Here is a 63,759-nt window from a genome sequence, read left to right as displayed (position 1 = left end):
AATTTCTTATTACAGGTTTTTAAATGTAGTAGAGTTTGAAGATATATGCTTAAATCTGTTTGTTTAAATGCTATATAAGATGGTAACTTCTTCAAAATTTTCATTTTATGAATATAGAATTTGGCTAAAATAATGAGCAAGTTAATGCCATATTGTCCATTACTGGAGAAATTAGGATTGTTGAATATCAATAACAAATCATGTTTTTTGAGTGACATGTCCTTATCAAAATATGTTTTAAGATCCAACTGGAAATCAGCCCAAAAAATTGTCACATGTACACATTGAATGAAAACATGTTCTAGAGTTTCCACCATATCATTACAAGAAGAGCATTTGTCTTCTATATTAGGAATAAATTTACAAATAATGGAATCAACAGGGTAATATCTATGTATGACTTTAAACAAAAATTCTTTGATTTTGTTACGTAACACGTATTTGTAGGGGAGTAAATACGGTGTTCAGCCACAATTCAAAGTTCAATCAGGTACAGTCAGTTAGTCATCAACGGTCTCCTACTTAGTCTGAGTCAAACCCCCGAGACAACAACACAAGAATAACCACAACATGAACACCACATCATTAAAACACAATTTTATATCTGACATTAACTGTCCCATTAGCCATTGCGCTCCCCAACCGCAGAACCGTCGACAGTCAGAGCGACCGCCTCCCCCGGGTCGCTACAGTATGGCGTCATTGTTTTGTTTGTAAGGCGCATGTGTAGCAGATTTGGAAGTGAGTGTTTACTCACTTTATTAGTAAAAATGTACTACAAGAATTCTTCTGGACTGATTCGATGGTTGTCCTCGGATACATCAATAATGAAGCCAGAAGATTTCATGTGTTCGTAGCAAACCGCGTGGAACGAATCAAGCAAAGCACAGTCTGCACATGGAGGTATGTGGCTTCTGAAGAGAATCCAGCAGATCATGCCTCAAGAGGTCTCACAGCAGAGCAACTTGTAGCTTCTAACTGGTTGTTCACAGGCCCAGCCTTTCTTTGGCAGAAAGAGCTCCCAAGCAGAGTAGTCAAGGTGGGAGAAATCGCAAGCAGTGACCCAGAGCTCAAGAAGGCCCAGGTTCATGACACCCAAGCAAAGGAAGTAAGGTCAGTGTGAGATCACCTGCACAAGTTCTCTGACTGGTCAAGAATGGTGAAAGCTATCGCAAGACTCAAGCGCTGGGCAAAGGGAATCAAAAGCCTCAAGCCAAGGTCCTGTGAAGCCACCAGTTTGGAGGAAAGGAAGGAAGCAGAGCTGACCATAATCAAGATGGTCCAACAAACAACCCTCTCTCGAGAAAGGCAGTGCCTCCAACATCAGAAGACAACACAAATCAAAGACAAGGCCAACAAATTGCATAAGTTAAGCCCATTCCTGGATGACCAAGGTATCCTCAGAGTCGGAGGTCGCTTAATTCATGCTGCCCTACATCCACATGTGACGCATCAGGCTGTCTTCCCAAGAGAGTCACGTGTCGGCACTACTCATCAAGCACTATCATGAGAGAGTGCACCATCAAGGTCGCGGAATGACCATGAATGAGCTTCGATCCAATGGATCCTAGGATGCAGCAAGGCAGTGTCATCACATATCTACAAGTGTACAAAATGCAGGAAATTTACCCAGGGTAAATTATTAACAAGGAGAAGTGGCTTTTAGTCATTATGCAGCATAGTGCTGAAACCAACTGCCTGATGGTCTTAGGAATCCCTCAACCTTTGCAATCTTTAAATCCAGACTGAAATCCTATAGTTCTCAAGTGCTTTTAACTAATTTTTTTTAAAACTCAGTCTTATTATTATTATTATTATTATTATTATAATACAAATTTATTTTAAGTTCATGCCATAATACATAACAACCGGGTGGGTCCATTCCTTGGGCCTAGGGTTAGAATGAGGTAGAAGTCTATTTGATGGATAGTGCCTTTCTTAGGATATGAGATGTTCCAAGTAGTGCGATCTTCTGTACTTCTTGTATTCTGATGTTACCTGGGATCTGTTGGGTGTATTTCTCCATCCCTTTTTTTACAAGTCCCAGGGCTCCTGTCCCTACTGGTATTGTTGTGGTTTTCATTCCCCACATTCGTTCAATCTCGATTTCAAGGCCTTTATATTTGGACAGTTTTTCAGTTACTTTTACTGAGGTGCTCCTTTCAGTCGGGAGGGACATGTCGATGAGTCGGCAGCTTTTTTCTTTTTTGTTCTTGATGATGATGTCTGGTCTGTTGGCCTTCATCTCACAATCTGTCTGTACTGGCATGTCCCATATGATTGTGATGTCATCTTTTTCTGTTACTGTTTGGGGCTCGTGCTCGTACCATTTTTCTTTTGTGTTGATGTTGAATACTTTGCCGATGTTCAAGTGCAGGTATGTGGCGGCCTTGTTGTGTCTTTGTAGGTATTCAGGTTTGGCCAGCTCAGGGCACCCTGCCACGATTTGGTCGATGGTTTCCTGGAACCGACCACATATCCTGCACGCTGGGTCTGTGCCATCTTGGAGGATTTTGCTGCGGTAGTAATTGGTCTTGATGGCCTGGTCGTGGGCAGCGATGATAAAGCCCTCTGTTTGGGATTTCAGCCCAGCTGTTTTGAGCCATTGGTTGGTCATATGTTGGTCTACATCTTTCTCACCTACTCTTTTTGGGTATTGCCTGTGCATTTGTTTCCCTTCCCATTTTTGTTTCATTTGTTCTTGGAAGTGGTGCTTTGCTTTTTGTTTGACTTTTCGGGTGTGGATGGTTGGAGCTTCATTTTCAAGTTGTGGTTTTTCAGGGATGTTGAGCTCTTTTATTATTATTATTATTATTATTATATAAAATTTCCTTTAACTTATTATCATTATTGTTGTTTTTGTTATTATTTTTTCTAATCTTCTATCCATTATCTAAACCGCTTATCCCAATCGGGGTCATGGGATGCTGGAGCCTATCCCAGCTGTCACTGGGCAGCAGGATGGGAGACACCCTGAACAGGCCACCAGTCCCATCACAAGGCTGACATATTCACCCCTAGGTACAATTTGGTACGGCCAGTTCACCTGATCTACATGTCTTTGGACTGTGGGAGGAAACCGGAGCCCCCGGAGGAAACCCACGCAGACACGGGGAGAACATGCAAACTCCACACAGAGGACGACCCGGGACGACCCCCCAAGGTTGGACTACCCCGGGGCTCGAACCCAGCACTTTCTTGCTGTGAGGCGACCGTGCTAACCACTGCACCACCGTGCCACCCTCTTTCTAATCTTATTTACTTTTATTCTTTTACTCTTTTAATTACATTTTTAATTACTTCTGTATAGATTTTGTGGTAACACTTTAGTATGAGGAACATATTCTAAGTAACAAAACCTTAATTACTAGTGAATTAGTAATGATCAAGATGTCACTTTAGTATGGGGAACATATTCTAAGTAAACAAAACCTTAATTACTAGTGAATTAGTAATGATCAAGATGTCACTTTAGTATGGGGAACATATTCTAAGTAACAAAAACTTAATTACTAGTGAATTAGTAATGATCAAGATGTCACTTTAGTATGGGGAACATATTCTAAGTAAACAAAACCTTAATTACTAGTGAATTAGTAATGATCAAGATGTCACTTTAGTATGGGGAACATATTCTAAGTAACAAAACCTTAATTACTAGTGAATTAGTAATGATCAAGATGTCACTTTAGTATGGGGAACATATTCTAAGTAAAAAAAACCTTAATTACTAGTGAATTAGTAATGATCAAGATGTCACTTTAGTATGGGGAACATATTCTAAGTAACAAAAACTTAATTACTAGTGAATTGGTAATGATCAAGATGTCACTTTAGTATGGGGAACATATTCTAAGTAACAAAAACTTAATTTAGAGTAATTTAACACTATGAACACTTGTAGTTTTGTGTGTTATGTAAGAACAGACCATATTCATTAAGTGTTAGTAAGGGAGAATAACTCTTCTTGTGGTACTACCACCTTATAAAGGCCATACTAAGCAAAGCATATTGAGATGGCACTACTAATAAGCAATACTTCTGAGGTTATAGAGGGAAAACTCATAGTTAATGGCTTACTGGTTGTATAATAAGGCCATGCAGAATACGGCATTAATAAGTGCTTAATACAGACCAATGAAGAGCCAATATGTTGCTAATTTGCATGCTAATAAGCACCTAATTAATGGTGTATATGTTCCCCATACTAAAGTGTTACCGATTTTGTCTCTAATTTTGCCCTTTTTCAGTTGGGTTGTTTAACTGTGAATAGAACTGTTTAACTTTGTGTTGTGTTCCTTTGTATCCATCCACCTCTGTGTAGGAAGCTGTCGTGGTTGCAAAGAGAACGTATGCACGTGAGACAAACTGAGCTAAATATGGAAGTGTTTCATGAACTTCCTGTGACGTCGGGGCAGGAAGTGAGCACCCAAGGGTACGACGCGGGGACAGACTGGGCGAGAACAATGTTCTCATAAAACAGCAGACAAACCTCCAAAACAGGAACGTGGATTCAGGCCGCAAGGGAGACCCGAGACGAGAGGTGACGCATCCGGCTACCAAAGGTCAACGTGTATGTGTGTGTGTGTGTGTGTGTGTGTCTGACGAGCCGACAAAGCGCCATGGCAACCAGGGGGGACCCCCCTGATGTTATATAGTCACACACTGTCACATCATGGAGGAGGTCAACCGACGGGCTCGGGAGCATCAGGTAGAATAGGCGCAAATCCACCGGTGGTCTCCTGAGCAGTGCGGTTATATACTCCCTATCTCGGCACGCGCACACACGCGCACACACGCGCGTGGAAGGGAGGGAAACGTGACATGATAACGCTGCTGTATCGTTGCACGGACCGTGGGTTTCTTTCAACATTCACAACGTGAACTTGAACCGAACGGAAGTACAATGTGACGCGTGACGCCGTCATCTCTCTTCACCTGTTCCGCGCCCAAATGAGCATAAACCTACTGCCGATACTCAGGAGTAGGCTCGCGAAGAAAATACCACCAATCAGAACGTCCCCAGCAGCGGCGTCCACGCAACGCGTGTGGGGAGCGTTTCTATTGGCGGAGGCGGGGCCACGGGGCGGGGCGAACCAGCCCTCCGGGTTCCTTTAAACGTGTTCTTCCTGAACTGCTGGAAGTTTCGCTTTCCCTTCGGCCGGTCGGCCTTCTCTCTGGAACAGCTGAGAAGTCAGGCCCGTTCCCTCCCGGAGGACACCGTTCCTGGCGCGTCCGGTCCGGTCCGGCTCGGCTCGGTTCGGCTCGGCTCCGTGTAGCGCTGCTCAGTTCAGGTTTGCGCGCTCGGAGCAGCACGTGCGGGAGTACGCGTCTCGGATCGTTCACGAGCCGCGAGTGTTCGCGCGACGGGCGTGGACGAACTCTGTGCGCCGGTTGTTTTCCTCGTTGTGGTTCGGCTGCATGACGCGCCGTTGCAGGTTCGGACCATGACGACCGAAGCCGGATCCGCGGGCAGCGCCAGTGTGCAGGAAGGTGAGTGCCGGACTTCAGAATCCCCCAATCACGTGACTGCCAACTTTCCCGAGTCCAGTAAGGCAGTAAACCCTTGTTTATCTGAACCCTTATTATAAAGCACCTTGCAAACACAGGGCCGACCGACCGCTGGCGCGAACACTCTAGACCCGGGGTCAAAGTTTAAAAGGAAACCACCGACCTGAGTGCCGGTTCACTGTCATAATGAATATTTACTTATTTGTTTATTTGTTTACTGCTGCTGCGTTTCTCCCCGTCTAGGTTCCGCATACCAAAAGATCCGCGCGCTATACGAGCGCGCACGCACACACACACGCGCACGTTATTATCATTGTTATTGTTCATCCATCCATCCATCATCCCAACCGCTTGTCCTGCTCAGGGGTCGCGGGGATGCCAGACTAACACACACACACACACGCACACACACACTCTCACCTAGGGACAATTTAGTACGACCGATTCACCTGACCTACATGTCCTTATAATTATATTGTTTATTATTATTGTTATTATTTCATTCGTGTTTCCTGTTTTACATCCTGTAGAGCCGGGTCCAAATTATGGACCTGAGGCACTATAGGGCAGATGTCACTTGATTGACAGTACTCGTCGTAATATGTGGGCTGTTCCGAGTAGGGTGATTTTCTGGACCGGACAGATGCTGATGTTGCCTGGGATACGGTTGGTGAACGTTTCCATTCCCTTCTTCATGAGTCCTAGAGCTCCGATGACCACTGGTGTTGTCCCGGTCTTCATTCCCCACATCCTGTTGGTTTCAGTCTCCAGGTCTTTGTACTTGGTCAGCTTCTCTGTGACTTTCACTGAGCTGCTTGTTTTGGATGGTGTTGCCATGTCGATGAGCAGGCACCTCTTTTGCTTCCTGTCCTTGATAATGATGTCAGGCTTGTTGGCTTTTATCTCTCTGTCAGTGTGGATGGGCGTGTCCCAGAGGATGGTGACGTCATTGTTCTCAGTGACCGTTTTTGGCTGATGTTGGTACCACTTCTCAGTCGTCTTGATCTTGCAGCTCCTGCAGATCTTCCAGTGCAGGTGTGCTGCTGCCTTGTTGTGCCTCTACATGTACTCGGTCTTTGCCAGTTGCAGGCAGCCTGAGACAATGTGGTCGATGGCTTCTTCGTGCATTCCACAGATTCTGCATTTTGGGTCTGTTCCATCTTTATTATTATTATTATTATTATTTGTGCAAACGTATAAAATTACAAGGGTATAAAAGAAAATTCAATCTTACCGATTTGGGGCGACCCTTGGGTGGCACGGTGTCCCAGTGGTTAGCACTTTTGCCTCTCCGCAAGAAGGTCCTGAGTTCGAACCCCAGGCCATCCCAGGTCCTTTCTTTGTGGAGTTTGCATGTTCTCCCCGTGTCTACGTGGGTTTCTTCCAGGTGTCATTCAGTGATGAGTCTACACCCAAAAGGCAGCCAACGTGATCCAATTAAGGAGCTCAGTGACAGTCTAAAGGGAGCAGGGCTGTCAGGTCAGCAAGCAGCACATTCATCAGCAACTTCAGCTGAGACATCCCCCTCCTACAAAGACTTCCCTCCGCAAACACCAGAGAGTAGAGAGTCCCGTCCGCCTCAAGGCTCAAGGGCATTGAAACAGTTGCAGTCACATCAACCAGAAGTCAGAGACTACCCTCCACCTGGAGCTGTTCACCGTCATTCTGTCGATAGCTACTGCCCCTTTCATGGTGCTACGTTAAGTCAGCCAGACGGCAGGTATCGTTCTTGGCCTGATGATGCCTATCGTTGCCATGACAGTCACCATCCGCGTGATGACAGATACCACTCTTGGCATGGGCTGCATGCAGCCAGCCTGACAATGGCTACCCGCCTCCATTTGGCACTTCCTACCATCAGCCTGATGACTCGGTCCGCCCTCTGCCTGATGATGCCTATCCTCTCCATGGCGACAGACACATTCAGCCTAGTTTGAAAGCCCATCCTGATGACCGCTACTATTGGGAAGATGGCAGACATCATCCTCTTGTTGGTAGAAGCCACCTCGAGGCTCGTTATCATCATGCTTATGGCTATGGCTACTATTATGGTCATGATGATCTGTACAGGCATTTGGATGACCGTTACCCACATGATCACCTGCATCCAGCTGGACAGCCTCAGGCTCCAGCCCCATTCAGTAGACACCCACATGTTTTGAGCATGTTAAGCTCAGGTTGTTAATGGCCGCACCAGAGGGCCAGCTGAACCACCCGTCTATATGCAGACTTGTCACCATCCCAGATAAGGCCAGTGATGGTTGTGTCATCTACAAACTTCAGGAATTTAACAGACGGGTACCTGAGGTGTAGTCATTTGTGTAGAGGGAGAAGAGTAGAGGGGAGAGCACACATCTCTGGGGGGTGCCAGTGCTGATTGTCTGGGTGCTGGATGTGATTTTCCCCAGCCTCGCCTGCAGCCTCCTCTCTGTCAAGAAGTTTTTAATCCACTGGCAGATGGGGGCTGGTAGTACAGTGAGCCAAGTGGGTTAGGAGTGGAGGATATCTGGGATGATGGTGTTGAACGCTGAACTGAACTCCACAAAAAGGACCCTTGTGTATGACCCCAGGGAGTCGAGGTGTTGGAAGATGTAGTGCAATCCCATATTGACTGCATCATCTACTGACCTGTTTGCTTGGTAGGCAGATTACAGAGGGTCGAGTAGGAGGCCTGTGATTTCCTTCAGGTGGGCCAACACCAATCTCCCGAAGGATTTCATGACCACAGATTTAAGGGCAATGGGCCTGTAGTCATTTATTGCTGTAATATGGGGTTTCTTGGGGACCGGGATGATAGTGGAGCTCTAGAAGCTGGAGGGGACGTCACACAGCTCCAGTGATCTGTTGCAGATCAGTGTGAAAATGCGGGCCAGCTCGTCAGCACAGACTTTGAGACAGGAGAGTGACACGCTATGCTACGTGGTGCCTTCCTGGGCTTCGGACTCTGGAAGAGCTGGCGCACATCCTCAACACAGATCCTGAGTGCAGGTGGGGGGGGGGGGGTTCGGTGGGGAGGGAAGAGTGGCTGGCAGGGAGTGCAGTTGGTTGTGTATTGTGGCGGGTGGGAAAGTTTGCTTTTCAGACCTGCAGTAAAACCCATTTAGGTTGTCAGCCAGTTGATGGTTCCCTGCAGTATGGGGGGGGGGGTCTCCTGTAGTTGGTAATGTCTTTCAGACCACTCCAGTCTGATTATGAGTTGTTGGCAGAAAATCTTATTTTTTTTCAGCTTTTCAGAGTAGCACCTTTTTGCCACTCTGATTTCCTTTGTTGAGTGTATTTCTGGCTTTGTTGTACTGGATCCTATCCCCACTCCTGTAGGCTTCCTCTTTGGCCTGACGAAGCTGCCTGAGTTTAGCTGAGAACCAGGATTTATCGTTGTTGAAGGTACAGAAGGTTTTGGTGGGCACACACGTCCTCACAAAAGCTGATGTAAGATGTCACAGTGTCAGTAAGTTCGTCCAAGTCTGTAGATGCAGCCTCAAAAACACTCCCGTCAGTGCAGTCGAGGCAGGCCTGGAGCTCCAGTTTTAACTCATTTGTCCATTTCCTCACAGTTTTCACCACAGGCTTTGCAAATTTTAGTTTCTGTCTGTAGGTTGGGATGAGATGAATCAGAGTGATCAGAGAGGTCCAGGGCTGCACGGGGGACAGAGTGATAGGCGTCCTTTAATATTGTGTAGCAGTGATCCAGAGTGTATTTGTCCCTGGTGGGACATTTAACACACTGTCTGTATTTTGGCAGTTCGTGGCTTGGCTGAGGTTTGCTCTTAAAATCCCCAAGGATAATGAGTAGGGAGTCTGGGTGTCTGCACTCCATGTTTGTAATTTGATCAGCCAAGTGTTTTAATGCCTCTTCATACAGGCCTGGGGTGGGATATAGGCACCGACCAGAATATCCATCCATCCATTATCCAAACTGCTTATCCTGCTCTCAGGGTCGCGGGGATGCTGGAGCCTATCCCAGGGATCATTGGGCGGCAGGTGAGGAGACACCCTGGACAGGCCGCCAGGCCATCAGACAGGGCCGACACACACACCCACACACACACACACACACACACACATACACATTCATACCGAGGGTCAATGTAGTACGGCCGATTCACCTGATCTACATGTCTTTGGACTGTGGGAGGAAACTGGAGCACCCAGAGGAAACCCACACAGACACAGGGAGAACATGCAAACTCCACACAGAGGACGACCGGGATGACCCCCAAGGTTGGACTACCCCGGGGCTCGAACACAGAACCTTCTTGCTGTGAGGTGACTGCTAACCACTGCGTCACCGTGCCGCTAGAATAAGTGATGACAATTCGCACAGTAGATAGAATGGTTTACTGTCAAAGATAAAGGTCTCTAAGTGAGGGCTGCATGATTTCTTCAACACTGTGACATTTTCGTTTATGTAGTAGCATATGCCGCCACCCCGTTTCTTTCCTGATACTAGCTCCGTATCGTGGTCCGCCCAGAGGAGTTGGAACTGCGGCAGATGAAGTGTACTGTCCGTGATAGGCTCGCTAAGCCAGGTTTCAGTGAGACACAGGGCGGCAGATCTGGAAAAGTCCGAGTTTTTTCCGTTTAGGAGCAGCAGTTCGTCGCATATCACTTGTCAAGATGAAGTGGAGGTTGCAGGCTACTTTAGTGCTAAACTCTGCAACAAGTCAATTTGTCTACCATTCGAAGTATAGGTCCTATCGCTGCTGCACTGAAGAGCAGCACTTTAGCCCATACATAATCTAGTCCTCAAAGAAAGCCTGTATGTTAACAGACAGCAAGCCTTTGAAAGAGGAGAGTTCTTAGCCCCTGTGTCACTACTTTTCTGTGTACAGTCAGCAGGTTTCAAGTCTCCATTTGGCACCTGGCTGGTGCACCGATACTGCCTTCTGATTTCGCCAGTCGCAATGCTCCTGACTGTGACAATACCACCTGCCAGATCTGCTTTTGTCCGGACCTCTATGGAGTCTGTTGTATGCCAGGTTAAAGCTGTGGGAATTCTGGAGGGGTCCCAAAAACTCCCCTTTAACAACACATCAGCATGGCTGGCTGTACAGGCTGAGTGCTCTGACCTCCGGAGGACATGTGTTCAACTCCACCAAGGCACCCACCCCTTAAAGAACCTGACTAACATACCCCCCCTTGCTTCCTTAGCTGACTCTTATCATAATTTCTAGGCTGGTTTTGGATGGCCTGCTTATATCCCTCCATTTAAACTTGATCACCCTACAGCTGGCCAACTGACATTGGTTTGTGCGACGCTATTTCTATGCTCTGGACATGGATGCTGCCATCCAACGTGTCACTGAGGTTTGTCACCAGTGTGCTGCACTTAAGGAAGTCAGGAAGGCAATTCAGGAGCTCCAGGGTGATGAAATACTTTTAAGCCAAATTGCAGTTTCATTTATTTCATTTAGTTTCATTTAGCGGACACTTCTATCCAAAGTGACATACATCTGAGAGTTAATACAACACAAGCAAGGATGTAGTCAGGATGCGACAATGCAAGTAAGTGCCAAAAAAACTAGGTTCAAGTCTGATAGGACATAGGTGTCAACAGGCAGTGCACAGAGGCAGTGCATAGAAGCGATTTTTTTTTTAATATTAATACCATCATGTGTGGGTGTTCCAGAAAGTTGTTGCCCCCTGCTTCTGTCAGTTGCCACTGCCTACTTGAACAGCCACATCAGATCCTGTGGTTTGTCTGCCCGTGAGATGCTATTACAGAGGGACCAGTTCTCCCACAGCCAGTTGCCTGTCAACGACCGGGACCTCATTATGCAGCAGCACGCACAATGGCTGATCAATCATTCCATAAAGCATTAAAGCCACAGCTGCCTCTGGTCAAGTTGCGTCGTCTTCCATGATCTGTCCTAGTGACCTTGTATATCTCTATAGTGATCGAAATAAGTCCAGAGCCCGAGACAGATACCTTGTCATCAGTGCTGAGGGGTCATGGTGCAACATGCAGAAGTACCAAACTCTGTCACAGGGTTAGATTGAGTGATTGTTATCAAGTGGCGAGTGACGCTTCTGACGTGATCTTCTGTGATGACACCAACGAGGACACGTCTGACATGGATCCTGATGTCTCCCCTCCCCAGGGCACCAACATTCCCCCTGCCATAGCCAAGCCTTCTCCAGTGCCCTGTCTGCCCGCTGGGGTTCTTAGTTCTAGCCCTCCGGACAAATCCTCTGCTTGTCCAGGTAGTGATCAGCATAATGAAGATACCCATGCGGCTATTCCACATACAGGCGGGGAACTTCGGCGTTCCCGCCACTCCTGCAGGCCTCCCCCGTGGTTGAAAGAATTTGTTCCTTAAGAGCTTTCTTGTTTATTCCTCCACGCCACTGTTGGACATTCCCATAATTCCTTTCAGGACCTGTGTGTTTTGCCTTTGGAGCATGTTACATGTTCTGTTACTGCTCTAAACTATAGTACCTTATGCTTTGTGCCCTTTGTAATATTTGTGCCCTTATTTGCCTGTTATGGGTGGATTAGAGATAGAGTGAGGAGCTCGGACATCCAGAGGGAGCTCGGAGTAGAGCCGCTGCTCCTTCGTGTCGAAAGGAGCAAGTTGAGGTGGTTCAAGCATGTGATTAGGATGCCTCCTGGGCGCCTTCCTTTGGAGGTTTTCGGGGCACGGCCAATTGGGAGGAGACCCCTGGGTAGACCCAGAACTCGCTGGAGGGACTACATGTCCAATCTGGCCTGGGAACGCCTTGGTATCCCCCAGGAGGAGCTGGAGGGTGTTGCTGGGGAGAGGGACGTCTGGAGGGCCCTACTTAGCTTGCTGCCACCATGACCCGGCCCTGGAGAAGTGGCTGAAGATGAATAAATGGGTGGATTTGGTTGTATTGGAAAAAAGGGTGGTGTCAGGAGTGTATTGTGTACTTCTGGGGCAACCTGGGTTTTTCTCTCTCTGTTACCTTGAAGTCATTCAGTAAATCATCTGTGCTCTTACCAGATTGTGTCTGTGGCTTTGTGAGTGCTCTAACTTAAACACTGATGTTAGCCTTTGTATGTGTGGGAATGAGAGAGAGGGGGGCAGTTTGAAAGAATGACAGACAGAAAGAGGAGTAGACAAACTAAATTCAGCACCACCACAGCAAAAGCGAGACAGACAACCTTCTTTCCTGTGACTGTATTGATAAGGGATAGCTTAAATAACTTCCATCATTGCCTATCAGAACAACTCGATATCTTAATAATTTAAGTGACAACTTAAAAAAAATCAATAACTTAGTAAAGTGGTAACTTAATCAGAGTTTTGATAACCTGAAGGTTTGCTCTCTCCTCTCTCCTCTGGCGCAGCGGAGGAGCTGGCCCGGGCCCTGAGTGAGGCCATCAGTTGTGGGGACGGAGAGGAGGCGGCCAGGGTCTCCATGAGGCTATCGGATCTCCCTGTTGCAGTGTCTGTTAGAATCGACCCCCAGGCCTACCCACTCGACGCCATACGGTACGTTTATGGAGGCCTCTCTGAGTGGACTTTGCATGTTCACCTCGTGTTCGTGTGGCGTTCACACCACCTCCAAAGAAATTAAGGGTTCTAGTTTCCAGGTCATAGCGGAGTCAAAGGCGCTGGCGCTAGTTCATGGCACAAGTCGATCTAAGGTTTGGCCAATACTTTTTTTTGCTAATTTAGGGACATGCTGCACTGGCAGTAATTGGGCACAACGGTGGCGCAGTTGTAAAAGGGTTGGAGTAGAAGGAATAAATTATCAGTAGGAGTTGTGGGGGCTGTCTTCAATTTCGGCCAATCAAATCAGCGCCTCACCTTCCCTTTAAAGGCAGCATGCTCTGGGGTGTCTTGTAGCGTAGCGGTCTATTCTGTTGCCTACCAACATGGGGATCGGCGGTTCGATCCCCGTGTTACCTCCGGCTTGGTTGAGCGTCCCAACAGACACAATTGGCTGCGTTTCCGGGTGAGAAGCCGGATGTGGGTATGTGTCGTGGTTGCTGCACTAGCGCCTCCTCTGGTCTGGTCGGGGCACCTGTTCGGGGGGGGGGGGGGGGATAGCGTGATCCTCCCATGCGCTACGTCCCCCTGGTGAAACTCCTCACTGTCAGGTGAAAAGAAGCAGCTGGCGACTCCACATGTATGGGAGGAGGCATGTGGTAGTCTGCAGCCCTCCCCGGATCACCAGAGGGGGTGGAGCAGCGACTGGGATGGCCTGGAACAGTGGGGTAATTGACCAAGTACAGTTGGGGAGAAAAAAAGGGTGGGGGGGATCAAAAAATAAAAAGGTTTCGGACAGTAGTCATTAGTTAAATTATTCATGAAATAGACCAACATAACAGACACAGAAGTGGCGTGTGTGATTTTGAATAAGTCCGTGCTCAGTGCGTCTTTGCCTAAAGCCCGGGAACAACCACACAACGCCAGTATCTGCGCCGAATCGTGGTCTGACCAGGTGCAGACGCAGGCGTAATATCTGGTTTTATTTGACCTCAAACCAGCACTGTGCCACCTAGTTTTGACTGACACCCTCTGCTGCGCCCCCACACCCGTTTCGGCACAAGCAACGTCATGGTGAGCCCAGAAATGAGCAAACGCACCCAGGCGAGCGAAACACCGCCTTGTGCCCGACGAAATTGTCACTGCGCCTGCGTTGGCACTACTGCCGGGCCTTGTGCCGTCCGGAAACTAGAGCCCTAAGTCTGTAATTGACCTTTCGCAAAGTACCGCCCCAGAATGGTGCTTGTCCAATCCTACCTTAGCAACGGTCCGTCAAGCTTTGAAACGCACAGCAAAATGCTGAAACGGTGTGCCTATGGGGTCTGCAGATCGGATACTAGATATGTGAAAAGTTTGGAGGGGTGTAATTTTCTTTCCCTTCCCGAAACCCAGAACGCAAGAAGCGCAATGTGGGCAATAGATTTGGCAGTATAGCAGACCCCATGGCCAGCTTAATCCATCCAGAATCAACACAAATACCTGTCTGCGCCAAGCTAAGCTAGCTACTAGCTATTATTGATAGCTAATACAGCTAACGTATTATTACTGTTACTTTTACCCACACAAAGCGCTGATTTCTTCCTTCAGGTTTTGGTGTTTTCCGGCTACTTCCTGGACAGTTCTGAAATGCTTGACGGGCATAGCAACAGTAACTAAGGGGGGCGGGACTTTGCGAAAGGTCAGTTGGACGTAGGGCTAATATAATTTTCAAGTGGCGTAACTAACGTTACACATTAATTGCGTCATATCCTGGTTAGATGCTTAACAGTGATACCGAGGAGTTTTGCAGCAGTTCAACAGAGCCAAAGTTACCTCACCTGAATCACGTTTTTTAGCTAAGCAGCAACCCAGAAACAGGAAAACGTCACCTAAAGATTGATTTGACTGACCATGCTAAAAGTGGTAGAATACATCTTACATCTGTCGATGGTGTTTCTGTGAAATCCTGCCTCGACTGAACCCGCATGGGCAATACCAGGTGATTGTTTTGATGCGGACACCAATTGGACCGTCTGTCAAGGAGCACTAAGAGGACCCAAGATACCCACTTAGACCTCTTTTCCACTGCCCTGGTGCCAGTGCCTAATCTAGAACCGGTTCCATGCCTTTTCACCCAATATTACTGGTGCTGGTGCCAAAAAACTGGCAGCGGCACAGCACCACAAAATGCAAATGTGTTCTGTCATAATTTTTTCCTGTGGAAATTACCCCAACTCCCGCTACGTCACGTTCAGTTCAGTTCTCAAACCTGTTGAAATGCAGGCCAGTTCTCAAAAGGCACCAAGGGAGAACTGGCTCCGCACCGCCACCGGCACCGTTCTGGTGGAAAAGAGGCCTTAGAGGACTACTTTTAAAAGAATACTTTGTGTGTTTGTTTGTTTCTGTTTGTGTGTATGTGAGAAGAATTGAAAAGAGGTGGGTAATGGGTTTGCTGTGGATGTTTATGTTGTTATGATATAAAGCTATTCTATTCTATTGTACTCTTGCCTTTAGGTTGAAGGTGGGAGTGGAAGACGCCCAGTCCGATACCTACATCCCTGTGACCATAGAAGTTTCTCCTGACATGACGATAGCACAGCTCAAAGACAAGGTACTTTATCTGTCAGATTCAGCGTCATGTCCACTTGCTTCATAAGGGGGTCAGAGTTCCTGCTAGTGGAGTATTATTGAAGGAGGTTTTGGGGCTCCAGTACCTTGTTCAAGGGCACATTAACAGTTGTCAGTGAGCCTGTGGATAGATGTCACCTTCTAGTTGTAAACCCACAAACTGAATTGAAACCAGCAGTCCTTTGGCTACTGAATCAGAATCGTGTTTGTTGGCCATGTAGGTTGGCACCTCATGGAATTTGACTCCAGTTTCATGGCTCTCTCAGTGTACTTAACATAAAATAACAACACTACAACACAACAGCCTTCAGATATATACACAAGGATTGACTCTAAACAGGTGAAATAAGAGGCGATAAAGCACAATGGTGCAGAGAATATATCAGAGATGCTGAAATAGACGTTAGCAGGTTACTTACATACATGCCAGAGGTAGATGGACATGACAGAGGGTACCAGTATACGTACAGTGTACAGTACAGTATATACAACATGGTTGGATTTATTGACAGCGTTAAGCGTTCATTTGAATGACAGCCCACGGAAAGAAACTGCTTTTATATCTGGTTGTTTTGGGGTACAGTGCTCTGTTCATATACATGGGGTACAGTGCTCCCACTTAACTAAGTGACATCTTCAGTCTAAACTGACTGCAGGTGTCCCCACCCTTATAAACAATACAGTTACATAATGACCAAAACCAACGATCAGTTTCATATGCAAATATGGGTGTGCCCATTAACTAGAGTTACAATAGCCATGTTCACAGAGGTTTTGGTAATGTTTGCAATCACAGCATTGTAAGATGGTGACAGATGTACTCCTAGCCCCCCACCCCTCCCCCTGGTTCAGGTATGGTCGTTCCCTCTTTGACTCCCCGTTCAAGCCAGCGTTCCTCCCTATCAAGGATGTGCACATCCTCATCCTTGAAAGAGTGGTCACTGGCCTGTAGATGGTGTAGACTGTGTAGATGGTGTAGACTGTGGAGTCCTGGCCTGACGCATTAGTTCTCCTGTGTTGCGCCATCCTCTTGGCCAACATCTGTTTAGTTTCCTCGATGTATAAGTCACGGCAATCCTCCTGGCACTTAACAGCATACACTATATTGCTCTGTTTGTGCCGGGGGACCCGATCCTTGGGCTGGACCAACTTCTGGCACAGTGTGTTTTGGGGTTTGAAAGCAACTGAGACGCGGTATTCGGAAAATATGGGTCTCAACTGTTCCGACACTCCCACCACATACAGAATCACCATTGGTTTACTGGTTTAGGCAGCTGTTGTCCTTCTATCTTCGATCAGCTGGTGCACTGTCTGGGCATCTTCCTGGCTTTGACAAACGCCCAGTTAGGATAACCACACTTAACCAGGGCCTGTTTAATGTGGGGGTTCTCCCCTTCCCCGGCCGCTGTGTCAGTGGGGACGTTGTCTGCTCGGTGGTACAGCGTCCTGATGACTCCTAGTTTGTGCTCCAGTGGATGAGAGTCAAACCTTAAGTGCTGATCAGTATGTGTTGGTTTACGGTAAACATCAACAATCAAATGTCCTCCATCACCAACTGTAATGTCACAGTGTAAGAAGGCTAACCTGTCACATCCTCCCTGGTGAGCTTGATGTGGTGTCCACAGAGTTCATGTGGTTGGTGAAATGTGCTACATCCTGAGATTTAATTTTAACCCAGGTGTCATCCACAAATCTGAACCAATGGCTAGGTGGTGTCCCGGGATATGACATCAGAGCCTCTTTTCCACTTCCTCCATATACAAGTTGGCCTCAACAGGTGAGACTGGGGAACCCGTAGCACCCCCATGCCTCTGCCTATAGTACTGCCCCTATAGTACACTCTCTCACACACACACACACACACACACACACACACACACACACACACACACACACACACACACACACACACACAAGGATAAACCTGGTTTTTCTGTTAACAGATCAGTCACGACTATGGTTTCCATCCATCGCTGCAGCGCTGGGTTATTGGCAAGCGCCTGGCGAAGGACCGTGAATCACTGTTCAGCCATGGAGTCCATCAGAATGGAGACCAGGCCTTTTTGTTCATCATATCCGCCAACACTGCTCACCTCACACGACACCAACAACAGCTGGATCAGGAACAGCAGCGCCTAGAGGGTTAGTGTCACACATACAATATAAACATCAACGAAACAAGATAATGCACATACGATTATGTCTTCTTTTCATTGCCTCTTGATGATCTAAGGCTACATCAAATTTACTTGACATGAAATGCACTCTTGGCTATTATAGGATTACTATGTAACAAATGAACTACTGCTACTTCATATAGCACTACTATGATAGGATTTCTATGTATTGCTCTTTGATGCCAATTGGTAACACTTAAATTTAGCTGCCAATTGCTGACTCGCTTGTAAGTTGCGTTGGAGGAAAGCATTCGCTAAATGAGGAAATGTAAATGCCATACACCCACATGTACACTATCAATTTTATACGCACACACACATACACACATAAGAAAGAAGACGACTCTCCTGCTTGCCCCAGATCTTTAGATTATTTGGAGTTGGCAAGAGGTCAGCCACAGCACACAGGAGGAAGGTCAACTTGCCTTGGTCGGTACCCCAGAGTTTCTTCCAGCACAATGATTGTTCAAGTGCCTGGTGTCACTACATTCACTGTCCCTGGCAGGTGAGCCCTACTGTTTTTACATGGCGATCTTCTTCCACTGCCTCTCGGACCCTCTGCACCACGAGTCCTCTCTTGCCTTTGGCATTGGCCTTACTCCATCTCTTGGCGTTGTAGTTTCCAAGTCCTAGCCATCCTTGACAGACTACCCCAACGATCTCCTGATGTTTCAAGTACTCTTCTGCTTCCCTCACTGCTTCCTGAGGCTTCCACTTCCTGCCACACTTAATGGTCTTGTTAGCATGTCTGATTTTATCATCGTCAGACAGCAGCAGTGTATTGACTGCTCTTGCCTTGGTGGCTTTGAATTCTTCTACCACCGATGAGACTGGTAAGCGGAGCTTGGCGGTCTTGTTGTACAGGTTGACCGAGCTGAAAGTTGAAGGGACACACAGCCATCTTTGCAAGAATTTGCTACACAGTCTCTCCATTGCTTCCACTTGAGTCACGGGGAAGTCATATAGCAGGAATGGCCATTGCATTTTGGGTATGATGTCATACTGCAAGCACCACACCTTAAACCTTCCAAGCAGCTGGTTGTTGTCAATTACCTTGAGCCACATGTTTAGTTGAGCCATGGCGTCTTCTTTGAGGTTGCTGCTGTCCTTCAGGGTGTTGTCATAATTCTTTCCAAGGCATTGGATTCCTTGTTCTTGAATCATTGGAATCTCAGCCCCTTGAATAATGAAGATGCTTTTTGTCAGCTTTCCTTTCAGGATACTTGGGCTCCTAGATTTTCCTCGGTTAAATTGCATCTGTGACCATGTAGCCATCTTCTACAGCCACCGTATTCCTTGGATCGATGGAGTCATCACAGTTATAATCCATGAATGCTCTGCAGGCTGGATGTCTTATTCCGTCATCCACTTTTGGCCCTCTACATTGAATTTCTCCTGCCTTTAGTAGTAGGTTCATGGCAGCCACAAACTGGACCACCGATATTGTGCATCCTGCCATGATATCCTTCTCAGACCTCTGCCATTTGGTGGTGAAATTTCCCACGGTGAACCTCATTTTCAGCAAATCCATGTGTGACATCACAAGTTTGACAACTTCTGATGGTACTTGGTAGTGGTCCAATGCGTTTTGGATCAGCTGGTGACGTATGCTTGGGTAGGCTTTGGTGATATCTAGCCATATGACTGAGAGTGTGTTGTTGCTCTTTGCTTCCTTGATGACCTGGCTGATCACTGATGTATGCTCCAGACATCCTGAGTACCTCGAGACTCCTCCTTTCTGGACACTTGTGTCAGTGGACTCATGGCAAGTAGATACGATGTTAGTCTTTTAGCAATGATGGACCAGAATAATTTCCCTTCAACGTCTAGCAGGGAGATCTCTTGAAACTGGTCAAGTCCTAATGAGTTAAGTTCTTTGGGGATAAAGCAGCCTTCAGCAAATGTCCAGAGCCAGGGTTCTTGTTTTTTCTTCCGGAGTGTATGTAAAAACTTCGACAGCCTCTTCAGTAGCTGTGGGCAGTTTTTGTAGATCTTGTAGGTGGTGCCTGATGGTCCTGGAGCAGATCCTGCTTAAGCTTTTTCCACCTGTGTCTCCTAATCAAGTTCCTCAGCAAAGACTAATGGTTTGATTAGTGGAATCAGGTGTGTAACTGCTTGGTTGGAACAAAAACCTTCACCCACACTGGTCATTTCTGGATAAGATTGCCCACCCCTGCTCTAGACCCCATGGTAGTCAAGCGGGCCAATGCTGTAGTGACTTGGAGAGCGGAAGAGGATCTGAGAGTGCGGGAGGGCGTGTGGATATGAAGCCGTTCAGAAAGATATGAAGGAGCTAAGTTATTAAGGGCCTTAAAGGTGAGGAGCAGGATCTTGAAGTCAATACGGTATTTAACAGGGAGCCAATGGAGTTGCTGAAGAACAGGAGTGATATGATCTATGGAAGGAGTTCTGGTAATGATATTGAAGTTATGTTGAACGTTTGTCTATTTTTTAGGCATAATGGAGTCAATGCACCTGCTGCCAAGAGGGTGTGTGGGAGGCCCTGTGGAAAAGAGAGCTTCTCCTCCTCCTCCTCCACCCAAACCTCAGGTCAGAACACAAAACTCTTTTCTATAGAGTCATCATGGGTTATTTTTTATTGTTATTGTAGTCTGTAACCTTGTCTTCTCTCAATTCTGTGAGAGAAGGAGCCTTTAAGCACTGGTTTGTGTCTTTTTTATGTGTGTATGTGTGTGTGCAGTTAGGCTGGTCCTGTGGTCAGTGTACCTACTTGAACAAGCCGACCCGTCCAGGCTGTGAGATGTGTGGTGGGGCACGACCAGAGGAGTACCAGGTGCCTAACATCTACCAGCCGGACCTGGAGGAGACTGTGCGGCTACAGAAGGAGGAGCTGGCCACATTACAGTACCAGCAGGTAGAGATGCTGATAACCAATCAATCAATCAACCAACCATCCTGTCAAACTATTTACTGGCAGCCGGTCCAGGGTGTCTCCCCGCCCGCTGCCCAATGACTGCTGGGATAGGCTCCAACTCCCCGCGACCCTGAGAGCAGGATAAGCAGTTTGGATAATGGATGGATTTATATCAAAGTATGGAGTACAATGTGCTCTGTAAAGCCAGTTCAAAGTTTACAAACAAGCATTTACATAGGATTAGATTTTGTGTGTGTGTGTGCACGCGTGCATGTGCATGTGTGTATGTAGACTGTGAATACAAAGCCAATTTATGGTAAGGACCAGGTGACTGCATGTATGCAAGTACATGCACTGTCAATGTTTGGAAACAGAATCGATACAGGGCACTGTGAATGAGGAAAGACGTGGGATGGGTTAGGGTTAATTCATTCACCTTCAGCCGCTTCTCCGGGGTCGGGTCGCAGTGGCAGCAAGCTAAGTAGGGCACTCCAGATGTCCCTCTCCCCAGCAAAGCCCTCCAGCTCCCCCTGAGGGATCCCAAGGCGTTCCCAGGACAGATTGGACATGTGGTCCCTCCAGCGAGTTCTGGGTCTATCCCGGGGTCTCCTTCCTCCCAGTTGGCCATGCCCGGAAAACCCCCAAAGGAAGGCGCCCAGGAGGCATCCTAATCAGATGTCTGATCCACCTCAACTGGCTCCTTTTGATCCGAAGGATCAGTGGCTCTACTCCGAACTCCCTCTGGATGTCCGAGTTCCTCTCCCTATCTCTAAGGCTGAGCCCAGACACCCTATGGAGGAAACTCATTTTTGATGCATGCGCACAATCAATATCGCAAAAGAACTCCGATTAAGGTGTCTTCAAAACACGGTAAATTGAATAATTGATGAAAAACGTAGCTGTTAATCGTGTTATGCTTGCATCAAATTAGACCTTAATTTGATTAATACGATTCAGTTAAGGTGTTTACATGGTAGTTACAATGATCAAATTATTACCTTAATCTGACTAAAATCGAATTTTTAACTTGCAGGTAAACACACTGAATAACTGTGGCGACCCATGTGTCCTAAATCAACTCTGTGCATAACTGTAGTCCACTGACTTCCTGTTTCTACTGCAGCAGTCATACCAGTTTCCTGTTTGTTGGCGTGTGCTATTGACAATGGCATATTTTTCGTGATGCCCGCAAGATTTACCATGGATAAATGTCAACGATATGCACAGAACTGTCCACAAACTTTCACCTGCACCTACCAGCAAATGGGTGAAAAATTTCAAGTTGTACATATCAAATTATGTCCACAATTCCGTCCGTCCGTCTGCTTATCCTCATAATTGTGGATGTAACATGGTAAATCTCGCAGACATTGCGAAAAATATGCCACCGTCAATAGCACACGGCAACAAACAGGAAACTGGTATGCCCACTGCAGTAGAAACCAGAAGTCAGTGGACTACAGTTACCCAGACAGCATCCGGATGTGTGCCACTTCAGGCAGTGATGCGGCACTGATGGCCTTCTTCTGGCCCTGACAAAACGGATGTGAGCCTGAAGTGGCCCACATGTATAATAGCAAATATGGCCCAAATATGCCAAACCGAATGTGGGCCTTTTTTGGCAAAGATGTGGTGCTCTGGGCAACATGTAGTCTCGATGTGACCCTGAAGTGGCCCGTGTGGTAAATGGTGAATATGGCCCAAATATCACAAAACAAATATGGGCCACCTTTGGCAAATATGTGGCACATGCGGCGGCACAGGGAAACCGTTTTTCATCTTATGAGCTGGATTACTAAAAGATGAATATGTTTGAACATCAGCTGTTGGACTGGAACGTAAACTGAATAAATGTACTTTTGTAAATCAATTCTCTCTCTCGCTCCCCTGAAGGCCCTGGCAGATGAGCGGCAGAGAAACTTCAGGTCTCTGCTGGAGACGGATGATCAAAGCCTCGTGCCGAACCCCTCCGAGGTGGACTGTCCCATCTGCTTCTGCACCCTGCAGCCAGGAGAGGGCGCCATGCTCCGAGATTGTCTACACAGCTTCTGCAGGTCAGGCATAAGAATACACTACAGTAAAATGTTTAACCAGCTCAAGGGAGTGTGAAAACTTTCACGTGAATTTCAGGGATGTAATATGAAGTTTGCCGTTTTTATTTGAAACGACAAAATTCAGGTAAAAACATTTGAAATGAAAGGAAACACGGTCCTTACATCCAAGTCACCGGTGTGATGTTGGGTCATCTTTCGAACAATCCACTGGTCACACCGATACCAACAGAGCCAAAACGCTGTGGAAAGTTCATTTTGAAGTCAATATTAAATGGCAGTGTTGTTTGTGGTGCTTTCTGATTTGATTTGATCGATAAAGTGGGTGTCATCAAACCGAGGACGACCACATACTGAACTGAAAACGTTTCAACCCATTCATGTCACTCAGCACGGAGGGAAATTATGTTTCATCTGAAATCCAAATCTGGCGGCACAGTGGCGCAGTGGTTAGCACGGTCGCCTCACAGCAAGAAGGTCTTGGGTTTGAGCCCCGGGGTAGTCCAACCTCAGGGGGACATCCCTCTGTGTGGAGTTTTCATGTCTCCCCGTGTCTGCGTGGGTTTCCTCCGGGTGCTCTGGTTTCCTCCCACAGTCCAAAGACATGTAGGTGAGGTGACTCGGCCGTACTAAATTGTCCTGAGGTGTGAACGTGTGTGTGTGTCGGCCCTGTCTGATGGCCTGACGGCCTGTCCAGGGTGTCTCCCCGCCTGCCGCCCAGTGACTGCTGGGATAGGCTCCAGCACCGCGTGACCCTGAGAGCAGGATAAGTGATTCGGATAATGGATGAAGGTGGTTATCACCCGTCTCTGTTAACACTGGGGTTTCCAGCTATGAGTGGAAGAGACACACACACACACAGTGTCTCTCTTGCTCTCGGTGCATGCTGGGAGTTGTTTGGTGAGAGCGACCTGCTGTTAGTAAATGTCATGTAATTATCCAGTTTCAGTAGGTTATTTTTGTCTTCGGGGCTGATGTTTTCAGACACTTTGTTTCTTGGTCTTGGGCTATATTTGCTGTAGTCTGTGTGCTTGTTTGTTGGACTTTTTCTTTTTTCTTGGTGTGAGCAAGATGGCGTCCTAAGAGGCGCTCCTCCTCTCACTATCCAACACAGAGCGCTGGTTCAGCCTGATCCATCTGTTCCAATACAGGTGGTTCTGCTTGCTGTGGGAGACCGTGGTGGGCACACCTGTCGTATGCCTCCAGGATGAACGAAGTTGTGGTTGTTTTCCTTAAAGAAGAGCGTTTTGTGGCTGAGCTAATAGTGAGCAGTGTCTCTGAACGGCGTCTATCTGCAGGTTTCGCCGCTCGTCGCGCCTTCACCCGGGTCACCGTCTCCGCTGTTCCCCCGTTCATTCCCAGTGAAGTGTTGGCGCAGGAGCTGCAGCGTTTCGGGAAGCTGGCGAGCAGTTTTAGGACTCTGGGGTTGGGTTGTACGGACGATAAGGTTAAAACATGTCCAATCTCGGGGCGTCCGGGTAGTGTAATGGTCTATTCCGTTGCCTACCAACATGGGGATCGCTGGTTTGAATCCCTGTGTTACCCCCGGCATGGTCCGGCGTCCCTACAGACACAATTGGCTGGGTCTGGGATGTGGGTGTGTGTCCTGGTCGCTGCACTAACACCTCCTCTGGTCGGTCGGGGTGCCTGTTTGGCGGGGAGGGGGAACTGGGGGGGGAATAGCGTGATCCTCCCATGCGCCTCCACCTGGTGAAACTCCTCACTGTCAGGTGAAAAGAAGCGGCTGGCGACTGACTCCACATGTATCGGAGGAGACATGGTAGCCCTCCCCAGATTGGCAGTGGGGGTGCAGCAGCGACCAGGACGGCTTGGAAGAGTAGGGTAATTGGTCGGATGCATTTGGGGAGAAAAAGGGGACCCCCCCCCCCAAAAAAAAACCATGTCCAGTCTCTGCGGAGACAGGTTTTCATGTTTCTGAATTGTCCGTCACAGACGCTGGAGGTGTCCTAAAGAGTGAAACATGAGGAGGGACATTACATGGTGTACGCTAGCACAGGCAGCATTACATGTTTTGAGTGTGGGGATGTGGGGCAAAAGCGGAACGCTGGCCCTCATAGGCCGGCCGAGGGGCGGCCTGAGACGGGGGCTGGGTCGGCCAAGGAGCACATTAACACTGGACACCGCTGCTCCGCAGGGGGACCGGCACCCCGCCGACTGAGCCTGAGGCAGGGGAGGGGAGGGGAGGGATACAACAGGCAGGCAGATAATCAGGAAGGGAAACGGCAGGCTGATTTGGGCAGTTAAGAATGTAATTAACGACAGCTTGGCTGTCCCGAGTGCCACAACAAACTAACGGAAAGGAGTAGAGGAGAAACGGGCACCAGGGAAAAGCAGCGGAAGACGGCCAGCAGCTGGACCTGACCATAGTCAGGCTGGTGGTGCAAAGGGGAGAAAGGGTGAGTCAGGCATTATGGAGTGTTGCTGGTGAGGATAAGGTGGAGGAAATAGGATATGAAACTGACTCTGACTGTATCTCTGTTACAGACTCACAGTCGTAAAGTGGAGGTCTGTATTCACATGGGGATAGTAATGGTTTTCTAGATGACACCTGGAAAATCTGTGAAAGTATCTTGAGGATTTTCCAGATACGGAAAAATTAATTGAAAGCGTGTCGACTTTGCAGAAATTAGTTGGGTTTGATTCGTTGAATGGAAAAAAAAAAGTTTCCGTTTGAGAAAACATGTAACAGCTCTCAGAAAGATGCGTAAGGCCACCTCACCTAGATCGTCCGTCAGGATGCCCCCTATAGGGTTTCGAGCTGTGCATGTTTGTTTACAGCATGGGGCGCTACTCCACATGCAGTTCTATGGTTCTCCACTAACTGGAGATTTTGTGTCTTTCCATTGTCAAGATGCACTGATCATCGGCAAAGCCACGATGTCCCCCGATCCATAACATCAGTCTATCGATGAATGCACCTAGGACTACTGCTGCCCCTAGGAGTAGCAGGATTTATTATCCAGGTTTACTCCTCTAGATCCACCGTGCTCTGCTCTGTTGTCTCCTGACGACGTTAACAGGGTTACTGCGAGGAGGGTGTGGCTCTTCACCACGCACGGACGGTCGTTCATCATGGAGAGGCTATATTTTGCGCATCACATGATGCTGGGGTGTATGGAGAGCAGTCTAGGACGCCATGAAAGGCCATCGAGGAAAGGTACTACTCCTGTACTTGACCCCTTAACCCCTAGCCTATAAAAGAAAAGGTTCTAAAAGGTTAAGGTTACGTTAGGTCATGACGAGTGTGTTGCACTGGGTGATCTTCCTCCTACTGCTGCTGGAGGAGCCCCTAATTCATGGAGCCAGGCTGGATGTCCATGACCGGTGCCCTCCAGGACTTTCCCAGAAACTGGTTTCCACCAGGAACATCACCCTACAGTGCATAGTGGCTGCAGCAGGATCGGGACTTGACAACACCGAGGCGGTAGCTCAGCTGCTCAACATGAGGTCTACGTGCCACATGAGAGACTTTTTAAAGCTACGGATTAAAAAACTGTCTGACGAGGAGCTGAAGATGACGAGGGACTACGACAGGGGAGCGAAGCATCCATGCAGAAATGACCTTTTTTTCCCAGAACTTGGGGGAGTATTGTGGTTAGTGGGGGGTGATGAAGATCTGGTTTTCTTTTCTTCTAATTTGTGTAACGAGGGAAAGTCTTGGATGTATAGTTGGGTTTTGTTTTATTGTATTTATTTGTTATGTAAATTGTGTAAACGCAACATCCATAGGACGTTGTGCGTCTGGGAGAGAGATCCTCCCCTGTTGCTCTCCCTGAGGTTTCTTCCTACTTTTACTCCCTGTTAAGGCACAACTCCCTAAAATAAAACCTTTATCTGATGCGAGGGTCTGGGGACAGGATGTTGTGTTGCTGTAAAGCCCCCCATGGTGAATTTGTGTTTATGTTGGGCTTTGCAAGCAGAGCTGATTTCAGTTTGAAATTCTGTTGTTGTTGTTACACATCCTTGCTCAGACGACACAACGCTCTTCTTTTTTCCTGAAACGGTTTTCATTTTATGAGCAGGATTATTAGACGATGATTCTGTCTGAATATCAGCTGCTGGACTGGAATGTTACCTGAATAAATGTACTTTTAAAATCTCTCTCTCTGGTAGTCTTGTGGTAAATGCATTTGTGAACATTTTAAATCTCACAATCCCCAAACAGTGTCCTTTTTGTAACATGTTTGAAACTGTTTTCCCTGAAAACATGCAAATAAGTCTTTTAAAATCAAATCTCTCTCTCACTCACCCACCCACTCTCTCTCACACACTCACTCTCACGCACTCACCCACTCTCTCTCACTCATCCACTCACTCTCACACACTCTCACTCTCTCACACACACACACTCGCTCTCTCTCACTCACTCACATACTCACTCTCTCACACACTCTCACTCACTCATCCACGCTCACTCTCTCACACACACACTCACTCTCTCTCCTCTCTCTCACTCACACACTCTCACACTCACACACACACTCTCCCTCACTCACTCACCCACTCTCTCACACACTCACTCACTCACTCACTCTCCCACTCTCTCACACTCACACACACACACACACTCTCACTCACTCATCCACTCACATACTCACTCTCTCACACACTCACTCATCCACTCACACTCACTCATCCACTCACATACTCACTCTCTCACACACTCACTCATCCACTCACACTCACTCATCCATGCACACTCACACACACACTCTCTCTCTTACTGTCGCTCACTCACACACTCATTCACACACACACACTTTCACTCACTCATCTTCTTGTTCTCTCTCTCACACACACACACTCTCTCCACTTGGTCTCCCCCAAAGTGTGAGTGAGGATTTTGTGTCTGCACCAGCCACTTTAAAAGACGTATTTGAAACAGTCGGTTCAGCCATCCTTACAATTTAAAAAACACCACAGCTGTGTGGATTATAGGCTGTACAAGTACGTTCACTACAGACTGATGATTTGATTTTGTGTCCTCCCAGAGAGTGTCTGAAAGGGACCATAGAGAACAGCCAGGATCCGGAGGTGTCCTGTCCCTTCATGGATAACGACTACAGCTGTGACAGTAAACTGCAGGACCGGGAGATCAGAGCCGTGAGTCCGAACCCAGCCCCACCAAACCTTTTCCCGCGCAAGACCCGACAGCCCAAATGTACCGCGTTTCATCACTCATCTAAGTGACCTCTTCAGTCAGACTGAAGAGGTCACTTAGATGAGTGATGAAACGTATCCGTCAGTAAACGTTGTATCCAGATGACCTGATTCAGCCCTCTTTGATCTTCCCACCTGGATTACTGAGCATCAAGACATAAAGATACATTCCCAAATGTTGCAGGTTACATTTGTAGATGAACCTGTAGGGATAGATTCACACGGCAAGTGAAAAGTCAGCACCAGCAAATGAAGGCACCCTTCATAGTAAACACAGCAAGGCCTCGCCAAATTCCAGTGGGCAAACACTACATCGATGTGTGCGTATGCTGAAAAGCAAGAATCAAATTTACCTCGAGCCTACCAAGACCGCATGAATTATAGTATGTACCTATACACAGACCCACTCGTACCTCTCCTATGCACCGGTCTCGTGAAATAGTGTTTGTCTGTTCTGTGTTACATAAATGAGAGAAACAAGCTACTGCTGAAAAACGCAAATGTACACACCAGAGCTGCGCACAGACACACAAACAAACACACTACCTGAACTACGATGCATAAAGTAAATGCAGTAAATTTGATGTTTTTGATGTGTTTTGTATTTGCGGCACAGTGGCGCAGTGGTTAGCGCGGTCGCCTCACAGCAAGAAGGTCCTGGGTTCGAGCCCCGGGGTAGCCCAACCTTGGGGGTCGTCCCAGGTCGTCCTCTGTGTGGAGTTTGCATGTTCTCCCCGTGTCTGCGTGGGTTTCCTCTGAGGGCTTCAGTTTCCTCCCACAGCCCAAAGACATGTAGGTCAGGTGACTCGGCTGAACTAAATTGCCCCTAGGTGTGTGTGTGTGTGTGTATGAGCCCTGTGATGGCCTGGCAGCCTGTCCAGGGTGTCGCCCCGCCTGCTGCCCAATGACTGCTGGGATAGGCCCATAGTTTTTAGCTCTTTTCCATATATTCTGAATACTTAAGTGCAGTGGCGGCTGGCCAGTACAGGGCGCTGGGGCGCCGCCCCCTTCAAATACCAAGAGATGGAAATCTACTTAAACATGTTAAATATAGTAAATATTAGTAGTGTATATTACATTTAGTTGTATAATGCAAATAAAAGTGTTTTCAGTCTGTGAGCGCCTGTCAGCAGCATTAAATACTGGTCCAAATGGTATTTGGTTGGTTTCTGTCTGAATACATATACTTCCTGGGTGAGAGGCGCCGCCCAAACCATACCTTATGTAGGCCCTCAAACTTGTGGCGAGCAGGTGACCTGAGGCTGCTGTCTGATTGGATTCTTCAGATTTTCCAGGGGGCGCAGTTCTGTGCCGCCCCAAACACTCCCACTTTTATTGGCAGTGAATTGGTATTGTTTTAACGTTTTTTGATCTAATGTGATTGGACAATTCTCGTGGCTGTCAATCATGTCCACACCCACCACCACGCCTGGTCTCGACTGTCAATCATCCACCATTTACGAACCCTGATCAAATCTATAGGCTATATTATCCTTCTTAACAACTCTGTGACTGTTTGGACATTAAAGCAGCTGTCAGGTGGGCTGCACCCAGGTAAATTGCGCCCCTCCCCCAAATTTTTAGCACCAGTCGCCACTGGTTAAGTGTTAAAGATTTTGTTGCTGTTCTTCTGTTTAGTACAAATGCACCAACCTCACAAAGACGGGCGGCATGGTGGCCCAGTGGTTAGTGCTGTTGCCTCACAGCAAGAAGATCCTGGGTTTGAACCCCAGGGTTGTCCAACCTTGGGGGGTCATCCCAGGTCATCCTCTGTGTGGAGCTTGCATGTTCTCCCCGTGTCCGTGGTGGGTTTTCTCCGGGTGCTCCGGTTTCCCCCACCATCAAAAAGACACGCATGTTAGGATTAATCCTCCTGTCTGTGCCCCTGACCGAGGCATGGCAAGACAAACTGGAGTTGGTCCCCGGGTGCTGCACGGCAGCTGCCCACTTCTCCTCGCTACACAGCTAGGATGGGTCAAATGCAGAAAAACAATTTTCCCAGGGGAATTAATAAAAGTAATAATAATAAGAGGACACATTCCTTGTAGAGTGAAAACATACTCAGCGAAATATATAATTCTGATTGTGACCTTCTGTTTTCTTGTGCAGCTCCTGACAGAGAAGGAGCACCAGAGGTTTCTGGACATACGTCTGAATATTGCAGAAAGCCGTCTGGATCACAGCTTCCACTGCCAGACACCCAACTGCCCCGGCTGGTGCATCTACGAGGACGAAGTCAACGAGTTTCCCTGTGAACTCTGCAACGAGACCAACTGCATCCTATGCAAGGTGAATAAATACGTCTCATCTGTGACTCAATGGTGGGAAGTTTTAAGATCTGAGATCCTTCTTTTAGGCCACCCAACACTGCAGTGCTGGTCTGTAAAACTTTTGAGTTTTGGGCAGTTAGCATAGCAGCTAGTCCTTTAAAGAGGTCCCAGTTTTGTTTTGTTTTAATTTACTAAGGTATGGGCAACAAACAGTACCTGCACTTCTAGCAAGTTAGTCATGCAAAATTTGAAACCGCAAATAAACTGCTGGATGGCAAGGCCAACATATTGTAACGACCACGGATAACTGGACTCGCTAGCCCTTGGCTAACAGGTCAGCCCCTTTAGTCGACTGGTTAACGTAGTAGCGCGTGGTGTGGGAGACCCGGGTTCACGTCCCGGTGCGAATGGTGCCCATGTCAGAGTGGGGTGTTGCCCAGCTGTCTTCAGTTAGTTTTTTTGTCTTCTTCTTCTTCAGTCTTCTTTCTCCTGCCATCTTTCTTCTTCTTCTTCTTGATTTGCAAACAATGTTATGTTGCATTACCGCCACCAACTGGAATGGAGTGTGGACTGGGAATCTAACTATACACTCACTAATTCAAACTAGAAGAATGCACTCAGTAGAGTGCGGATCTCCAGCAGGCGTATCTCCCCTTCTCTGGTGCTCGGACTTGGCGACAATTGACCCCTTTTTTTGCCTCCCGGCAGAAGGGAAAATATGGAGGCACTGCCTGCGAATCTCCCCTTCTCTGGTGCGCAGACTTGGGCAAAACGCAAGTTGAGGAATTAGAGCTCATTTGTGGTATGAAGCAGGTTTTTCAAAGGTTTTGAATCACCGCAACCTCGAGAGGTCCTTGATCATACAGTCATAACTGTGCACAAAAAATAATTAGGCTGAGGCCCAGTAGTAGATTTTGCAGTACATTTTTTCTGATGGTACACAGTAAAATCCTGAGTGTTAATTTAACTTCCTGAGTGTTAATTTAACTCTGAGAGTGTACAAATGGACCCGAAAGGATCCCATTTGTACACTCTCGGAGTTAAATTAACACTCGTTTTTTTACTGTGTAGGTTATTCTTGTCATCCATTATCCATTTTCCTCTCATATGTATTTGACGATGTTCTGTGCAAATTAATGCAGATTTAATTGATTCACACTGGATTGTTTTAATTTATTCAGTTGTGCTCCAAATTTGCTCATCATTTGGATGGAAACATGGCTGTTGACAGGTTGGCTTCCCTTTGTGTGTCTGTCTGCAGGCCATCCACAAGGACATAAACTGCAAAGAGTACCAGGATGACCTTCGCATCAGAGCCGAGAACGACCTGGCAGCCAAGCAGACCAAGCTCATGTTGGAAGTAGGCTGACTTTTCACAGCAACACGTTATACGCCACAAAACATTCTCCACTGAATTTGTGTCCCGGGACAGTTGCTTCTGTTGCTTTGTAGCAATGCTTGTGCAACGCCTTCAGTTTGGTGTCACCCACCCCGACCTATTTCAAATCTCATATCCCGCTCTGCACCCATATGACAGTTTTTAGGGCGGTTTGGTGGAAAGACACGTTGGCTGAACAGCGGTCAGGACATGGTGCAAGATTTATCGATTCATTTATTAACAAAAAGAGCGTGTCAGGCGTCCGGGTAGAATAGCGGTCTATTCCGTTGCCTACCAACACGGGGATCGCCGATTTGAATCCCCGCATTACCTCTGGCTTGGTCAGGGGTCCCTACAGACACAATTGGCCGTGTCTGCGGGTGGGAAGCTGGATGTGGGTATGTGTCCTGGTCGCTGCACTAGCGCCTCCTGTGGTCAGTTGGGGCACCCGTTCGGGGGGGGGGCGGACTGGGGGGAATAGCGTGATTCTCCCACACGCTACGCCCCCCTGGTGACACGCCTCACTGTCAGGTGAAAAGAGGCGGCTGGTGACTCCACATGTATCAGAGGAGGCATGTGGTAGTCTGCAGCCGAGGTGGAGGTCAGACCCTTTAGTTGACTGGTTAACGTAGTCACCCATGGTGCGGGAGACACGGGTTTGTGTCCTGGCTGCAGCGGTTCCCGGCTGCCCCTGAATTCACTACATGGGTGCCAGAAGTGGGATGGTGTGGCCATCAAAAGCACGTGTGCCCAGAGGCGTGAGGGAGCTGGTATGCCGAAGGAGGGGGGTAGTGTAATGTGCATGGATAAATAGACCCGCTAGCCCTTGGCTAACTGGTCGGACCCTTTAGTCGACTGGTTAATGTAGTCACCCGTGGTGCGGGAGACACGGGTTCACGTCCCAGCTGTGGCGATTCCCGGCCCCCCCCCCCCCCCTTCAACCGGGATGCTCAGAAGAGTAGGGTAGTTGGCCGGATAAAAATGGGTAGAAAAAGGGGCAAATTCCAAAAGAAAAAAAGAAACAGCGCATCAAAGCCTGACGATCAACACAAGGTCTCTTTTTGGGGGCGGTCCACCGTCTCTTTTCATTCCTTTACCGAGTCAGATTGGTGACCATAAGCACCACCCAGTCTGCCAGCACCATCAGTGCTCCTCCCTTTTTTACACATAAAAATATAGATTTAGAAGGTGGATGGAAAGAAAAAGGTAGATTTGAATTGACACACAGGAGCCGTTTTTTTTTCTCTCCCCCTTTTTCTCCCCAATTGTATCCAGCCAATTACCACACCCTTCCCTGCTCCACCTCCTCTGCTGATCCAGGGAGGGCTGAAGACCACCACATGCCTCCTCTGATACATGTGGAGTCGCCAGCCGCCTCTTTTCACCTGACAATGAGGAGTTTCAACAGGGGGACGTAGCGCATGGGAGGATCAAGCTATTCCCCCCCCCCGAACAGGTGCCCCAACTGACCAGAGGAGGCGCTAGTGCAGTGACAAGGACACATACCCACATCCGGCTTCCCACCCGCAGACACAGCCAATGGTGTCTGTAGGGACACCCAACCAAGCCTGAGGTAACACAGGGATTCGAACCGGCGATCCCCGTGTTGACAGGCAACGGAATAGACCGCTACGCTACCTGGACGCCCCATATTACTGATTTCTTACTTTTGGTTCTGCCATACTAATTGATTGATTACTAACCGATTAATTATTTCCAGGCTTTGGTGCAGAACGGTGAGGCCATGCACTGTCCTCGCTGTGCCATTATTGTCCAGAAGAAAGATGGCTGTGACTGGATATGCTGTCTGATGTGCAAGACGGAGATTTGCTGGGTCACCAAACAGGCTCGCTGGGGGGCAAATGTAAAAACACACCCACACACACCTGACAGAGACGCACACAGACACACAAGATGTGATGCTTGCACGAAGAATAGCGGACAGAGACCTTCTTGATAGTACAGAGACTTCACCGCAGATCTTTGTCTAAGTGTTTGACTGACTCGTGTGTATTTTTTCTCAGGGTAATGGAGACACATCAGGGGGCTGTAGATGTCGAGTCAACAATCAACTCTGCCACCCCAACTGCCAGAATTGCCATTGAGACAAGCGCACTTATGTGTGTGTGTGTGTATATATACACGCACACACACACACACGCACACACACACACACACACATACACATACACATGTTCCATCTCAAGTAACACAGCACCCAAAAATACCTCCGAATCCCAAAATGCAACCAAACTTCTGCATGTGGTAAATGGTAAATATGGCCCAAATATCACAAAACTAATATGGGCCACCTTTGGCAAATATGCGGCACATGTGGCACTGCTATGGCTTGGTTCTGGCCCAGATCTGGCAAACAGGAGCAGACCGCCCAAGTGCCATCATCCCACGCCGTATGTGGGCCGGATGAGAGTGTCGGGTGTGGGACGGGTACGGGCCACAGCAGTTTTGCTATCTGGACGGGGAGGGCTGCAGACTACCACATGCCTCCTGCGATACGTGGAGTCACCAGCCACTTCTTTTCACCCGACAGTGAGGAGTTTCGCCAGGAGGCCGTAGCGCGTGGGAGGATCTCGCTATCCCCCCTCCCCCCCAAACAGGCGCCCCGACCGACCAGAGGAGGTGCTAGTGCAGCGACCAGGACACACACTCACATCCGGCTTCCCACCCACAGACATGGCTAATTGTGTCTGTAGGGATGCCTGACCAAGCCGGAGGTAACACGGGGATTTGAACCAGCGATCCCCGTGTTGGTAGGCAACGGAATAGACCGCCGCACCACCCAGATGCCCGTAACAAGTAGTTTTATCACAATTCCAGTTGTTCAGAACGTTTTGATTACTGCTGTCACGGTTAGGACGAGTACTTCCAGGGCACGTAACTGCATGTGTAGACAGACGTTGTCTGGTTGAATGAAAACAGCAGCGGTTTGTTTCTGTGTCCTGTGCTCGCTGACCTCTCCCATGCCGACGATGACCCAAGTGTTTTCACACCTCGATGTGAAACAAGAAGTCATTAACACACTGAACACTCACCAAAGACGAGGAGCAACTCTAAAGAGTTAAAAACCAAAGGGAATACACGCTTGAGTATACAATACACACATTTTATTCACGAGTTTAAAAGGTGCCAGTAATTGTGATGTTTTTTGAGCATTCATTTCTTTTACAATGTTTTATTAACTGAAAATTAGATTTCTCTCATCTCTTAAGTATAAAATTAAACTGATGAAGAACTTTTGAATAACAATTTCTCATTAGCCTTTTGTTGCTTGTGTATGAAGGACGCCGACGGTGGAGGGGTATAATAGAAGCACTAATTGGTTATATTACTAATTGATTGATCGTCATTGTCATTGTCCTAAAAGTTAAGTTGTTTTTTTTACTTGACTTTTGAGAGCTGCATTCAAATATATAAAACCATTCACAATCCGTCGTTTAGCTCGAGACGAAAATGATCCTTTAGATAGAAATCAGGGAACTTTTCCTCTTGGTTAGGTATGTGACATTTACTTAATGCTATGAATTATCTGCCACGTCCTGTGGGCCCAGGGACCACGGCCCTGACCGGAGCTGTGCCCTGACAGGATGCGGAAGCGGGGCAAGCTAAGCTAACTGCAAGCCCATGCAGACCGGCAGTTCCGGTAACACCGAGGGTGGTCTGACAGGACGCGGAAGTGGGGCAGGCTAAGCTAACTGCTAGCCCATGCAGACCGTCAGTTCCGGTAACACCGAGGGCGGTCTGACAGGACGCGGAAGTGGGGCAGGCTAAGCTAACTCATAGCCCATGCAGACTGGCAGTTCCGGTAACACCGAGGGCGGTCTGACAGAATGCGGAAGCGGGGCAGGCTAAGCTAACTGCTAGCCCATGCAGACTGGCAACACCGAGAGTGGCCTGACAGGACGTGGAAGTGGGGCAGGCTAAGCTAACTGCTAGTCCATGCAGACCGGCAGTTCCGGTAACACCGAGGGTAGTCTGACAGGACGCGGAAGTGGGGCAGGCTAAGCTAACTGCTAGCCCATGCAGACCGGCAGTTCCGGTAACACCGAGGGCGGTCTGACAGGACACGGAAGTGGGGCAGGCTGAGCTAACTGCTAGCCCATGCAGACTGGCAGTTCCGGTAACACCGAGGGCGGTCTGACAGGATGCGGAAGCGGGGCAGGCTAAGCTAACTGCTAGCCCATGCAGACTGGCAACACCGAGGTTGGTCTGACAGGACGTGGAAGTGGGGCAGGCTAAGCTAACTGCTAGTCCATGCAGACCGGCAGTTCCGATAACACCAAGGGCGGTCTGACAGGACGCGGAAGCGGGGCAGGCTAAGCTAACTGCTAGCCCATGCAGACCAGCAGTTCCGGTAACACCGAGGGCGGTCTGACAGGACAAGGAAGTGGGGCAGGCTAAGCTAACTCATAGCCCATGCAGACTGGCAGTTCCGGTAAGACCGAGGGCGGTCTGACAGGATGCGGAAGCGGGGCAGGCTAAGCTAACTGCTAGCCCATGCAGACTGGCAACACCGAGGGTGGTCTGACAGGATGTGGAAGTGGGGCAGGCTAAGCTAACTGCTAGTCCATGCAGACCGGCAGTTCCGATAACACCAAGGGCTGTCTGACAGGACGCGGGGCAGGCTAAGCTAACTGCTAGCCCATGCAGACCGGCAGTTCCGGTAACACCGAGGGCGGTCGGACAGGACGTGAAAGCGGGGCAGGGTAAGCTAACTTTTTCGTTTTTAGTTTAGCACCGCTGTGGGCTGGGGGAAACGATGTTGAAATGAAATGACAAAGTGTTTCTGGTTTCTGAATTATTTCTAGATGGGAAGAATTAAACCATTTTTTATGCTTATGTTAAGCAGATGTGTCTGTAATGCAGAAAAAACCTCTCCAAGCCTCTTTGACTCTGAAGCACATTTTACAATATTTTGTACTCTTGCATGTATTGTAACTGAACTGCTGAACACTAATTATGCATTGTTAACCTGGGACAAATGATTTTGTTTTCTTTTTTGCTTCTGTCAATTTTATTTCCCGCTGCTCTTTAAATAATGAATGATTGTTTTTATTTTATATGCACCTTTACTTTAAGATTTTTAGCCGGGACGAGCGCCTGTCTCTATTAGACAACTAGCATGAGATGCCTGTCCACTTCATAAGCTGCCTCAACACAGTGTGTTGACTCTTAAAGGGGGATTTCACCCAAAAAAATAAATAAAAGATATGTCAACTCAAGTCCATTTTATTTGTAAAACCCAATATCCCAAATTTGCCTCAGGGGGCTTTACAGCAACACAACATCCTGTCCTTAGACCCTCGCACCGGACAAGGAACAACTCCCTAAAAAAAAAAATTTAAAAAAAAATAGGAGGAAACCTCGGGGAGAGGAACAGAGGAGGATCTCTCTCCCAAGACGGACAACGCGCAATGGATGTTGTGTTTACACAATACAACCTTGAAAGAGGATAACACAATTACAATGGAATTATAAGATATATAAAGAATATGATGAGGATCCCAAGCAGTGTCCAGATGCCACAAGAACAGCACAGGACCCAAGCCACGGGACCACCATCACCATGTAAACCCCCCCCCCCAAAAAAACCCAACAACACACACACAGTCACGTCTGAGTCAGAGAAGGATATAACATTGAAACAGGATAACAAAATTATATGGATTTATATAGATAAATATATATAAAAACGTGTCGTGGCAATTGTTTGACCAGACTATCACAGAAGATTCAGACTCAGTTCTTAGCAGTATGATCAGTTAAATCAATTTCTCCGCGATGACCTCTTCGAAATGAACACGGTAACGTTTCCAAACTCAAGACTCGTGGCCCCTTTCTGCCTCACAATCTGCGCACGCACATTTAGCTCATGTCAACAAGAGAACACGTCTATAAACATTGACTATGTTTACATGTTTGTGTTAGTCCGACCAAAACTGGACTTTTGAAATACATGTAGACGCTTTAGTCCGACTGAGACCGTACTACTGTAAACTACAAAAGACTCAGCGGTCAGTGACGTCGCTTTGTGGTGCAGTGCACCTCTGGTCGAATCCCGCAGTGGGCATTGATTGAGCTACGTTACAGTACTAATGCCGAGTACCTATGCGTGAATGAGAGGGAGGACAGTGGAATGGTCAGGGTGCAAGGAGTGGAGGTGACGAAGGCATTTGAGTTTAAATACTTGGGGTCAATTGTCCAAAGTAACGGGGAGTGCAGAAGAGAGGTGAAGAAGAGAGTGCAGGCAGGGTGGAGTGGGTGGAGGAGAGTGTCAGGAGTGATGTGTGACAGAAGGGTACCAGCAAGAGTTAAAGGGAAGGTTTACAAGATGGTTGTGAGACCAGCTATGTTGTATGGTTTGGAGACAGTGGCACTGATGAAAAGACAGGAGGAGGAGCTGGAGGTGGCAGAGTTGAAGATGTTAAGATTTTCACTGGGAGTAACGAAGGAGGACAGGATTAGGAACGATTATATTAGAGGGACAGCTCAGGTTGGACGGTTTGGAGACAAAGCAAGAGAGGCAAGATTGAGATGGTTTGGACATGTGTGGAGGAGAGATGCTGGTTATATTGGGAGAAGGATGCTGAATATGGAGCTGCCAGGGAAGAGGAGAAGAGGAAGGCCAAAGAGGAGGTTTATGGATGCGGTGAGGGAGGACATGCAGGTGGCTGGTGTGACAGAGGAAGACGCAGAAGACAGGAAGAAATGGAAACGGATGATCCGCTGTGGCGCCCCCTAACGGGGGCAGCCGAAAATAGTAGTAGACAGTGCTAACGCCAAGTGTACGTCACACGACTTTTAAAAAAATCTTTTAAAAATCCTGTAAAAGGACAGCAGCTCACATCTAACGACTGTCTTTTAAAAGTCGTGGTTGACCGAGCGCACACGAGGCGGTCCGGGACGGACAGAGACTCATGGCGGGGTCGCACGTCACTGGGCTAGTTACCTTCCTCTAAATGGAAACAACACAACGTTAGCTGGGCTAGCTAATCCCCACATTCGTGTTGTATGAGCTAGCTAGCGATTACGTTAGCCGAGGAGGTAAAAACAGTGTGCTAGCTAACGTTAGCTAACGTTAGCTTGAAATAGTTTGAACTCACCAGGTAGCTGAGGGGCACCTTTGTGTTTCTCCTCTCAGTCGCGGGGAAACGTCTGTCGCCGCGTTGCTGCCACAGCGCCGCCGACGTCTCTCCTGGTTGTCTCGTCCGCCTCTTCGCCGCCATGTTTTTGGCTGCTGGTTCTTCTTCCTCGGGGTTTAACGGCGGTCGGCGTTTGGTTTTATTGTGACCTCATTCATTGGCAGTTGGCGAACAGTTGCGTCAATGCACGTCCGACAGACCTCCGACGAAGTCAAACCATTTTGAAATGATCCGGGAGGTCGTCGGCAATTTCCAGATTTGGGCGGGAAAGAAACATCGGGGCCGTTAAAACTGACAGACGCGGGATTTTGCGACGATTTCTTCAAGGTTATTCTGCCACTGTAAAGTTAGTCGGAGGTCCGTCGGTGACCCACAATCTGGGCAAAAGCCGGCTGTTGTCGAATTTCTCCAAGTCGGAACACACCATAACGCGGTCGGGCCCGAACTGGCATAGGCGTTCTGCGCATGCGCCATAGCTCCCGCGGCGGTCTTTCACCCGGAAGTAGAACCGCGTAGTCGCGACACGGCGAGTGCTAGAGCGAGAAGCACGCATTTCTGGACGGACGAGGAGACAAACTTTGTTGTGTCAGCCAGGCACGTAGCCAGGTAGGTGGTTTTCGTGTCTGAACCCCCCCCCCGAAACCCCACGGCCCGTCTGAAATGGCACCAATAATTATTTAGTTATCGTTTTGATTATTTGTCACCGCCCCTCTAGCCTACTCATACACTGCATCTATCGTGACTGACAGGCGTTAAACCTGTCAGTTAATTTGTTTCCAAACATGATGTATCTTATTGGTCTGTTTCGTAAAACAAATAAAATCACAGGCTTTTGATTGGCTCAGGGGTCTGACGAGTCAGCTAAGCAACCTGCCACTGGTTATGCTAGCTGAATGGTGGATCTATAGTTTGCTTTTCAAAAGCAATGGAGTTGCCGAAAGCTGCCTGTAAATCAGGCAAGAGCAGTAAAGTTAATATTCGTAAAATCAGTGATTTTTTTGTTTCAACGTGTCCCGACTCAAAAAAGAAAAACAAGAACATTACAGGTGATCTGGTCACTAAGGTTACCGATTTCCCGGAGCAAGTGTTAGCAGACCCACTGCCCTCCTCCTCGGAAACGGAGCCAGAGTTAGCAGACCCGCCCGCCGTCCTCTACCTCGGAAACGTTTTCACACGACTTTGTGGATTATATTGGTGGGAAAATATCAGACGAACAGAGAAGAGAAATATTCTCACTGGACTGGACGGCCAATATTGGACAAACATTCCCTACAAAACTAGGAGGTAAACTACGTTTCCAACGTCATGGGATTGACCAGTATAGCTGGCTAGCTAGTGTACTCAACAAGGTCCGGCGGTTGTTTCTGTAAGCACTGTGTTGCGTTTGCAGTCGAGCATGTGGGCAAGGGAGGGCACAGAAAAGCTGGCAAGCTAATTAATGTCCACTTCTCAGACTGGAAACATGCTTTAGAGACGTTCAAAGACCATGCACAAAAGGCATATCACAAGGATGCAAGTTTGAAAGCGGACAATTTCCAAATGGTTCTCAACAATAAAATGGATGCAATTTCACTGAGGCTAGATTCTGAGAGAAAAAAGCGAGTCCAAGAAAACAGAGAAAAACTCAAAAGCATCATTGCAACGTTGATTTTTTTGCGGTCGCCAAGAACTCGCCCTGAGAGGTGATATTGATTCAGGACCAGTGACATTGAATGAGCCAACTCACAATGACGGAAATTTCAGGGCTTTACTCAGGTTTAGGGCTACATCTGGCGACACAGTACTGTTACAACACTTGAGTAAATGTGCAGCAAACGCTAGCTACTGCAGTCCTGATGTACAAAATGAAATAATCAGCATCATTGGAGATGTGATAACAAACAAACTGGTGCAGAAAGTAAACTCCGCGCAGTGTTTCACTGTGTTGGCAGATGAAATGAAAGATGTTTCAGGGCGGGAGCAGCTTTCTGTCTGTGTCAGATACGTGAACCAGCATGACAGCCAATATAGCATCAGAGAGGAGTTTTTGTCCTTTGTTGATATCGAGAAGTTAACCGGGGAGGCAATCGCCAATTCAATCGAAAGTCAGTTGACAAATGCAGGCGTTGATTTACAGTTTTTACGTGGCCAGGGACACGACGGCGCATCTGCCATGAGTGGCCGTTTAAATGGTGCCCAAGCTAAAATCAAAGAGAAGCACAAGCAAGCAGTTTATGTGCACTGTGCCAGCCACAGTTTGAATTTGGTCCTAAACAAGTGCTGCACTGTACAAATGGTGCGAAATTGCTTTGGAATTGTCTCGGAAATCTGCACTTTTTTCCATGATTGGGCTTTGCGGTCTGCATGCAGTCTGCGGCACGAGACGGAGCGTCTTTTACCCGACTGCAAGAAAACGCGACTGAAGAAGTTGTGTGAAACGAGATGGGTCGAACGCCACGACGCAATATTTACATTCAACGAGCTTTTAGACCATGTGCGATCCAGCCTGCAGAAAATCAGTGAAACCTTCACAGGAGACACATCTGTCAAAGCCACTCAGCTCTTTATTTCAACTGACAATGCAGAATTCATGCTGTCCATGAATGTGAGTGAGAAGATGCTTGCAAAAACCTACCACCTGTCCACCTTCCTTCGGAAGGAAAATTGTGACTTGGTGAGTTGCGTTTCAGCTGCTAATGCTGTTATTAAGCAGGTAGATGAGATGAGGGCTAACTCTGAGATGGAGTTCAGGCAGATTTTCCAAAAGACCTCTTCCCAAGCAGCCAAGTATGGGGTTGAATTTCGACCACGAAGAGGCGCGGACTGCAATGAGGATCCATTGAAGGCCTGTGAAAATCACTACCGGCAAAAGCTTTTCATAGTCATGCTTGACTTTTATTCATCACATATGAAGGAACGCTTCAGCAAACACAGAAACGTGATCTCCAACCTCTGCTCCTTACTGCCATCTAAGGTCAGCATGCTGAACGACAGCTCAGCTCAAGCGCTCTCCAACCTGTATCCTGATGAAGTGTCACCGCATCTGGAAGTTGGAAAGTCAGAAATTGACACCTGGCGGGATAAATGGAAAGATGCAACTTATGTTCCACAAAATGCCATTGAGGCATTAAATGCCTTTAACAGTGAGTTGTTTCCAGGCATCTTCAAGCTTCTCCGCGTTTTGACCACGCTTCCTGTCACCAGTGCCCATGTCGAGAGAAGTTCTTCCCGTCTGGGAAGGATCAAGGACAAAATGCGCAGTACAATGACGGAAAGACGGCTTAATGGACTGACATTGCTCTCGGAGCACAGAGACATTGTGGTGACGCCGGAAGAGGTACTGGACATCTTTTGCAGACAAAAAAGACGATTGGACCTGCTTTTATAAGGTAAGACCCACTTTTATTTATTAATGCATTGATGATTATCTATGGGCCATTAATACGTTGACATTTACAGTACGGTTGGGTATTAGGCTATAGTATACAGTGTGGGAATTTTATTTACCGGTAGCTTTCGGCAGTGTTGCCCGACCCCCCCCCAAAACATGTTTCTGGCTACGGGCCTGGTGTCAGCTCGACATGGAACCCGCTTGCCAACTGGTTTGTCGCAATTGGCCCGATACAAATTGGGGAGTAAAGGGGAAAAATTGGAAAAGGAAAAAAAAATTGTTTGTCGCTTGTTTGGTATGTGACCGGAAGAAGGTCCAATAGCAACCAGCTGAAAGGGGGTATATCGCCACCTAGCGTACCGGAGTCTGACATACTTCTGTCAATAAATCGATTCTGCCCCGGTTCTTGTCTACTGGGACAACGACAGTAGTCCAATAACATGGCCTAATCGAGCTATAACCGTAGCACGACTCAACTGTGCATGTAAACGCAGGGAGTGAGACCGCCTGCCTGCCCACCCTGCTGTATTGCTCCCAAGCTCCCCTCTCCTAAATGCATGAATCACAATAACCACTCCTACCACTGGTGGTGGTGAAATGTGCAAAGCGAAGTATTTAATAATCTACAGAACCAAACAGCTAACGTTATGAAAAGTGTGACCACATGTTGCCCAAAGCGTAGGTCGTTAAAACTGGCAACTAACAATACAAGGTGTCTTAATTCCATTTGACCTTTCACCTATTGGTAGCTCTAAAGCAGTGGTTCTCAACCTTTTTGGGGTGCTGGACCCCCTGCGTATTTTTGATCTACCCTGAGGACCCCTCCACCTGATCTTGGGGGAGGGGGGTTGCAATTTGATAGAAACAGTAGAAACTGCATTTTAAATTGCATTATAGCATTTATTCACTCTTTGGGGCAAAAATAAGAGCTTTCAGTTGTAACTTAGATATAGTTAACAAAACAGAATTCTTATGCAGTAACTTTCAGATATATGTAACAAAACAGAATTCTTATGCAGTAACTTTCAGATATATGTAACAAAACAGGATATGTATTCAGTAACTTTCAGATATAGTTAACAAAACAGAATATGTATTCAGTAACTTTCAGATATATGTAACAAAACAGAATTCTTACGCAGTAACTTTCAGATTTATGTAACAAAACAGAATTCTTATGCAGTAACTTTCAGATATATGTAACAAAACAGAATATGTATTCAGTAACTTTCAGATATATGTAACAAAACAGAATATGTATTCAGTAACTTTCAGATATATGTAACAACAGAATTTTTATGCAGTAACTTTTAATAATGCAAACGGGAGCGAGATCTCTTATTAAAATACAATAAATTACACTTGTGAAACAGATGTAATTAGAGAAAAAAGTCCTGTTACCCTTTATAGTTTAGGTAGATAAAGGTCTCAGTCACATTTGAGTAAAATAATCCTATTTCTATAAATGTCATAGGATCTTTTTTTTTTAAAGATATTTTATTTTCACGGACCCCTTGCAATTACACCACGGACCACTAGGGGTCCGCGGACCCCCGGTTGAGAAACACCGCTCTAAAGTTCTGCCTTTCTACTGACCACGTCAACAAGACGCTCAAATCTGGGGTTTCATCAATATCAGATCTCTCGTCTAGTCAAGTGAGAGACGCTTTGCTGGAGCGACGGCGCAAAACAAGGCGCTCTTTCACGTTATTATGGGAAGTGTAAGTTATTTTCGGTTCATTATGAAACTGGCGGGACAAATTGTAGGTAATTAATGGGGAAACACAAAGTGCGAGCTGTCTCCAAGTGTTTTCTCCTGCCTGGTATTTTCTGAGCTCCACCACCAGTGGAACGGCCTGGAGGGGATGGTCCGAGCTCCTATCCTGTCTAGCTCCCTTCATAAGCAAGTCTTTGTGAATGTCCTCGCTGACGACTCCATTCTGTATTTTCCCCCTTTCTTGAGTTTGCTCGCTCGCCCAGGACTTGTTTTACCCCCTATAGTACGTCTGGCCCCGAGAAGAGGTCTCAGAACCAGAAGCGTGTGGTGTATTGGCCGTGTAGGTTTGCACGTACGTGGAATTTTGAGTCCGGTTTCGTGGTTCTCTCGGTGCACTTCACGCAGAATGACAAAACACATTCAAATCAAGAATGGTTTTTTTTTGACATGGCATGAATCTAAATGCATTTTTGGGAATGGAAATAGCTGCGCATAAAAAAAAAACCCCACACAAATTGTACATCTTTACTCTAGTTTATTAGCATTTTGTCGTACAACTTTACATAAGTGCAACAGAGTCGTCATAAGAAACTGAACATAGAAGGCAGATAAGATTTTTTTCTTTTTATAGGGCACAGAAAATTGGGAACGGAACCACAAAGTGCACATGATGTGATTTAATGCTGCAGAATCACTGGACTGCAGGGCACCACAAAGACTCCTTTGAGGAGTGCGCGTGCGTGCGAAAAGCGTCTCGTGTGTTTCATGTAAGACAAAAGACATTTATGTGCATTTTCCAGAAAATCCGTTGAAATGCAGTCCAACAGAAACTCGGAATAAGATATTTAATAAAAAAAAAATACACTGGAGACAGCCGGGGTTACCGGTGTGAGCCCTGCCCGTCTGCCTCGCCGAGCCGTCTTATTATATCGTAGCAAAGTTGTGACCGCCAACTTAAAGCAGTAACCATACTGAAGACCGACTCAAGTGAACAGTGAAAATGCAGCTTTTCTGACGTGAACGTGGAGCGAGAGCAGCTACTTGGTCTCGTGCGGTGTCCCATTTCCCCGTTTAATGCAAAAATTAAAAAAAAAAAGACACAACTTTGTCGGCCTGAGGAATAGGAAATCTAACTCGGTTCAAGTTGTTTTTTTTGCAGCTTCGGTATTTCTCCGGCCACCAGGCCGTCGCTTGAGCGGCTGTGAGAGACGCTTGGTTCGTTATGAGGTTTCTCCTCGAAGCGCGAGGCGTCATGTGCCACGGTTCAAGGAAGTCACGACACACGGGCGCACTCTCGAGACGGTACAGCTCGAGCGACTCGGTAAAGGAAACGCCGACGACTCGTCTCGTGACAAAAACCCTCGGACCGACTTTAAGATGCAAACCAGAGAAGGCTGGACCGGTTCATCTGGACACCAGGTTTACTGACGGACATGGTTCATCACTCAGCCAAGGGCCCGGACACACCAAACCGACTTGCGGCGACGAAGGCCGGCTGTTGCGTCACGTGCCGTCTGGGCCAGAAAGTAGCACTTGACCACACCGCAAAGACTACAGCCGACGACCAACTAGCATGTACGTTCTGCACTCATTCGCTAAGCTGGACACCCAATCAGAGTGACCTCTCTCCCCGACGGACTCCGCCGAGTCAACATGCTGAATCGGCCGAAAAGTGGCCGACAGGGGTCCCGACTACTGCCGACGGTGCAGGACACACCGCAAAACCCTAGGGCCACAGACGCTCACCGACGTGACTGGTGACCGGCCTGTCAGGGCCCCAAGTGACCTCTTCAGTCTCACCTGACTGCAGGTGTCCCCACCCTTATAAACAACACAGTGGCATAACGACCCAAACCAATGACCACCAGTTTCATATGCAAATATGGGCGTGATCATTACCCAGAGTTACAGTGGCCATGTGTCCTGTTCACAGAGGACTGGCGACAGATGTACTCTTACCACCATTTGACCATTCATCACCAGCGGGTAAATGGTCATCCAAATGGTGACCATTCACGTGACAGATGGATGACCATTTTGGATAAATGGTCATTCAAAATGGGCGTGACCATTTATCCATTAAACTCTATCCAAATATGGGCGTGACCACGCCCATATTTGGATATGAACCCGATTGTTGGTTTGGGTCGTTACGCCACTGTACTGTTTATAAGGGTGGGACACCTGCAGTCACTGTATTGGGTGGGGGACACCTGCAGTCACTGTATTGGGTGGGGGACACCTGCAGTCACTGTATTGTTTATAAGGGTGGGGTACCTGCAGTCACTGTATTGGGTGGGGGACACCTGCAGTCACTGTATTGGGTGGGGACACCTGCAGTCACTGTACTGTTTATAAGGGTGGGATACCTGCAGTCACTGTATTGTTTATAAGGGTGGGGTACCTGCAGTCACTGTATTGTTTACAAGGGTGGGGACACCTACAGTCACTGTATTGGGTGGGGACACCTGCAGTCACTGTATTGTTTATAAGGGTGGGGTACCTGCAGTCACTGTACTGTTTATAAGGGTGGGGTACCTGCAGTCACTGTATTGTTTACAAGGGTGGGGACACCTGCAGTCAGGTGAGACTGAAGAGGTCACTTAGATGATGATGAGACACACCTGTCAGTAAACCTTGTGTCCAAATGAACCGATTCAACCGTCTGTGGTTTTCTTAAGCGGACTATTCAGTATGCATCAAAACTTGATGCAAACTGAAACACAAAGTTGTGACTGATCTTTTACAGCTGAATGCACGGGATGAATTCAACGCAAGACAAAAAATAAAACATAAAGCAACGGCTTGGAAATCTAAATATGGGTTAAAAACCAAAAAGGAACCAAAAGAGTGAAGGTTTTTGCAGATGTCAGGTCCCTGGAAGAGGGACCCAACCTCTCTGTAGAAGTTTGAGCAACACCTCTTTTACAGTACAAAATTATGCAAAAAGGCCAAACCGCCCCCCGTCAGCACGACTTCTGAAAACCTGCCCGTGTGTCGAGACCACATCCCCTTACGGCTACCAGCGTGTTTATAAAACAACTGTTAAGAGCTACGGAAACATACAAAGAGAGGACGCAGACGCTCCTCGTTTTGGTCTCTGTCCGGGTATCAAAGAGGAAAGAAAAAGGTTGTTAATTTCTCCACAGCCAAACACAAACACTCGCATACCCTCACCATGCACAGCCTCACTCGTGGCACATCCATACACACTCTCTGTTGGCAGCAGGTCGACATAGTTTGACCACCAAGTTTTCGCCTTTATTGGCTGATATATATATATATATATATATCTGTGAGCTTTACATTTATTTATCCACTTCTGATTATCTTATGTACAAATATAAATTACATTTTTAAAGTTCTCAGAAATATACTCCTTCACTTGTATGAGATGGACTCTTCATGCCTCACTGTCCTGCCGTGCAGCCATACCAGTGAGACTCGGCACCTTAAAAGTCAAGGCCCGAGCAGCGCTCTACGTAGGACCGTACAGACACGTCCAGTCGACAGGAACGGTCCAGTTTAGAAAAGCCACTCAGGAGCAGTGCTGTTGACTACAGCTGTCGTGATGTGAAGTGGAGGGGATCGAGGGATTAGACCTAGCAAACGGCGCGAGTCCACGGCAGACTTGTCGGTGGCTAAGGTCAGAAGAGGCAGGAAGCGGGTCACGGAAATAAGTCGAGTTTGGGAGCCCACTCCAGCGCAGTGTTGACCACAGCAAAAGCCGCCGCTCCGAGAGCCACGGTCAGGCCCATGACGGCCAATCTGACAAAGCGCCGTGTGGCTGATGGTTGGGCGACTGCAACCATGGTGCCGGGTCCCGAACTCTCCAGCGCGTCCAGTTTCTGCCGCCTACGGCGACGCAGTATGGAGTCTGGCCGTCGCTGGGTGGAGGCAAGGTCAAAGTCGTTGAAGGTAGAGGCCGCCGTGCTGGGGTGGGGTGGGGGTGGGGGTGAATGAGGCAGATATGACAAAGTTTGAGTGAGGGAATCGTGTGTGGAGAAATAAAACACACTGAGGGTAAATAGACGCTCAGGTCCCTCTGAAATATGAAGGTCAACACGTAACGCAACAGGGGGGTCCATCTAAACAACATCTCCCTGTGTTGGGTGGCTCTCCAGAGACATGCATGTGAGTCAGTTTGAAGACTCTAACTTTCTAACAGGTAAACATGACCGTGCACATCAGTGGTGTTCAAGCGTGTGCCATGGAGGGCCATGTGTATGCAGGCTTTCAGTTCAACTCAACATTACACAAGGTGGTTTTACTCACCTTTACATTTTCAACCAGACGGGGGCACTAATCAGTGAAATCAGCTGTTGTGGTGTTAAGAAAACCTACATATTGTGGGTGATATGATCAGAATCTTCATCACAGTCTATGTAGTTTTAGATCATGGTACTGGTATGTATCACCATATAGGAAAAAAATTAAACTAAGAAATGGTTGACTCCATCTTCGGGCAGTAGAAGACGTTGCTTGTATTTCCACCAGTAGTGACCATCATCCAACAGTTTTAGAGAGTATATTTTACTGGTCGGTGTCGGGTTTTCTAAACCCAAACCATGTCCACGCGACAAAAGTAATCTGATCTGCGAAACAGTGCCAGGTACGCTAAAGGGAAAGACGACTGCGGTGAAAACCGTATAGCCAAATGTCAACTTGAGGACCAACTTCTACTGTTACGTGGTATTTTCCATCCTACTGCACATGGCTCTCCATGACTCTGGTATAGATGACTTTTGAGTGTAGCTGTACGCCATTTGACTAGTGGCCTGTCCAAGATGCATTTCTGCCTAGCTGTAAAAGGCTCCAGCACTTCCCTGACCCTCAACTGGACTAAATGTGTAAAAGACTGGTAAGGCGAGCCATAACAGGGGTAAGGTATTGTTACCTCTCGTGTGTGGAAGCCTCTCTTGCCAGCTCGGAGGGTGGGAACTGGACAAAGAGGTCTCCTGCTCGGCTGATGAGCAATTCGTAGGGAAGGTCCTGCGGTATCTGGGACAGAAGATGGTGGACCATGGCCATATCGCACTCACAATCCAGCACTTCCTCTTCTCTGTATAGCACAATCTGGACCAAACACACAAATACACCCTGTTTTGGTACAATCTGACTAAGCACTATTTTTGTGGGTCATCCTAAAGGTATTTTAGAGCATTGAATAGCAAACACATCATAGCCAAGAGTGTCTTTCCGGTTAAGTGCTATTAATGTACGTGAGCAACAGGTCGATCACCAATATCAGCATTAGGGCTGTGTATTGTTGAGAATCTGGTGATACAATACGCATCATGATACAGGGGTTACGACTCAATATATCGCGATATATTGTGATACTGTAAGAAAGGCGATATATTGCAATTTCATAGGCCTGTGTTCTTTGTGCTTATGCTACTTCCTGTCTCAGTTTACGTTGTTGCCTTGGAGTGGAAGAGTCAAATGGCTGAAGGTGGATCACAACACTGTTATCTAGCGGTCATGGGGTTACACACAACACATTTTTGTCACGTACCTTTATATGTATTCATTCATTCATTACCCAAACCGCTTATCCTTACTCAGAGTCGTGGGGATGCTGGAGCCTATCCCAGCAGTCACTGGGCAGCAGGCGGGGAGACACCCTGGACAGGCCGCCAGACCATCACAGGGCCGACACAGAGATTCACACCTAGGGACAATTTAGTACGGCCGATTCACCTGACCTACATGTCTTTGGACTGTGGGAGGAAACCAGAGCACCCGGAGCAAACCCACACAGACACGGGGAGAACGTGCAAACTCCACACAGAAAGGACCTGGGCCGGCCAGGGGTTCGAACCCAGGACCTTCTTGTTGTGAGGCAACAGTGCTAACCACTGGGCCACCATGCTGCCCTTTACATGTAAACAAGCAAAAATCAATATAGCAGTTTTGAGAATCGATACAGTATCACAAAAGATAATACCGCGATACTCGAGTGTATCGATATTTTCTTACACCCCTACTCAGTATACCCGTTATGCTTAGAGAGCGTCTACGAATTACGGCAGGCATGGAAAAGGACAGTTTTCAGGCCTTTCTTGAAAGAAATGCTCTGATGAGACAGCAGTTCATGCCACCATTATGGGACCAGGTGAGAGGAAAGTCTGGCCCTCGAGTTCAGCCATTTCGAAGTGGGTGTAGACAGTAACCTTCCAAAAGGTTAAAGGTGACGGACGGTAGCCTTTATTTAATGTAACAGTTGCACTGGGCTCCATTCACTTTTTTTTTAATATATATATAGTTTAACATTTCCAATTTTGAAAGCCATTTTGTGCCAAGTAGTGATTTAATTAGTTCTCCACCGCTCTTAACCCTTTTTGAAAAGTGCTTTTTGCAGCAAATTGACGAAAACAACAAAAGTGCACGAATTGTATTACATCTCTCTTCGCTTTCCAGCTCCTCTCCGAGTGAACACAGGTCACGATGAGAAAATAATTTTCCGTCATCCTGCATTTGCATGACGCTGTTTTCACGAGGCATGGAATTATTATACAACACATCTTCAAGCATTTACCCATCTCCCACACAAGTTTTTTTGGCCCTCACATTGGGGCGTAGGAGATCTTGCCATCCTCGACTGAAATGACGCAACACTGTAAGCAACCAAACTGAAAATCAACAAATGAGGGCAAAACAAATGTCCTTTTTTCCTGAGAAGGTATTTTTGGTGCGAATCGATTAAACTTTAGCCGTGGGTCAAATTAGAGTTACAAAACTACTAATTGAGAATGCAGAGAGCTCTCAAACAAACTGGCGGAGCAGAATATGGCAGACTTACCACAGCAGCAAAATAGATGGGCATCAGCGGGTGGCAGGCCAGAAAGAAATCGTACAACCGGACAACGTGGCGGAAGTCTGACAGGACATGGCCAAACCAAGTGATCAGCCAACTGAGGGCAAAGATAGTGCCCACCTCCGCCCTATGAAACAACAGACTCGGATCAGTTTCCAGACAGAGATCAATTTCCACAACCCTACCAACCTGGTTAAGTCTACCACTTACAATGGAAACAAATTCTCAGACAACTGGTTTCCACGATCAAAATGTCAAGTACAAAAACCACTTGGTACAGCAGAGAATATGACATGGTGGGCGTCCGGGTAGCGTAGCGGTCTATTCCGTTGCCTACCAACATGGGGATCTCCGGTTCAAATCCCCGTGTTACCGCCGGCTTAGTCGGGCATCCCTACAGACACAATTGGCCGTGTCTGCGGGTGGGAAGCCAGATGTGGGTATGTGTCCTGATCGCTGCACTAGCGCCTCCTCTGGTCAGTCAGTGCGCCTGTTTGGGGGGGGGGTGGGGGATAGCGTGATCCTCCCACATGCTACGTCCCCCTGGTGAAACTCCTCACTGTCAGGTGAAGAGAAGCGGCTGGCGACTCCACATTTATCGGAGGAGACATGTGGTAGTCTGAAGCCCTCCCCGGATCAGCAGAGGGGGTGGAGCAGCGACCGGGACGGCTCGGAAGAGTGGGGTAATTGGCCAAGTACAATTGGGGAGGAAAGGGGGGGGGGGAATTAAAAAAAAAAAAAGTAGGACATGACTCAAGGTGGTTGAAAGTTTCTTAATTACTATTCATTTCCTGTCCCCCTTGCAAAAAAGTAGTTTATTCAAGTGTGCTATTAGTATACTCATTTTAAACTAAAAATCAGTGAGTATACTTTCAGTTTACTTTTTAAGTACTTAGAGATATACTAAACGAAATTATACTTAAGTACACTTACAAGTATACTACTAGTACATATACTTGAAGTTTACTTAAGTTTACTTGATAAAATAAACTTCCCTTGAGGTTATAGGTCACCTGATGAGGGACACTGTGCCCTCTAACAGTTGAGTTAAATGACTCGGGACACTGTGCTCTCTAACAGTTGAGTTCACATTTCTGAGGTGATAAATATGTTCTAATGCCCCATAAACCTCTGTCTCAACACACAATGGCCAACCTTTCCTTTCCTTGAAGTATTTTCTTCCTCTTAACCTTAGTCAGTGTTATTTTCCAAAAACGCTGCCTTGAAAATTTGTGCAGGCTGGAACTGCACGCCTACTGTGGTGATTAAATCACTTATGGACGATGTGGATTCATGGATTAATCGAAGGCCTTCAGTGGTAGTTCTCATATGAATTTGCCTTTAGTAACAGTACACCTCACAGGAAAATCGAAAGACAAAACATTTTATTTAACACTAGAACAACCGGGATTTCACTCCTACCTAAAATGACCATGGGCGGTCAACATGACGGCTGGTTTTTAAACTCTATATTCTGTCAAGATAAATACCCAACTCAGATATTAATGCATTACATGTGTGAATATGTCTGTTAGGAAACGACTGACACCAAAATGACCAAATTACCCCACATTTCCGAGCCGTCCCGGTCACTGCTCCACCCCCTCTGCCCATCGGGGAGGGCTGCAGACTACCACATGCCTCCTCCAATACATGTGGAGTCACACCAGCTGCTTCTTTTCACCTAACAGTGAGGAGTGTCACCAGGGGGACATAGCACGTGGGAGAATCAGCGACCAGGACACATACCCACATCCGGCTTCCCACCTGCAGACACGGCCAATTGTGTCGGTAGGGACGGCCGACCAAGCCGAAGGTAACATGGGGATTCGAACTGGCGATCCCCATGTTGGTAGGCAACAGAATGGACCGCTACGCTACCCGGACGCCCCCCATATGCTACTATAGTAGGGCATTCACGACTGCTGCATTTTAGTAGTTGCCAACTACTCCCAAAAAGTAGTCGAGTAGTAGATTAATCGCAGGAGATAAATTCAATAATAGAGAATAGTATAGAGAAGGCCAGGAGTTACATTGAGTCTTTGTGGATTTAGAGAAAGCATATGACAGGGTGCTGAGAGGAGGCGTGGTATTGTATGAGGAAGTCAGGAGTTGCAGAGAAGTATGTAGGAGTGGTGCAGGATATGTATGAGGGAAGTGTGACAGTGGTGAGGTGTGTGGTTGGAATGACAGATGGGTTCAAGGTGGAGGTGGGATTACATCAAGGATCGGCTCTGAGCCCTTTCTTGTTTGCAATGGTGATGGACAGGTTGACGGACGAGATCAGGCAGGAGTCTCCATGGACTATGATGTTTGCGGATGACATTGTGATCTGTAGCGAGAGTAGGGAGCAGGTTGAGGAGAGCCTGGAGAGGTGGAGGTATGCACTGGAGAGAAGAGGAATGAAAGTCAGTAGGAACAAGATGGAATACCTATGCATGAATGAGAGGGAGGACAGTGGAATCATGAGGATGCAAGGAGTGGAGGTGACGAAGGCGTATGAGTTTAAATACTTGGGGTCAACTGTCCAAAGTAAAGGGGAGTGTGAAAGAGATGTGAAGAAGAGAGTGCAGGCAGGGTGAAGTGGGTGGAGGAGAGTGCCAGGAGTGATTTGTGACAGAAGGGTATCAGCAAGAGTTAAAGGGAAGGTTTACAAGATGGTTGCGAGACCAGCTATGTTGTATGGTTTGGAGACAGTGGCACTGATGAAAAGACAGGAGGTGGAGCTGGAGGTGCCAGAGGTGAAGATGATAAGATTTTCATTGGGAGTGATGAAGAAGGACAGGATTAGGAACGAGTATATTAGAGGGACAGCTCAGGTTGGACGGTTTGGAGACAAAGCAAGAGAGGCGAGATTGAGATGGTTTGGACATCTGTGGAGGAGAGATGCTGGGTATACTGGGAGAAGGATGCTGAATATGGAGCTGTCAGGGAAGAGGAGAAGAGGAAGACCAAAGAGGAGGTTTATGGATGTGGTGAGAGAGAATGTGCAGGTGGCTGGTGTGACAGAGGGAGATGCAGAGGACAGGAAGAGATGGAAACGGATGATCTGCTGTGGCGCCCCCTAACGGGAGCAGCCGAAAGAAAAAGAAGTTACCACATTTTTTTCACCCAATAACGCCAATCAACTCCCATCCATCCATCCATCCATCATTCAAACTGCTTATCCTGCTCTCAGGGTCGCGGGGATGCTGGAGCCTATCCCAGCAGTCATTGGGCGGCAGGCGGGGAGACACCCTGGACAGGCCACCAGTCCATCACAGTGCCTCCCTTGTCAAAACGGTCTCAAATACAACCAGTAAAGGGTTAACTAATGTAGGTGGGACCAAGAAGAAGAAAGCCATTTTATTTGTCGCTGTACAGTTACAATGAATGTGTTCTCTGCATTTAACCCATCGTACTGTATAGGAGCAGTGAGCAGCTGCAGTGCCCGGGGACCAACTCCAGTTCTTTCCATTGCCTTGCTCAGGGGCACAGACAGGAGTACCCTAACATGCATGTCTTTACGATGGCGGGAGGAAACCGGAGCACCCGGAGGAAACCCACGCAGACACGAGGAGAACATGCAAACTCCACACAGAAAGGACCTGGCACGGCCTGGGGTTCAAACCCAGGACCTTCTCGCTGAGGCAACAGTGCTAACCACTGGGCCGCCGTGCTGCCCTGGCGGTAGATAAAACAGCAGAGTCCTCAATTGGCTTTGAGGTGCTGTTTACAAATGAGCCGCAATCTGATTGGACTAAGCTCCCAGCAAGCTTAGCTGAGCTGGAGATACTGCAGTCACAACACAACTGCTTTCTTTTTTAAGATATTTTTTTGGCATTTTCCGCCTTTATTTGATAGCGAAAGTCGAGAGAGATGGGAAAGGCAGGGGGGGAGAGAGGGGATGACATGCAGCAAAGGGCCCCGGGCCGGATTCAAACCCAGGGCGCTGCAGTAAGGACTCAGCCTTATGGGGTATGCGTGCTATCAGGTGAGGCACCGGGGCACCTCTGTGACTGCTTCCTTGCAAGTGTGATCATGTTCTGGTGACTTTCAGCCGAGTGCGTCCGTAGTTGTTGTGGTAACAGCAGCTGTTAGTTAAAAAGCCTAAAAGCTGAGCGTCCGGGTAGCTAGTCCGTTGCCTATCAACATGGGGATTGGTGGTTCAAATCCCTGTGTTAACTCCGGCTCGGTCGGATGTCTCTAAAGACACAACTGGCTGTGTCTGCGGGTGGGAAGCTGGATGTGGGTGTGTGTCCTGTTCACTGGACTAGCGCCTCCTTTGGTCAGCCGGGGCACCTGTTCAGGGGGGAGGGGAAACTAGGGGGATTAGCGTGATCCTCTCATGCGCTACGTCCCCCCCTGGTGAAACTCCTCACTGTTAGGTGAAAAGAAGCGGCTGGCGACTCCACATGTATCGGAGGAGGCATGTGGTAGTCTCAGCAGAGGGGGTGGAGCAGCGACTGGGACGGCTCGGACAAGTGGGGTACAATTGGAGAGAAATTGGGGGGGGGGGGCCTAAAAGCCTTAAATGATCTTAAATCGAATGTTCAATACAGCATATCTTCATCTGGTCCTTTTTATTCTACATTATCTAAATTTTCTAAAATAAAATATATTATATTAAATACGGGGTGCTGGAGCCTATCCCAATGACTGCTGGGATAGGCTCCAGCACCACGCAACCCCGATTAGGATAAGTGGCTTGGAAAACGGATAGATGGATGGATGGATGATGTAAATCAAACGGTGTTGCCAACACGAAGCGTTCATATTTCTGGAAGTTTCTTTTAATGTGGGGGGAAAACACAGATTAGCAGAGCAGCTAGCGTCTAACGAGGAATCTGACATTATAACGTTCCGGTTAAAATAACTGAACACGGGTCACTTTCCGATCGAGGATAACGGTATAAAATACAGCTGCAGTTTGTTTCCCACATTATAAGAAAGATTACGAGGTGAAGGAGCCTCGCTGAGCCCAATTCAAACTTACGTAAACGGTTAAACACAGACGAGTGTGTGTTCAAAATTGATTTAAGTACAATTAAAGGCTTGTAGGAGGACACTACGTGTTCTGTTCGTGTTTCCAACAGCTACCGTCACTAAAGTCACCAGTTAACATGGTTGCTCGTTTGGCCGAAACAGAGATAGTGGGGGTCTTTCCTTCTCTAAATACTTTAAATTCTGTTTATTTAACGCAGCATAACGTACAAAATGAATGTTTATTTAACGCGGCATAACGGGGATGACTGTTCCAACAGATATATGTTGAAACCGCAGCACCCCGGCTGCATTTCTGCTGCAGAAGCATTGCCACTGCTTCATTACCGCAGTGCCGACTAGTGGGTTTGATAGTCGACCAAACAACTAGTCTGTGAAACCCCTACTATAGTGAACCCATTCATGAGTTCAAGAACAATAAAACTGATTATGAAAGTTTAGTTTAGACACGTTAAATGCCGAAATACTGGGGGGGAGGGGGGGGAACCTCCAACCTACATTTGATGAAAGCAGAAACCACTGGGTGTGAATTAATAGATTACAGAACGCCAAGCATGTGGTGGAAAGACTGGCTCATAAACAAATGAGAGATATACTGGCTTTAATGCTTTTAGACAAGGTTACTTATGAGGTTATCCACTGTGTCCTCATATGACCAACCAGCCAAAAAGTGGGCCTACTGTTGCAGTTTTTGTAGCATGCAAAATGCTGTATGATCAGAAACAATTCAGAGAAAGATGAAAGCTTCGGGCCTTGGCCATTTTTGTTAGGACAGATCCGTACAGACTGTAATACGCTGTTGCCACAGAAAACAGCAGACAAGCTTACTGCTGCATGAAGTCATGCACGTCAGGGTTGACCTTCTCAATGATGGGCATCAAGTAGTTGAGAATATGCTTAGTATTGTCCATGGTTGGGTCCATGAAGTCCCTGGGAGAGAGAGAGCGAGAGAAAGAGACAGACAGACGGAGTTAAAGCAAACTGAAAACACAGACGACACCGAAAACCTGTCAACGACCCCTACCAATGGCCCCATTCTGACTTACGAAGGACAAAAACGGTACCTGAGGTGATGTGTGGACAGTTTCTCCACGAGAGCCGTTGCTAGACGCTCTCCCAGGACCAACAGGAAGGTGACAACGATGTCGTGGTAACCCTGATAGTAGTGTAGCTGTGGGTTGCGTTTCAAAACTCTGAGGATGATGTCAATGAGTTCCTCCTGAAGACCTTCCCTCTGCTCGTCCGGCATACCTGTACATATCCGCCAACAAGAGCTTCTTTCACCTTCAGCACGATTTCATGTTGTAACTAAGAATCTGGCCTCCAAACTTACTTATTACATACCATCCCGGTACCATCCCCAAACTCTGAAATCCATCGTCCTTATATGTCCCAATTTTTATTGTTCTGAAGCTCCTACTTAGTTTTTTTTAATGTATACCACAATGTTGTATTGTGTCCTATGCATGGCTTGTATGTGCGACCTAAACTGACTGATAAAACAGTTTGTTTCACTTTCTGAACTATTCTGCAGTCTTCCACCCACATTTTATAATGTTCTTTCAGTAGCAAAATGAAACATAACAAAAAACCAGACCTGCTATGTAAAACATCTCCACGCAGATACTGAAGCATTCACCAAATTCTCTGAGTACACTGAAACCAATGAATAAAGAATCCCTATTCCTTTCTAAACTGCCATGAAAGAGCTGCTGTAAGGTCAGGAGCAGTCGATGTGCTTCAGTAAAATATACCGACCTGGCGGGAACCTCCGTAGGGAGCGCTGGACATCCAACAGCACTTGGTTGTAATCCTTGTTGTTCTCCCTCTCTACCGTTTCTGAACAGAAAATCACGGCATTGATATCATCATGCAACAGGCGAGCGTGCCTTTGTGTTTTGTTGCTACTGCTGAGATGCTGACGCGGCAAGGAGTGTGTTTGTTAACACAACACCACGTGTGGTAGTTTAGATACGTGTAGTAAGGATTGTTCAGCAGCTGCACGTGCATACAGTACCCGGTTCCTGCTCCAGGATGTGAAGGGGAACGTTGAGAAGCCTTGGCCATACTTGACAGCGGATCTCATCAGTTAGCAGTCCTCCCTCACTGATGGCCATTCTCCTCAGAGCCGCTACATCCACCGAACCTTCATTCAGGGTCTGTGTGATTTCAGCAATCTTCCTTTTTCGCCTGGAGTCCCAGTCTAACACGAGGAAGTACACATCAATTTACAATTACACATTTGGCAAGACATTTTTACCCAAGTTACTTTACAAGAGTCAGCAATTAGCAGATAAATGTAAGTGTTTTTCACGGAGTGCTACATAGTAGTAGTAATAGTACATTGGCTGCAAAGCAATCATAGCGTAGTAGCACTGTATGGAGCAGTAGTAGTAGTGCATTTGATGCGATTTAATCACATCATAATAGTCCTATTTGAAGTACAAGTAGCACATTTGCAACACAGTACTCATAATAGCCAAAAGTGCATGTCGGGTCGAATGCATTTAGTTTAATTGCACCAGATTATCAAGAAATTGTGAACAGAGGAGTCAAAGTACAAAGCAGACTACCACATAGTTCATATCAGTTTAACAGACAACTCATCAACAGAATAACAGATCACAAAATGTCACATGCAGGTAGGGGGGCACAGTAACGACTCAGTCAATCAATGTTTCTCACACAAGTCAATAAAATGTCACATTGTACAAACTAGTTTGTCAAAAAAAGTCACTTTTGACAACAAATTAATCTGATCGGTAGAAAATACCAGCACTCATGGTTGTTGGCTAGATATAACCCATAGTCATGAAAAAATATGTTGAGCCGTATCAAATGTTAAATTATTAAATTTTTCAATTCAAAACTTTATTGCAGACTCAGGGTCCATAACAGACAAAGACAAATAGGTTAAAAAAAAAACCCCAGACAATACACAGAGTAAAGACAATACATTAACATAAATGGAACAAATCAGTGTCTTATAAGAAGGCAGCTACACCAGTGGTCCCACTGCCGGGATTGGTAGCGCGTGGTACTGAATCTTATATTAGTTAAACTCATGATGATTACATTATCAGAGTCATTAAGCCGGCAAATAAATTTATACATGAGATGTCTTAGAAGAGCCTGAAAGGTACTGACTCTTGCAGCCACTAACATCCCACTAGCACTACCCCATCTAGGTCTTTTTAGTCATGTTCTCATAGCATCATTATAAACTACTCGAAGCCTCTGTAAGCTTTAGTTACAAAGGCTGTACTTTGACCACAGGTGTGCAGTATAAAGTGGTGTACAATATGTAGTTTGACGACAAGTGTGCAGTATAGAGTGGTGTACAATATGTAGTTTACCACAGGTGTGCAGTATAAGTGGTGTACAATATGTAGTTTGACCACAGGTGTGCAGTATAAGTTGTGTACAATATGTAGTTTACCACAGGTGTGCAGTATAAGTGGTGTACAATATGTAGTTTGACTACCGGTGTGCAGTACAAGTGGTGTACAATATGTAGTTTGACTACAGGTGTGCAGTATAAGTGGTGTACAATATGTAGTTTGACTACAGGTGTGCAGTATAACTGGTGTACAATACAGTGCATCCGGAAAGTATTCACATCTCTTCACTTTCCCCACATGTTGTTATGTTACAGCCTTATTCCAAAATGGATTAAATTCCTTTTTTTCTCATCAATCTACACACAATACCCCATAATGACAAAGTGAAAAAGGTTTTGTAGAAGTTTTTGCAAATTTATTAAAAATAAAAAACTGAAATATTGCATGTACATAAGTATTCACACCCTTTACTCAGTACTTGGTTGAGGCACCCTTGGCAGCGATTACAGCCTCAAGTCTTCTTGGGTATGAAGCTACAAGCTTGGCACACCTATATTTGGGATATTTCTCCCATTCTTCTCTGCAGATCCTCTCGAGGTTTGTAAGGTTAGATGGGGAGCGTCGCTGCACAGCTATTTTCAGGTCTTTCCAGAGATGTTCAATGGGGTTCAAGTCTGGGCTCTGGCTGGGCCACTCAAGGACATTCACAGACTTGTCCCAAAGCCACTCCCTCGTTGTCTTGACTGTGTGCTTAGGGTCGTTGTCGTGTTGAAAGGTAAACCTTCACCCCAGTCTGAGGTCCTGAGCGCTCTGGAGCAGGTTTTCATCAAGGATCTCTCTGTACTTTGCTCCATTCATCTTTCCCTCGATCCTGACTAGTCTCCCAGTTCCTGCCGCTGAAAAACATCCCCACAGCATGATGCTGCCACCACCATGCTTCACTGTAGGGATGGTATTAGCAAGGTGATGAGAGGTGCCTGGTTTCCTCCAGACGTGACGTGACGTTTGGCATTCAGGCCAAAGAGTTCAATCTTGGTTTCATCAGACCAGAGAATCTTGTTTGTCATGGTCTGGGAGTCCTTTAGGTGCTTTCTGGCAAACTCCAAGCAGGCTGTCATGTGCCTTTTACTGAGCAGAGGCTTCCGTCTGGCCACTCTACCATAAAGGCCTGATTGGTGGAGTGCTGCAGAGATGGCTGTCCTTCTGGAAGGTTCTCCCATCTCCACAGAGGAACGCTGGAGCTCTGTCAGAGGGACCATCGGGTTCTTGTTCACCTCCCTGACCAAGGCCCTTCTCCCCCGATTGCTCAGTTTGGCTGGGCGGCCAGCTCTAGGAAGAGTCCTGGTGGATCCAAACTTCTTCCATTTACGAATGATGGAGACCACTGTGCTCTTCGGGACCTTCAAAGCTGTAGAAATTTTTTTGTACCCTTCCTCAGATCTGTGCCTCGATACAATCCTGCCTCAGCGGTCCACAGACAATTCTTTTGACTTCATGGCTTGGTTTCTGCTCTGACATGCACTGTCAACAGTGGGACCTTATATAGACAGGTGTGTGCCTTTCCAAATCATGTCCAATCAATTGAATTTACTACAGGTGGACTCCAATCAAGATGTAGAAACATCTCAAGAATGATCAGTGGAAACAGGATGAACCTGAGCTCAATTTTGAGTGTCACAGCAAAGGGTGTGAATACTTGTGTACATGCAATATTTCAGTTTTTTATTTTTAATAAATTTGCAAAAATTTCTACAAAACCTTTTTCACTCTGTCATTATAGGGTATTGTGTGTGGATTGATGAGAAAAAAAGGAATTTAATCCATTTTGGAATAAGGCTGTAACACAACAAAATGTGGGGAAAGTGAAGGGTGTGAATACTTTCCGGATGCACTGTATGTAGTTTGACTACAGGTGTGCAGTATAAAGTGGTGTAGAACATGTAGTTTGACTACAGGCGTGCAGTATAAGTGGTGTACAGCATGTAGTTTGACTACAGGCGTGCAGTATAAGTGGTGTACAACATGTAGTTTGACTACAGGCGTGCAGTATAAGCGGTGTACAACATGTAGTTTGACTACAGGCGTGCAGTATAAAGTGGTGTACAACATGTAGTTTGACTACAGGCGTGCAGTATAAGCGGTGTACAACATGTAGTTTGACTACAGGTGTGCAGTACAAGCGGTGTACAACATGTAGTTTAACTACAGGCGTGCAGCATAAGTGGTGTACAACATGTAGTTTGACTACAGGCGTGCAGCATAAGTGGTGTACAACATGTAGTTTGACTACAGGCGTGCAGTATAAGCGGTGTACAACATGTAGTTTGACTACAGGTGTGCAGTATAAGTGATGTACAACATGTAGTTTGACTACAGGCGTGCAGTATAAGCGGTGTACAACATGTAGTTTGACTACAGGCGCGCAGTATAAGTGGTGTACAACATGTAGTTTGACTACAGGCGTGCAGTATAAGTGGTGTACAATATGTAGTTTGACTACAGGCGTGCAGTATAAGTGGTGTACAACATGTAGTTTGACTACAGGCGTGCAGTATAAGCGGTGTACAACATGTAGTTTGACTACAGGCGTGCAGTATAAGTGATGTACAACATGTAGTTTGACTACAGGCGTGCAGTATAAAGTGGTGTACAACATGTAGTTTGACTACAGGTGTGCAGTATAAGCGGTGTACAACATGTAGTTTGACTACAGGCGTGCAGTATAAGTGGTGTACAACATGTAGTTTGACTGCAGGCGTGCAGCATAAGTGGTGTACAACATGTAGTTTGACTACAGGCGTGCAGTATAAGGGGTGTACAACATGTAGTTTAACTACAGGCGTGCAGTATAAGCGGTGTACAACATGTAGTTTGACTACAGGCGTGCAGTATAAGGGGTGTACAACATGTAGTTTAACTACAGGCGTGCAGTATAAGCGGTGTACAACATGTAGTTTGACTACAGGCGTGCAGTATAAGTGATGTACAACATGTAGTTTGACTACAGGCGTGCAGTATAAGCGGTGTACAACATGTAGTTTGACTACAGGCGTGCAGTATAAAGTGGTGTACAACATGTAGTTTGACTACAGGCGTGCAGTATAAGTGGTGTACAACATGTAGTTTGACTACAGGCGTGCAGTATAAGCGGTGTACAACATGTAGTTTGACTACAGGCGTGCAGTATAAGTGATGTACAACATGTAGTTTGACTACAGGCGTGCAGTATAAGCGGTGTACAACATGTAGTTTAACTACAGGCGTGCAGTATAAGCGGTGTACAACATGTAGTTTGACTACAGGCGTGCAGTATAAGCGGTGTACAACATGTAGTTTGACTACAGGCGTGCAGTATAAAGTGGTGTACAACATGTAGTTTGACTACAGGCGTGCAGTATAAGTGGTGTACAACATGTAGTTTGACTACAGGCGCGCAGTATAAGCGGTGTACACTATGCTCAGAACAGAGACGTCTCCACATGAACCGGACACAAACCGGCGTGTTTGCGCGTGCATACATCACGCGGCATCGCCTATCGTCATCTCGTCAGTTGCTCGGCAATGTAACGTCCAAGATAGTTCACCTCATTGCGTACCCCAAGATTATGATCAGACAATTTGAAATCGGGACATTTTAGATGGCTGGCCTCTTTATTAGATGAGTTCACCGTCCAGACTGCATTAACGCTCCTAATCGCCCAGATGACATCTCGAAGGCGAGAGAGAGAGAGAGGGAGAGAGAGAGTCTCGGCCGGCCAGTCTTACCTTGCTTCCCATTCAGCGGCGAGGAGGCGCCGACACTCCTGGATTTGATCATCGTCCCCCTCTTCTTCCAGCCGCCCGGCGTGCGCTAAGCCAGCTAACGTAAGCTACAATGTTTCCATCGCCGGGTTCGGGGCTGTTGCGTGGCGTTCGATAGCTCGCGGCTAAAGGCTAGCCCGCTACTAAATCACCGCCACCCGCCGCGAGACGAGCGCGGCCTGACTTTTTGCGGCGGGGCGGACCGGAGACGAGTCCAGCGAGGGGGAGAGGGGGGAGAGGGGAGGGGGGCGTTTAGCGAGCAAGAGCTGCGACCTCTCTTTTCCACACCGCCCTCGACAGCATAGCTTAGCGACCACCCCGGGCGGAACGGCTCACAGTGCGCCGGGACGCCCCACAAGTCGACGGTGCGGCCGCTAAATCAGCCATGACGAGGCTGCCCCCCCCCCCCGTTGACGCGCGGTAGTCAAGTAACCGAGCGATGACGTAGAGTCCGCGTCCGTCAGCTTGTCGGAAACCCGGAGAGACGGAACAAGCCCTCCGTTTTACTCACAACCCCGTAAACAAAATAAACTCACAAAGCGGCGCGGCGACAAAGCAGCTTCTCTGTGACGGGGAATAAAGTATTCACGGCTTCCGCCCGTCCAGGAGGCTGGGTTAAACCGCGCGTTTGGGCTGTTTTGTGCGTTCCCAGTAGCCGTCGCCAGTTCTTCTTCTTCTTCTTCTTCTACGTCTTCTTCTTCTTCTTCTTGATTTATTGGTGGTTGGCAAACGACGATTTGGCGTGTTACCGCCACCAGCTGGACTGGTGAGTGGACCACGATGTCTGTTTACAACAACAAAAAAAAACCCTCTTGCCTTCTCAGTTAAACTAGTTATTTCTCAGGTTTCGGAGAAGGCCTTATTTTAGGAGAGGGTCAAAGTTCACACCCTGGTCAGCGAGTGACCAAAACACTCTGTTACTGTCAGTTGCTTTTCAAGCGCTGTTCTCTGTTCCTGCCAGCTCTACCTATTCCTTTTTCCTTTTTCCTTTTTTGGTTTCGTACTCTGTTGACCTGTTTTGCTGTCACCTGCTTTGGCAACACTGTAATTAACGTAGTCA

General features: G+C 47.2%; 2 protein-coding genes across 3 annotated transcripts; one reads left to right on the top strand and one right to left on the bottom strand.

Annotated features, from left to right (window-relative positions):
* Positions 1-4,449: 4,449 nt before the first annotated feature.
* Positions 4,450-36,736, top strand: rbck1 (RanBP-type and C3HC4-type zinc finger containing 1). 2 transcript variants are annotated; one of them, XM_056274216.1, is made up of 12 exons: positions 4,450-4,543; positions 12,824-12,968; positions 15,462-15,558; positions 17,519-17,717; positions 20,208-20,302; positions 20,454-20,627; positions 22,521-22,681; positions 27,691-27,802; positions 29,969-30,148; positions 31,391-31,489; positions 33,228-33,371; positions 33,532-36,736. In XM_056274216.1, the coding sequence occupies exons 2-12, from the start codon at positions 12,895-12,897 to the stop codon at positions 33,610-33,612; spliced, it is 1,416 nt and encodes a 471-aa protein (XP_056130191.1). In that variant the 5' UTR covers positions 4,450-4,543; positions 12,824-12,894; the 3' UTR covers positions 33,613-36,736. The 2 variants fall into 2 exon arrangements, with proteins under 2 accessions (XP_056130191.1, XP_056130190.1); XM_056274215.1 differs by lacking the exon at positions 4,450-4,543 and adding an exon at positions 5,173-5,493.
* Positions 36,737-46,369: 9,633 nt separating this feature from the next.
* On the bottom strand, positions 46,370-63,389 carry tbc1d20 (TBC1 domain family, member 20). Its single transcript, XM_056274217.1, has 8 exons — positions 62,664-63,389; positions 57,575-57,760; positions 57,316-57,396; positions 56,622-56,808; positions 56,386-56,487; positions 50,560-50,701; positions 48,652-48,830; positions 46,370-47,687 (listed from the first exon to the last, which is right to left on the bottom strand). The coding sequence occupies exons 1-8, from the start codon at positions 62,713-62,715 to the stop codon at positions 47,423-47,425; spliced, it is 1,194 nt and encodes a 397-aa protein (XP_056130192.1). The 5' UTR covers positions 62,716-63,389; the 3' UTR covers positions 46,370-47,422.
* Between the last annotated feature and the right edge of the window lie 370 nt (positions 63,390-63,759).

Source organism: Lampris incognitus, chromosome 2, assembly GCF_029633865.1.
Source record: "Lampris incognitus isolate fLamInc1 chromosome 2, fLamInc1.hap2, whole genome shotgun sequence".
In the NCBI taxonomy this organism is placed as follows: Eukaryota; Metazoa; Chordata; class Actinopteri; order Lampriformes; family Lampridae; genus Lampris; species Lampris incognitus.
Note: the sequence above shows the minus strand (reverse complement) of the source record. Positions and strands in the feature narration are given on the sequence as shown.

Coding starts and splice junctions, on each gene's coding strand:
- rbck1 (XM_056274215.1), top strand. CDS start 5,448: ATGACGACCGAAGCCGGATCCGCGGGCAGCGCCAGTGTGCAGGAAG. Junction 5,494..12,823: donor CAGCGCCAGTGTGCAGGAAG/GTGAGTGCCGGA, acceptor CCTCTGGCGCAG/CGGAGGAGCTGGCCCGGGCC. Junction 15,559..17,518: donor TAGCACAGCTCAAAGACAAG/GTACTTTATCTG, acceptor TTCTGTTAACAG/ATCAGTCACGACTATGGTTT.
- tbc1d20 (XM_056274217.1), bottom strand. CDS start 62,715: ATGATCAAATCCAGGAGTGTCGGCGCCTCCTCGCCGCTGAATGGGAAG. Junction 57,761..62,663: donor GCCGCTGAATGGGAAGCAAG/GTAAGACTGGCC, acceptor TCCTCGTGTTAG/ACTGGGACTCCAGGCGAAAA. Junction 47,688..48,651: donor GAGGCTTCCACACACGAGAG/GTAACAATACCT, acceptor ACCCCACCCCAG/CACGGCGGCCTCTACCTTCA.